Below are 72,089 nucleotides of genomic sequence, written 5' to 3' on the forward strand. Positions count from 1 at the left end.
ATGGATTGCTATGTCTCTGAAAGAGAATCAAGCGTGTGTACAGGGGCATAAACGCAGCAGTGATAGGATTGGAGAGGTTCGGTGAGCAAATGAAGACCCTTTGAAGTCATATTGCATGGTACCCATTACACGGGTCTCAACCCTCCAGGTTTAAGGTATTCTTCCTTCAGCTAAAACATGCATGTGGAACCCAGAGTATGATCAACCGTGTGATCGGGAGATGTGTTCAAATATGTCTCAGTTTTCCTCCCCTGGTACTCGGGTGCAACATTCCAGACGCTTTACTAACACTCTCCCCACTTGGAGAGTCAGCGCCTTTAACCTCCTGTTTGGCCCAGTTTGCAATTTCTGTGGAAGATGAACAGGAATAGGGAGAACCAATGAGATACTAGCTGGAGGTGTCTGGACGGGCAAATTTAACTCTCATTTCCCACCAGGAAGAGGAAATAACCAAAGGCTCAGCGTGCCGTGCCGGAACCAGATTAGGGCCTGAAGCCATCCTGCGGTGTTGCGACCAGCTCAAAAGAAAGCGAGTTGAAGAAAGGAGCTCAGGGGCACTGTAATTCACAAACCTGCAGAGTTATAAATGACAGCTATCATCCAAAAATATACTGAAGTAAGGCTGCCAAGAGGACTTGAAAGCGGGGCAGAATTGCAGGAAACCGATTTCAGGAGGTAGACTGGAATTGCATTGAAAGCATAGGAAAAGAGGCAGAACGTCCACAATGATGCACTTGGCCAAAAAGGGTGTATGCGTTTTTTCCTGAATATATTCAGGAAAAAACGCATACGCCCTTTTTGGCCAACCAAGCAAACTTGCAAAGGAAATCTGCACTACAATGAAGTCTCACTTCCCCCCGGTCAAAAGGGCCATCTGAAAAAAGTGTAAAATCCAGAAAGGCAGGACAGGCCATGGAGAACTGGGAGCCTTGTTATGCTGATGGGCGGGATGTAAATTGCCAACAGACACTCGGGAGAAGTGTATGGTGTTTCCTGAAACATCTAAAAAACAAAGCAACAGAGCCTAGGGCACTTCCACTTATGGTCCTATAGCTTAGGGAAATTAAAATAAAAAAGACACAGCCACCCCAAAGTTTGGGACGCCTCTCTTTACAAGAACCTCGTTTACAGTACAAGTTCAACATCGCAGAAAGTGAAAAATGGATAAAGAAGTTGTGGTATTTACTTACAAAGCAATATCACTCAGCAATGAAATCTATGTCATCAGACCCTTAGCAGCACAATGAGTGGATTCAGGTATGATGATTCTAACTGAAATAAGTCACACAGAAAAAGAAACATCATAAGATATCAGTAATACACGGAATGTAAACTTGGCTACACAGGAACTGAATTACAGAACAGAACAGGGTCTCAAATTTAGAAAACCAACTTATGCTTGCTTAAGGGGAAAGGTGAGTTGGGGTGCTGCATAAAACCAGAGATTGAAATGAGCACAGATAAAGTTCCTTAAGCCAAATATGGAATAGACAAGAGCTACTCCTTGCTCAACGAAATGGACTCAACACCCCATATTAAACGCCTAAGAATGTACCTGACTAGTAAGTATCTTAAAACCTATGGATTGCTATGTCTCCAAAAGAGAATCAAGCATGTGTACAGGGCCATAAACGCAGCAGTGATAGGATTGGAGAGGTTTGGTGAGCAAATGAAGACCCTTTGAAGTCATATTGCATGGTACCCATTCCACGGGTCTCAACTACCCAGGTTTAAGGTATTCTTCCTTCAGCTAAAACATGCATGTGGAACCCAGAGTATGATTAACCGTGTGAACGGGAGACGTGTTCAAATATGTCTCAGTTTTCCTTCCCAGTTACTCGGGTGCAACATTCCAGAGGCTTTACTAACACTCTCCCCACTTGGAGAGTCAGCACCTTTAACCTCCTGTTTGGCCCAGTTTGCAATTTCTGCGGAAGATGAACAGGAATAGGGAGAACCAATGAGAGACTAGCTGGAGGTGTCTGGACGGGCAAATTTAACTCTCATTTCCCACCAGGAAGAGGAAATAACCAAAGGCTCAGCGTGCCGTGCCGGAACCAGATTAGGGCCTGAAGCCATCCTGCGGTGTTGCGGCCAGCTCAAAAGAAAGCGAGTTGAAGAAAGGAGCTCAGGGGCACTGTAATTCACAAACCTGCAGAGTTATAAATGACAGCTATCGTCCAAAAATATACTGAAGTAAGGCTGCCAAGAGGACTTGAAAGCGGGGCAGAATTGCAGGAAACCGATTTCAGGAGGTAGACTGGAATTGCATTGAAAGCATAGGAAAAGAGGCAGAACGTCCACAATGATGCACTTGGCCAAAAAGGGCGTATGCGTTTTTTCCTGAATATATTCAGGAAAAAACGCATACGCCCTTTTTGGCCAACCAAGCAAGCTTGCAAAGGAAATCTGCACTACAATGAAGTCTCACTTCCCCCCGGTCAAAAGGGCCATCTGAAAAAAGTGTAAAATCCAGAAAGGCAGGACAGGCCATGGAGAACTGGGAGCCTTGTTATGCTGATGGGCGGGATGTAAATTGCCAACAGACACTCGGGAGAAGTGTATGGTGTTTCCTGAAACATCTAAAAAACAAAGCAACAGAGCCTAGGGCACTTCCACTTATGGTCCTATAGCTTAGGGAAATTAAAATCAAAAAGACACAGCCACCCCAAAGTTTGGGACGCCTCTCTTTACAAGAACCTCGTTTACAGTACAAGTTCAACATCGCAGAAAGTGAAAAATGGATAAAGAAGTTGTGGTATTTACTTACAAAGCAATATCACTCAGCAATGAAATCTATGTCATCAGGCCCTTAGCAGCACAATGAGTGGATTCAGGTATGATGATTCTAACTGAAATAAGTCACACAGAAAAAGAAACATCATAAGATATCAGTAATACACGGAATGTAAACTTGGCTACACAGGAACTGAATTACAGAACAGAACAGGGTCTCAAATTTAGAAAACCAACTTATGCTTGCTTAAGGGTAAAGGTGAGTTGGGGTGCTGCATAAAACCAGAGATTGAAATGAGCACAGATAAAGTTCCTTAAGCCAAATATGGAATAGACAAGAGCTACTCCTTGCTCAACGAAATGGACTCAACACCGCATATTAAACGCCTAAGAATGTACCTGACTAGTAAGTATCTTAAAACCTATGGATTGCTATGTCTCCGAAAGAGAATCAAGCATGTGTACAGGGGCATAAACGCAGCAGTGATAGGATTGGAGAGGTTCGGTGAGCAAATGAAGACCCTTTGAAGTCATATTGCATGGTACCCATTCCACGGGTTTCAACTACCCAGGTTTAAGGTATTCTTCCTTCAGCTAAAACATGCATGTGGAACCTAGAGTATGATCAACCATGTGATCGGGAGACGTGTTCAAATATGTCTCAGTTTTCGTACCCTGGTACTCGGGTGCAACATTCCAGACGCTTTACTAACACCCTCCCGACTTGGAGAGTCAGTCCCTTTAACCTCCTGTTTGGCCCAGTTTGCAATTTCTGTGGAAGATGAACAGGAATAGCGAGAACCAATGAGAGAATAGCTGAAGGTGTCTGGACGGGCAAATTTAACTCTCATTTCCCACGAGGAAGAGGAATTAACCAAAGGCTCAGCGTGCCGTGCTGGAACCAGATTAGGGCCTGAAGCCATCCTGCGGTGTTGCGGCCAGGTCACAAGAAAGCGAGTTGAAGAAAGGAGCTCAGGGGCACTGTAATTCACAAACCTGCAGAGTTATAAATGACAGCTATCGTCCAAAAATATACTGAAGTAAGGCTGCCAAGAGGACTTGAAAGTGGGGCAGAATTGCAGGAAACCGATTTCAGGAGGTAGACTGGAATTGCATTGAAAGCATAGGAAAAGAGGCAGAACGTCCACAATGATGCACTTGGCCAAAAAGGGCGTATGCGTTTTTTCCTGAATATATTCAGGAAAAAACGCATACGCCCTTTTTGGCCAACCAAGCAAACTTGCAAAGGAAATCTGCACTACAATGAAGTCTCACTTCCCCCCGGTCAAAAGGGCCATCTGAAAAAAGTGTAAAATCCAGAAAGGCAGGACAGGCCATGGAGAACTGGGAGCCTTGTTATGCTGATGGGCGGGATGTAAATTGCCAACAGACACTCGGGAGAAGTGTATGGTGTTTCCTGAAACATCTAAAAAACAAAGCAACAGAGCCTAGGGCACTTCCACTTATGGTCCCATAGCTTAGGGAAATTAAAATCAAAAAGACACAGCCACCCCAAAGTTTGGGACGCCTCTGTTTACAAGAACCTCGTTTACAGTACAAGTTCAACATCGCAGAAAGTGAAAAATGGATAAAGAATTTGTGGTATTTACTTACAAAGCAATATCACTCAGCAATGAAATCTATGTCATCAGGCCCTTAGCAGCACAATGAGTGGATTCAGGTATGATGATTCTAACTGAAATAAGTCACACAGAAAAAGAAACATCATAAGATATCAGTAATACACGGAATGTAAACTTGGCTACAGAGGAACTGAATTACAGAACAGAACAGGGTCTCAAATTTAGAAAACCAACTTATGCTTGCTTAAGGGTAAAGGTGAGTTGGGGTGCTTCATAAAACCAGAGATTGAAATGAGCACAGATAAAGTTCCTTAAGCCAAATATGGAATAGACAAGAGCTACTCCTTGCTCAACGAAATGGACTCAACACCCCATATTAAACGCCTAAGAATGTACCTGACTAGTAAGTATCTTAAAACCTATGGATTGCTATGTCTCCAAAAGAAAATCAAGCATGTGTACAGGGCCATAAACGCAGCAGTGATAGGATTGGAGAGGTTTGGTGAGCAAATGAAGACCCTTTGCAGTCATATTGCATGGTACCCATTCCACGGATTTCAACTACCGAGGTTTAAGGTATTCTTCCTTCAGCTAAAACATGCATGTGGAACCTAGAGTATGATCAACTGTGTGAAGGGGAGACGTGTTCAAATATGTCTCAGTTTTCCTCCCCTGGTACTCGGGTGCAATATTCCAGACGCTTTACTAACACTCTCCCCACTTGGAGAGTCAGCACCTTTAACCTCCTGTTTGGCCCAGTTTGCAATTTCTGCGGAAGATGAACAGGAATAGGGAGAACCAATGAGAGACTAGCTGGAGGTGTCTGGACGGGCAAATTTAACTCTCATTTCCCACCAGGAAGAGGAAAGAACCAAAGGCTCAGCGTGCCGTGCCAGAACCAGATTAGGGCCTGAAGCCATCCTGCGGTGTTGCGGCCAGCTCAAAAGAAAGCGAGTTGAAGAAAGGAGCTCAGGGGCACTGTAATTCACAAACCTGCAGAGTTATAAATGACAGCTATCGTCCAAAAATATACTGAAGTAAGGCTGCCAAGAGGACTTGAAAGCGGGGCAGAATTGCAGGAAACCGATTTCAGGAGGTAGACTGGAATTGCATTGAAAGCATAGGAAAAGAGGCAGAACGTCCACAATGATGCACTTGGCCAAAAAGGGCGTATGCGTTTTTTCCTGAATATATTCAGGAAAAAACGCATACGCCCTTTTTGGCCAACCAAGCAAGCTTGCAAAGGAAATCTGCACTACAATGAAGTCTCACTTCCCCCCGGTCAAAAGGGCCATCTGAAAAAAGTGTAAAATCCAGAAAGGCAGGACAGGCCATGGAGAACTGGGAGCCTTGTTATGCTGATGGGCGGGATGTAAATTGCCAACAGACACTGGGGAGAAGTGTATGGTGTTTCCTGAAACATCTAAAAAACAAAGCAACAGAGCCTAGGGCACTTCCACTTATGGTCCTATAGCTTAGGGAAATTAAAATCAAAAAGACACAGCCACCCCAAAGTTTGGGACGCCTCTGTTTACAAGAACCTCATTTACCGTACAAGTTCAATATCACAGAAAGTGAAAAATGGATAAAGAACTTGTGGTACTTACGTACAATGCAGTATCACTCAGCAATGAAATCTATGTCATCAGGCCCGTAACAGCATAATGAGTGGATTCAGGTACGATGATTCTAACTGAAATAAGTCACACAGAAAAAGAAACATCATAAGATATCACTAATACACGGAATGTAAACTTGGCTACACAGGAACTGAATTCCAAAACAGAACAGGGTCTCAAATTTAGAAAACCAACTTATGCTTGCTTAAGGGGAAAGGTGAGTTGGGGTGCTGCATAAAACCAGAGATTGAAATGAGCACAGATAAAGTTCCTTAAGCCAAATATGGAATAGACAAGAGCTACTCCTTGCTCAACGAAATGGACTCAGCACCGCATATTAAACGCCTAAGAATGTACCTGACTAGTAAGTATCTTAAAACCTATGGATTGCTATGTCTCTGAAAGAGAATCAAGCGTGTGTACAGGGGCATAAACGCAGCAGTGATAGGATTGGAGAGGTTCGGTGAGCAAATGAAGACCCTTTGAAGTCATATTGCATGGTACCCATTACACGGGTCTCAACTCTCCAGGTTTAAGGTATTCTTCCTTCAGCTAAAACATGCATGTGGAACCCAGAGTATGATCAACCGTGTGATCGGGAGACGTGTTCAAATATGTCTCAGTTTTCCTCCCCTGGTACTCGGGTGCAACATTCCAGACGCTTTACTAACACTCTCCCCACTTGGAGAGTCAGCGCCTTTAACCTCCTGTTTGGCCCAGTTTGCAATTTCTGTGGAAGATGAACAGGAATAGGGAGAACCAATGAGAGACTAGCTGGAGGTGTCTGGACGGGCAAATTTAACTCTCATTTCCCACCAGGAAGAGGAAATAACCAAAGGCTCAGCGTGCCGTGCCGGAACCAGATTAGGGCCTGAAGCCATCCTGCGGTGTTGCGACCAGCTCAAAAGAAAGCGAGTTGAAGAAAGGAGCTCAGGGGCACTGTAATTCACAAACCTGCAGAGTTATAAATGACAGCTATCGTCCAAAAATATACTGAAGTAAGGCTGCCAAGAGGACTTGAAAGCGGGGCAGAATTGCAGGAAACCGATTTCAGGAGGTAGACTGGAATTGCATTGAAAGCATAGGAAAAGAGGCAGAACGTCCACAATGATGCACTTGGCCAAAAAGGGTGTATGCGTTTTTTCCTGAATATATTCAGGAAAAAACGCATACGCCCTTTTTGGCCAACCAAGCAAGCTTGCAAAGGAAATCTGCACTACAATGAAGTCTCACTTCTCCCCGGTCAAAAGGGCCATCTGAAAAAAGTGTAAAATCCAGAAAGGCAGGACAGGCCATGGAGAACTGGGAGCCTTGTTATGCTGATGGGCGGGATGTAAATTGCCAACAGACACTCGGGAGAAGTGTATGGTGTTTCCTGAAACATCTAAAAAACAAAGCAACAGAGCCTAGGGCACTTCCACTTATGGTCCTATAGCTTAGGGAAATTAAAATAAAAAAGACACAGCCACCCCAAAGTTTGGGACGCCTCTCTTTACAAGAACCTCGTTTACAGTACAAGTTCAACATCGCAGAAAGTGAAAAATGGATAAAGAAGTTGTGGTATTTACTTACAAAGCAATATCACTCAGCAATGAAATCTATGTCATCAGACCCTTAGCAGCACAATGAGTGGATTCAGGTATGATGATTCTAACTGAAATAAGTCACACAGAAAAAGAAACATCATAAGATATCAGTAATACACGGAATGTAAACTTGGCTACACAGGAACTGAATTCCAAAACAGAACAGGGTCTCAAATTTAGAAAACCAACTTATGCTTGCTTAAGGGTAAAGGTGAGTTGGGGTGCTGCATAAAACCAGAGATTGAAATGAGCACAGATAAAGTTCCTTAAGCCAAATATGGAATAGACAAGAGCTACTCCTTGCTCAACGAAATGGACTCAACACCCCATATTAAACGCCTAGGAATGTACCTGACTAGTAAGTATCTTAAAACCTATGGATTGCTATGTCTCCAAAAGAGAATCAAGCGTGTGTACAGGGGCATAAACGCAGCAGTGATAGGATTGGAGAGGTTCGGTGAGCAAATGAAGACCCTTTGAAGTCATATTGCATGGTACCCATTCCACGGGTTTCAACTACCCAGGTTTAAGGTATTCTTCCTTCAGCTAAAACATGCATGTGGAACCTAGAGTATGATCAACCATGTGATCGGGAGACGTGTTCAAATATGTCTCAGTTTTCGTACCCTGGTACTCGGGTGCAACATTCCAGACGCTTTACTAACACCCTCCCGACTTGGAGAGTCAGTCCCTTTAACCTCCTGTTTGGCCCAGTTTGCAATTTCTGCGGAAGATGAACAGGAATAGCGAGAACCAATGAGAGACTAGCTGGAGGTGTCTGGACGGGCAAATTTAACTCTCATTTCCCACCAGGAAGAGGAATTAACCAAAGGCTCAGCGTGCCGTGCCGGACCCAGATTAGGGCCTGAAGCCATCCTGCGGTGTTGCGGCCAGGTCACAAGAAAGCGAGTTGAAGAAAGGAGCTCAGGGGCACTGTAATTCACAAACATGCAGAGTTATAAATGACAGCTATCGTCCAAAAATATACTGAAGTAAGGCTGCCAAGAGGACTTGAAAACGGGGCAGAATTGCAGGAAACCGATTTCAGGAGGTAGACTGGAATTGCATTGAAAGCATAGGAAAAGAGGCAGAACGTCCACAATGATGCACTTGGCCAAAAAGGGCGTATGCGTTTTTTCCTGAATATATTCAGGAAAAAACGCATACGCCCTTTTTGGCCAACCAAGCAAACTTGCAAAGGATATCTGCACTACAATGAAGTCTCACTTCTCCCCGGTCAAAAGGGCCATCTGAAAAAAGTGTAAAATCCAGAAAGGCAGGACAGGCCATGGAGAACTGGGAGCCTTGTTATGCTGATGGGCAGGATGTAAATTGCCAACAGACACTCGGGAGAAGTGTATGGTGTTTCCTGAAACATCTAAAAAACAAAGCAACAGAGCCTAGGGCACTTCCACTTATGGTCCTATAGCTTAGGGAAATTAAAATCAAAAAGACACAGCCACCCCAAAGTTTGGGACACCTCTGTTTACAAGAACCTCGTTTACAGTACAAGTTCAACATCGCAGAAAGTGAAAAATGGATAAAGAATTTGTGGTATTTACTTACAAAGCAATATCACTCAGCAATGAAATCTATGTCATCAGGCCCTTAGCAGCACAATGAGTGGATTCAGGTATGATGATTCTAACTGAAATAAGTCACACAGAAAAAGAAACATCATAAGATATCAGTAATACACGGAATGTAAACTTGGCTACACAGGAACTGAATTACAGAACAGAAAAGGGTCTCAAATTTAGAAAACCAACTTATGCTTGCTTAAGGGTAAAGGTGAGTTGGGGTGCTTCATAAAACCAGAGATTGAAATGAGCACAGATAAAGTTCCTTAAGCCAAATATGGAATAGACAAGAGCTACTCCTTGCTCAACGAAATGGACTCAACACCCCATATTAAACGCCTAAGAATGTACCTGACTAGTAAGTATCTTAAAACCTATGGATTGCTATGTCTCCAAAAGAGAATCAAGCATGTGTACAGGGCCATAAACGCAGCAGTGATAGGATTGGAGAGGTTTGGTGAGCAAATGAAGACCCTTTGAAGTCATATTGCATGGTACCCATTACACGGGTCTCAACTCTCCAGGTTTAAGGTATTCTTCCTTCAGCTAAAACATGCATGTGGAACCCAGAGTATGAACAACCGTGTGAACGGGAGACGTGTTCAAATATGTCTCAGTTTTCCTGTCCTGGTACTCGGGTGCAACACTGCAGACACTTTACTAACACTCTCCCCACTTGGAGAGTCAGCGCCTTTAACCTCCTGTTTGGCCCAGTTTGCAATTTCTGCGGAAGATGAACAGGAATAGGGAGAATCAATGAGAGACTAGCTGGAGGTGTCTGGACGGGCAAATTTAACTCTCATTTCCCACCAGGAAGAGGAATTAACCAAAGGCTCAGCGTGCCGTGCCGGAACCAGATTAGGGCCTGAAGCCATCCTGCGGTGTTGCGGCCAGATCACAAGAAAGCGAGTTGAAGAAAGGAGCTCAGGGGCACTGTAATTCACAAACCTGCAGAGTTATAAATGACAGCTATCGTCCAAAAATATACTGAAGTAAGGCTGCCAAGAGGACTTGAAAGCGGGGCAGAATTGCAGGAAACCGATTTCAGGAGGTAGACTGGAATTGCATTGAAAGCATAGGAAAAGAGGCAGAACGTCCACAATGATGCACTTGGCCAAAAAGGGCGTATGCATTTTTTCCTGAATATATTCAGGAAAAAACGCATACGCCCTTTTTGGCCAACCAAGCAAGCTTGCAAAGGAAATCTGCACTACAAAGAAGTCTCACTTCCCCCCGGTCAAAAGGGCCATCTGAAAAAAGTGTAAAATCCAGAAAGGCAGGACAGGCCATGGAGAACTGGGAGCCTTGTTATGCTGATGGGCGGGATGTAAATTGCCAACAGACACTCGGGAGAAGTGTATGGTGTTTCCTGAAACATCTAAAAAACAAAGCAACAGAGCCTAGGGCACTTCCACATATGGTCCTATGGCTTAGGGAAATTAAAATCAAAAAGACACAGCCACCCCAAAGTTTGGGACGCCTCTGTTTACAAGAACCTCGTTTACCGTACAAGTTCAATATCACAGAAAGTTAAAAATGGATAAAGAACTTGTGGTACTTACGTACAATGCAGTATCACTCAGCAATGAAATCTATGTCATCAGGCCAATAGGAGCATAATGAGTGGATTCAGGTATGATGATTTTAACTGAAACAAGTTACACAGAAAAAGAAACATCATAAGATATCAGTAATACACGCAATGTAAACTTGGCTACACAGGAACTGAATTACAGAACAGAACAGTGTCTCAAATTTAGGAAACCAACTTATGATTGCTTAAGGGTAAAGGTGAGTTGGGGTGCTGCATAAAACCAGAGATTGAAATGAGCACAGATAAAGTTCCTTAAGCCAAATATGGAATAGACAAGAGCTACTCCTTGCTCAACGAAACGGACTCAACACCCCATATTAAACACATAAAAATGTACCTTACTAGTAAGTATCTTAAAACCTACGGATTGCTATGTCTCCGAAAGAGAATCAAGCGTGTGTACAGGGGCATAAACGCAGCAGTGATAGGATTGGAGAGGTTCGGGGAGCAAATGAAGACCCTTTGAAGTCATATTGCATGGTACCTATTCCACGGGTCTCAACTACCCAGGTTTAAGGTATTCTTCCTTCAGCTAAAACATGCATGTGGAACCTAGAGTATGATCAACCGTGTGAACGGGAGACGTGTTCAAATATGTCTCAGTGTTCGTACCCTGGTACTCGGGTGCAACATTCCAGACGCTTTACTAACACCCTCCCGACTTGGAGAGTCAGTCCCTTTAACCTCCTGTTTGGCCCAGTTTGCAATTTCTGCGGAAGGTGAACAGGAATAGGGAGAACCAATGAGAGACTAGCTGGAGGTGTCTGGACGGGCAAATTTAACTCTCATTTCCCACGAGGAAGAGGAATTAACCAAAGGCTCAGCGTGCCGTGCTGGAACCTGATTAGGGCCTGAAGCCATCCTGCGGTGTTGCGGCCAGCTCAAATGAAAGCGAGTTGAAGAAAGGAGCTCAGGGGCACTGTAATTCACAAACCTGCAGACTTATAAATGACAGCTATCGTCCGAAAATATACTGAAGTAAGGCTGCCAAGAGGACTTGAAAGCGGGGCAGAATTGCAGGAAACCGATTTCAGGAGGTAGACTGGAATTGCATTGAAAGCATAGGAAAAGAGGCAGAACGTCCACAATGATGCACTTGGCCAAAAAGTGCGTATGCGTTCTTTCCTGAATATATTCAGGAAAAAATGCATACGCCCTTTTTGGCCAACCAAGCAAGCTTGCAAAGGAAATCTGCACTACAATGAAGTCTCACTTCCCCCCGGTCAAAAGGGCCATCTGAAAAAAGTGTAAAATCCAGAAAGGCAGGACAGGCCATGGAGAACTGGGAGCCTTGTTATGCTGATGGGCAGGATGTAAATTGCCAACAGACACTGGGGAGAAGTGTATGGTGTTTCCTGAAACATCTAAAAAACAAAGCAACAGAGCCTAGGGCACTTCCACTTATGGTCCTATAGCTTAGGGAAATTAAATCAAAAAGACACAGCCACCCCAAAGTTTGGGACACCTCTATTTACAAGAACCTCGTTTACAGTACAAGTTCAACATCGCAGAAAGTGAAAAATGGATAAAGAATTTGTGGTATTTACTTACAAAGCAATATCACTCAGCAATGAAATCTATGTCATCAGGCCCTTAGCAGCACAATGAGTGCATTCAGGTATGATGATTCTAACTGAAATAAGTCACACAGAAAAAGAAACATCATAAGATATCAGTAATACACGGAATGTAAACTTGGCTACACAGGAACTGAATTACAGAACAGAACAGGGTCTCAAATTTAGAAAACCAACTTATGCTTGCTTAAGGGGAAAGGTGAGTTGGGGTGCTGCATAAAACCAGAGATTGAAATGAGCACAGATAAAGTTCCTGAAGCCAAATATGGAATAGACAAGAGCTACTCCTTGCTCAACGAAATGCACTCAACACCCCATATTAAACGCCTAAGAATGTACCTGACTAGTAAGTATCTTAAAACCTATGGATTGCTATGTCTCCAAAAGAGAATCAAGCATGTGTACAGAGGCATAAACGCAGCAGTGATAGGATTGGAGAGGTTCGGTGAGCAAATGAAGACCCTTTGAAGTCATATTGCATGGTACCCATTCCACGGGTCTCAACTCTCCAGGTTTAAGGTATTCTTCCTTCAGCTAAAACATGCATGTGGAACCCAGAGTATGATCAACCATGTGAACGGGAGACGTGTTCAAATATGTCTCAGTTTTCCTCCCCAGGTACTCGGGTGCAACATTCCAGACACTTTACTAACACACTCCCCACTTGGAGAGTCAGCGCCTTTAACCTCCTGTTTGGCCCAGTTTGCAATTTCTGTGGAAGATGAACAGGAATAGCGAGAACCAATGAGAGACTAGCTGGAGGTGTCTGGACGGGCAAATTTAACTCTCATTTCCCACCAGGAAGAGGAAATAACCAAAGGCTCAGCGTGCCGTACCGGAACCACATTAGGGCCTAAAGGCATCCTGCGGTGTTGCGGCCAGGTCACAAGAAAGCGAGTTGAAGAAAGGAGCTCAGGGGCACTGTAATTCACAAACCTACAGAGTTATAAATGACAGCTATCGTCCAAAAATATACTGAAGTAAGGCTGCCAAGAGGACTTGAAAGCGGGGCAGAATTGCAGGAAACCGATTTCAGGAGGTAGACTGGAATTGCATTGAAAGCATAGGAAAAGAGGCAGAACGTCCACAATGATGCACTTGGCCAAAAAGGGCGTATGCGTTTTTTCCTGAATATATTCAGGAAAAAACGCATACGCCCTTTTTGGCCAACCAAGCAAGCTTGCAAAGGAAATCTGCACTACAATGAAGTCTCACTTCCCCCCGGTCAAAAGGGCCATCTGAAAAAAGTGTAAAATCCAGAAAGGCAGGACAGGCCATGGAGAACTGGGAGCCTTGTTATGCTGATGGGCGGGATGTAAATTGCCAACAGACATTCGGGAGAAGTGTATGGTGTTTCCTGAAACATCTAAAAAACAAAGCAACAGAGCCTAGGGCACTTCCACTTATGGTCCTATAGCTTAGGGAAATTAAAATCAAAAAGACACAGCCACCCCAAAGTTTGGGACGCCTCTGTTTACAAGAACCTCGTTTACAGTACAAGTTCAACATCGCAGAAAGTGAAAAATGGATAAAGAAGTTGTGGTATTTACTTACAAAGCAATATCACTCAGCAATGAAATCTATGTCATCAGGCCCTTAGCAGCACAATGAGTGGATTCAGGTATGATGATTCTAACTGAAATAAGTCACACAGAAAAAGAAACATCATAAGATATCACTAATACACGGAATGTAAACTTGGCTACACAGGAACTGAATTCCAAAACAGAACAGGGTCTCAAATTTAGAAAACCAACTTATGCTTGCTTAAGGGGAAAGGTGAGTTGGGGTGCTGCATAAAACCAGAGATTGAAATGAGCACAGATAAAGTTCCTTAAGCCAAATATGGAATAGACAAGAGCTACTCCTTGCTCAACGAAATGGACTCAGCACCGCATATTAAACGCCTAAGAATGTACCTGACTAGTAAGTATCTTAAAACCTATGGATTGCTATGTCTCCGAAAGAGAATCAAGCGTGTGTACAGGGGCATAAACGCAGCAGTGATAGGATTGGAGAGGTTCGGTGAGCAAATGAAGACCCTTTGAAGTCATATTGCATGGTACCCATTACACGGGTCTCAACTCTCCAGGTTTAAGGTATTCTTCCTTCAGCTAAAACATGCATGTGGAACCCAGAGTATGATCAACCGTGTGATCGGGAGACTTGTTCAAATATGTCTCAGTTTTCCTCCCCTGGTACTCGGGTGCAACATTCCAGACGCTTTACTAACACTCTCCCCACTTGGAGAGTCAGCGCCTTTAACCTCCTGTTTGGCCCAGTTTGCAATTTCTGTGGAAGATGAACAGGAATAGGGAGAACCAATGAGAGACTAGCTGGAGGTGTCTGGACGGGCAAATTTAACTCTCATTTCCCACCAGGAAGAGGAAATAACCAAAGGCTCAGCGTGCCGTGCCGGAACCAGATTAGGGCCTGAAGCCATCCTGCGGTGTTGCGGCCAGCTCAAAAGAAAGCGAGTTGAAGAAAGGAGCTCAGGGGCACTGTAATTCACAAACCTGCAGAGTTATAAATGACAGCTATCGTCCAAAAATATACTGAAGTAAGGCTGCCAAGAGGACTTGAAAGCGGGGCAGAATTGCAGGAAACCGATTTCAGGAGGTAGACTGGAATTGCACTGAAAGCATAGGAAAAGAGGCAGAACGTCCACAATGATGCACTTGGCCAAAAAGGGCGTATGCGTTTTTTCCTGAATATATTCAGGAAAAAACGCATACGCCCTTTTTGGCCAACCAAGCAAGCTTGCAAAGGAAATCTGCACTACAATGAAGTCTCACTTCCCCCCGGTCAAAAGGGCCATCTGAAAAAAGTGTAAAATCCAGAAAGGCAGGACAGGCCATGGAGAACTGGGAGCCTTGTTATGCTGATGGGCGGGATGTAAATTGCCAACAGACACTCGGGAGAAGTGTATGGTGTTTCCTGAAACATCTAAAAAACAAAGCAACAGAGCCTAGGGCACTTCCACTTATGGTCCTATAGCTTAGGGAAATTAAAATAAAAAAGACACAGCCACCCCAAAGTTTGGGACGCCTCTCTTTACAAGAACCTCGTTTACAGTACAAGTTCAACATCGCAGAAAGTGAAAAATGGATAAAGAAGTTGTGGTATTTACTTACAAAGCAATATCACTCAGCAATGAAATCTATGTCATCAGACACTTAGCAGCACAATGAGTGGATTCAGGTATGATGATTCTAACTGAAATAAGTCACACAGAAAAAGAAACATCATAAGATATCAGTAATACACGGAATGTAAACTTGGCTACACAGGAACTGAATTACAGAACAGAACAGGGTCTCAAATTTAGAAAACCAACTTATGCTTGCTTAAGGGGAAAGGTGAGTTGGGGTGCTGCATAAAACCAGAGATTGAAATGAGCACAGATAAAGTTCCTTAAGCCAAATATGGAATAGACAAGAGCTACTCCTTGCTCAACGAAATGGACTCAACACCCCATATTAAACGCCTAAGAATGTACCTGACTAGTAAGTATCTTAAAACCTATGGATTACTATGTCTCCAAAAGAGAATCAAGCATGTGTACAGGGCCATAAACGCAGCAGTGATAGGATTGGAGAGTTTTGGTGAGCAAATGAAGACCCTTTGAAGTCATATTGCATGGTACCCATTCCACGGGTTTCAACTACCCAGGTTTAAGGTATTCTTCCTTCAGCTAAAACATGCATGTGGAACCTAGAGTATGATCAACCGTGTGAACGGGAAACGTGTTCAAATATGTCTCAGTTTTCCTCCCCTGGTACTCGGGTGCAATATTCCAGACGCTTTACTAACACTCTCCCCACTTGGAGAGTCAGCACCTTTAACCTCCTGTTTGGCCCAGTTTGCAATTTCTGCGGAAGATGAACAGGAATAGCGAGAACCAATGAGAGACTAGCTGGAGGTGTCTGGACGGGCAAATTTAACTCTCATTTCGCACCAGGAAGAGGAAATAACCAAAGGCTCAGCGTGCCGTGCCGGAACCAGATTAGGGCCTGAAGCCATCCTGCGGTGTTGCGGCCAGCTCAAAAGAAAGCGAGTTGAAGAAAGGAGCTCAGGGGCACTGTAATTCACAAACCTGCAGAGTTATAAATGACAGCTATCGTCCAAAAATATACTGAAGTAAGGCTGCCAAGAGGACTTGAAAGCGGGGCAGAATTGCAGGAAACCGATTTCAGGAGGTAGACTGGAATTGCATTGAAAGCATAGGAAAAGAGGCAGAACGTACACAATGATGCACTTGGCCAAAAAGGGCGTATGCGTTTTTTCCTGAATATATTCAGGAAAAAACGCATACGCCCTTTTTGGCCCACCAAGCAAGCTTGCAAAGGAAATCTGCAATACAATGAAGTCTCACTTCCCCCCGGTCAAAAGGGCCATCTGAAAAAAGTGTAAAATCCAGAAAGGCAGGACAGGCCATGGAGAACTGGGAGCCTTGTTATGCTGATGGGCGGGATGTAAATTGCCAACAGACATTCGGGAGAAGTGTATGGTGTTTCCTGAAACATCTAAAAAACAAAGCAACAGAGCCTAGGGCACATCCACTTATGGTCCTATAGCTTAGGGAAATTAAAATCAAAAAGACACAGCCACCCCAAAGTTTGGGACACCTCTGTTTACAACAACCTCGTTTACAGTACAAGTTCAACATCGCAGAAAGTGAAAAATGGATAAAGAAATTGTGGTATTTACTTACAAAGCAATATCACTCAGCAATGAAATCTATGTCATCAGGCCCTTAGCAGCACAATGAGTGGATTCAGGTATGATGATTCTAACTGAAATAAGTCACACAGAAAAAGAAACATCATAAGATATCAGTAATAAACGGAATGTAAACTTGGCTACACAGGAACTGAATTACAGAACAGAACAGGGTCTCAAATTTAGAAAACCAACTTATGCTTGCTTAAGGGGAAAGGTGAGTTGGGGTGCTGCATAAAACCAGAGATTGAAATGAGCACAGATAAAGTTCCTTAAGCCAAATATGGAATAGACAAGAGCTACTCCTTGCTCAACGAAATGGACTCAACACCCCATATTAAACGCCTAAGAATGTACCTGACTAGTAAGTATCTTAAAACCTATGGATTGCTATGTCTCCGAAAGAGAATCAAGCATGTGTACAGGGGCTTAAACGCAGCAGTGATAGGATTGGAGAGGTTCGGTGAGCAAATGAAGACCCTTTGAAGTCATATTGCATGGTACCCATTACACGGGTCTCAACTCTCCAGGTTTAAGGTATTCTTCCTTCAGCTAAAACATGCATGTGGAACCTAGAGTATGATCAACCATGTGATCGGGAGACGTGTTCAAATATGTCTCAGTTTTTGTACCCTGGTACTCGGGTGCAACATTCCAGACGCTTTACTAACACTCTCCCCACTTGGAGAGTCAGCGCCTTTAACCTCCTGTTTGGCCCAGTTTGCAATTTCTGCGGAAGATGAACAGGAATAGCGAGAACCAATGAGAGACTAGCTGGAGGTGTCTGGACGGGCAAATTTAACTCTCATTTCCCACCAGGAAGAGGAAATAACCAAAGGCTCATCGTGCCGTGCCGGAACCAGATTAGGGCCTGAAGCCATCCTGCGATGTTGCGGCCATGTCACAAGAAAGCGAGTTGAAGAAAGGAGCTCAGGGGCACTGTAATTCACAAACCTGCAGAGTTATAAATGACAGCTATCATCCAAAAATATACTGAAGTAAGGCTGCCAAGAGGACTTGAAAGCGGGGCAGAATTGCAGGAAACCGATTTCAGGAGGTAGACTGGAATTGCATTGAAAGCATAGGAAAAGAGGCAGAACGTCCACAATGATGCACTTGGCCAAAAAGGGCGTATGCGTTTTTTCCTGAATATATTCAGGAAAAAACGCATACGCCCTTTTTGGCCAACCAAGCAAGCTTGCAAAGGAAATCTGCACTACAATGAAGTCTCACTTCCCCCCGGTCAAAAGGGCCATCTGAAAAAAGTGTAAAATCCAGAAAGGCAGGACAGGCCATGGAGAACTGGGAGCCTTGTTATGCTGATGGGCGGGATGTAAATTGCCAACAGACACTCGGGAGAAGTGTATGGTGTTTCCTGAAACATCTAAAAAACAAAGCAACAGAGCCTAGGGCACTTCCACTTATGGTCCTATAGCTTAGGGAAATTAAAATCAAAAAGACACAGCCACCCCAAAGTTTGGGTCGCCTCTGTTTACAAGAACCTCGTTTACCGTACAAGTTCAATATCACAGAAAGTGAAAAATGGATAAAGAACTTGTGGTACTTACGTACAATGCAGTATCACTCAGCAATGAAATCTATGTCATCAGGCCCATAGCAGCATAATGAGTGGATTCAGGTACGATGATTCTACCTGAAATAAGTCACACAGAAAAAGAAACATCATAAGATATCACTAATACACGGAATGTACACTTGGCTACACAGGAACTGAATTCCAAAACAGAACAGGGTCTCAAATTTAGAAAACCAACTTATGCTTGCTTAAGGGGAAAGGTGAGTTGGGGTGCTGCATAAAACCAGAGATTGAAATGAGCACAGATAAAGTTCCTTAAGCCAAATATGGAATAGACAAGAGCTACTCCTTGCTCAACGAAATGGACTCAACACCGCATATTAAACGCCTAAGAATGTACCTGACTAGTAAGTATCTTAAAACCTATGGATTGCTGTCTCCAAAAGGGAATCAAGCATGTGTACAGAGGCATAAACGCAGCAGTGATAGGATTGGAGACGTTCGATGAGCAAATGAATACCCTTTGAAGTCATATTGCATGGTACCCATTCCACGGGTCTCAAGTCTCCAGGTTTAAGGTATTCTTCCTTCAGCTAAAAACATGCATGTGGAACCCAGAGTATGATCAACCGTGTGAACGGGAGACGTGTTCAAATATGTCTCAGTTTTCCTCCCCTGGTACTCGGGTGCAACATTCCAGACGCTTTACTAACACTCTCCCCACTTGGAGAGTCAGCGCCTTTAACCTCCTGTTTGGCCCAGTTTGCAATTTCTGTGGAAGATGAACAGGAATAGGGAGAACCAATGAGAGACTAGCTGGAGGTGTCTGGACGGGCAAATTTAACTCTCATTTCCCACCAGGAAGAGGAAATAACCAAAGGCTCAGCATGCCGTGCCGAAACCGGATTAGGGCCTGAAGCCATCCTGCGGAGTTGCGGCCAGGTCACAAGAAAGCGAGTTGAAGAAAGGAGCTCAGGGGCACTGTAATTCACAAACCTGCAGAGTTATAAATGACAGCTATCGTCCAAAAATATACTGAAGTAAGGTTGCCAAGAGGACTTGAAAGCGGGGCAGAATTGCAGGAAACCGATTTCAGGAGGTAGACTGGAATTGCATTGAAAGCATAGGAAAAGAGGCAGAACGTCCACAATGATGCACTTGGCCAAAAAGGGCGTATGCGTTTTTTCCTGAATATATTCAGGAAAAAACGCATACGCCCTTTTTGGCCAACCAAGCAAGCTTGCAAAGGAAATCTGCACTACAATGAAGTCTCACTTCCCACCGGTCAAAAGGGCCATCTGAAAAAAGTGTAAAATCCAGAAAGGCAGGACAGGCCATGGAGAACTGGGAGCCTTGTTATGCTGATGGGCGGGATGTAAATTGCCAACAGACACTGGGGAGAAGTGTATGGTGTTTCCTGAAACATCTAAAAAACAAAGCAACAGAGCCTAGGGCACTTCCACTTATGGTCCTATAGCTTAGGGAAATTAAAATCAAAAAGACACAGCCACCCCAAAGTTTGGGACGCCTCTGTTTACAAGAACCTCGTTTACCGTACAAGTTCAATATCACAGAAAGTGAAAAATGGATAAAGAACTTGTGGTACTTACGTACAATGCAGTATCACTCAGCAATGAAATCTATGTCATCAGGCCCGTAGCAGCATAATGAGTGGATTCAGGTACGATGATTCTAACTGAAATAAGTCACACAGAAAAAGAAACATCATAAGATATCACTAATACACGGAATGTAAACTTGGCTACACAGGAACTGAATTCCAAAACAGAACAGGGTCTCAAATTTAGAAAACCAACTTATGCTTGCTTAAGGGGAAAGGTGAGTTGGGGTGCTGCATAAAACCAGAGATTGAAATGAGCACAGATAAAGTTCCTTAAGCCAAATATGGAATAGACAAGAGCTACTCCTTGCTCAACGAAATGGACTCAACACCCCATATTAAACGCCTAAGAATATACCTGACTAGTAAGTATCTTAAAACCTATGGATTGCTATGTCTCCAAAAGAGAATCAAGCGTGTGTACAGGGGCATAAACGCAGCAGTGATAGGATTGGAGAGGTTCGGTGAGCAAACGAAGACCCTTTGAAGTCATATTGCATGGTACCCATTCCACGCGTTTCAACTACACAGGTTTAAGGTATTCTTCCTTCAGCTAAAACATGCATGTGGAACCTAGAGTATGATCAACCATGTGATCGGGAGACGTGTTCAAATATGTCTCAGTTTTCCTCCCCTGGTACTCGGGTGCAACATTCCAGACGCTTTACTAACACCCTCCCCACTTGGAGAGTCAGTCCCTTTAACCTCCTGTTTGGCCCAGTTTGCAATTTCTGCGGAAGATGAACAGGAATAGCGAGAACCAATGAGAGACTAGCTGGAGGTGTCTGGACGGGCAAATTTAACTCTCCTTTCCCACGAGGAAGAGGAATTAACCAAAGGCTCAGCGTGCCGTGCCGGAACCAGATTAGGGCCTGAAGCCATCCTGCGGTGTTGCGGCCAGGTCACAAGAAAGCGAGTTGAAGAAAGGAGCTCAGGGGCACTGTAATTCACAAACCTGCAGAGTTATAAATGACAGCTATCGTCCAAAAATATACTGAAGTAAGGCTGCCAAGAGGACTTGAAAGCGGGGCAGAATTGCAGGAAACCGATTTCAGGAGGTAGACTGGAATTGCATTGAAAGCATAGGAAAAGAGGCAGAACGTCCACAATGATGCACTTGGCCAAAAAGGGCGTATGCGTTTTTTCCTGAATATATTCAGGAAAAAACGCATACGCCCTTTTTGGCCAACCAAGCAAGCTTGCAAAGGAAATCTGCACTACAATGAAGTCTCACTTCCCCCCGGTCAAAAGGGCCATCTGAAAAAAGTGTAAAATCCAGAAAGGCAGGACAGGCCATGGAGAACTGGGAGCCTTGTTATGCTGATGGGCGGGATGTAAATTGCCAACAGACACTCGGCAGAAGTGTATGGTGTTTCCTGAAACATCTATAAAACAAAGCAACAGAGCCCACGGCACTTCCACTTATGATCCTATAGCTTAGGGAAATTAAAATCAAAAAGACACAGCCACCCCAAAGTTTGGGACGCCTCTCTTTACAAGAACCTCGTTTACAGTACAAGTTCAACATCGCAGAAAGTGAAAAATGGATAAAGAAGTTGTGGTATTTACTTACAAAGCAATATCACTCAGCAATGAAATCTATGTCATCAGGCCCTTAGCAGCACAATGAGTGGATTCAGGTATGATGATTCTAACTGAAATAAGTCACACAGAAAAAGAAATATCATAAGATATCAGTAATACACGGAATGTAAACTTGGCTACACAGGAACTGAATTACAGAACAGAACAGGGTCTCAAATTTAGAAAACCAACTTATGCTTGCTTAAGGGGAAAGGTGAGTTGGGGTGCTGCATAAAACCAGAGATTGAAATGAGCACAGATAAAGTTCCTTAAGCCAAATATGGAATAGACAAGAGCTACTCCTTGCTCAACGAAATGGACTCAACACCGCATATTAAACGCCTAAGAATGTACCTGACTAGTAAGTATCTTAAAACCTATGGATTGCTATGTCTCCGAAAGAGAATCAAGCATGTGTACAGGGGCATAAACGCAGCAGTGATAGGATTGGAGAGGTTCGGTGAGCAAATGAAGACCCTTTGAAGTCATATTGCATGGTACCCATTCCACGGGTTTCAAATACCCAGGTTTAAGGTATTCTTCCTTCAGCTAAAACATGCATGTGGAACCTAGAGTATGATCAACCATGTGATCGGGAGACGTGTTCAAATATGTCTCAGTTTTCGTACCCTGGTACTCGGGTGCAACATTCCAGACGCTTTCCTAACACTCTCCCGACTTGGAGAGTCAGTCCCTTTAACCTCCTGTTTGGCCCAGTTTGCAATTTCTGCGGAAGATGAACAGGAATAGCGAGAACCAATGAGAGACTAGCTGGAGGTGTCTGGACGTGCAAATTTAACTCTCATTTCCCACCAGGAAGAGGAATTAACCAAAGGCTCAGCGTGCCGTGCCGGACCCAGATTAGGGCCTGAAGCCATCCTGCGGTGTTGCGGCCAGGTCACAAGAAAGCGAGTTGAAGAAAGGAGCTCAGGGGCACTGTAATTCACAAACCTGCAGAGTTATAAATGACAGCTATCGTCCAAAAATATACTGAAGTAAGGCTGCCAAGAGGACTTGAAAGCGGGGCAGAATTGCAGGAAACCGATTTCAGGAGGTAGACTGGAATTGCATTGAAAGCATAGGAAAAGAGGCAGAACGTCCACAATGATGCACTTGGCCAAAAAGGGTGTATGCGTTTTTTCCTGAATATATTCAGGAAAAAACGCATACGCCCTTTTTGGCCAACCAAGCAAGCTTGCAAAGGAAATCTGCACTACAATGAAGTCTCACTTCTCCCCGGTCAAAAGGGCCATCTGAAAAAAGTGTAAAATCCAGAAAGGCAGGACAGGCCATGGAGAACTGGGAGCCTTGTTATGCTGATGGGCGGGATGTAAATTGCCAACAGACACTCGGGAGAAGTGTATGGTGTTTCCTGAAACATCTAAAAAACAAAGCAACAGAGCCTAGGGCACTTCCACTTATGGTCCTATAGCTTAGGGAAATTAAAATCAAAAAGACACAGCCACCCCAAAGTTTGGGACACCTCTGTTTACAAGAACCTCGTTTCCAGTACAAGTTCAACATCGCAGAAAGTGAAAAATGGATAAAGAATTTGTGGTATTTACTTACAAAGCAATATCACTCAGCAATGAAATCTATGTCATCAGGCCCTTAGCAGCACAATGAGTGGATTCAGGTATGATGATTCTAACTGAAATAAGTCACACAGAAAAAGAAACATCATAAGATATCAGTAATACACGGAATGTAAACTTGGCTACACAGGAACTGAATTACAGAACAGAACAGGGTCTCAAATTTAGAAAACCAACTTATGCTTGCTTAAGGGGAAAGGTGAGTTGGGGTGCTGCATAAAACCAGAGATTGAAATGAGCACAGATAAAGTTCCTTAAGCCAAATATGGAATAGACAAGAGCTACTCCTTGCTCAACGAAATGCACTCAAAACCCCATATTAAACGCCTAAGAATGTACCTGACTAGTAAGTATCTTAAAACCTATGGATTGCTATGTCTCCAAAAGAGAATCAAGCATGTGTACAGAGGCATAAACGCAGCAGTGATAGGATTGGAGAGGTTCGGTGAGCAAATGAAGACCCTTTGAAGTCATATTGCATGGTACCCATTCCACGGGTTTCAACTACCCAGGTTTAAGGTATTCTTCCTTCAGCTAAAACATGCATGTGGAACCCAGAGTATGATCAACCATGTGAACGGGAGACGTGTTCAAATATGTCTCAGTTTTCCTCCCCAGGTACTCGGGTGCAACATTCCAGACGCTTTACTAACACTCTCCCCACTTGGAGAGTCAGCGCCTTTAACCTCCTGTTTGGCCCAGTTTGCAATTTCTGTGGAAGATGAACAGGAATAGCAAGAACCAATGAGAGACTAGCTGGAGGTGTCTGGACGGGCAAATTTAACTCTCATTTCCCACCAGGAAGAGGAATTAACCAAAGGCTCAGCGTCCGTGCCGGAACCAGATTAGGGCCTGAAGCCATCCTGCGGAGTTGCGGCCAGGTCACAAGAAAGCGAGTTGAAGAAAGGAGCTCAGGGGCACTGTAATTCACAAACCTGCAGAGTTATAAATGACAGCTATCGTCCAAAAATATACTGAAGTAAGGCTGCCAAGAGGACTTGAAAGCGGGGCAGAATTGCAGGAAACCGATTTCAGGAGGTAGACTGGAATTGCATTGAAAGCATAGGAAAAGAGGCAGAACGTCCACAATGATGCACTTGGCCAAAAAGGGCATATGCGTTTTTTCCTGAATATATTCAGGAAAAAACGCATACGCCCTTTTTGGCCAACCAAGCAAGCTTGCAAAGGAAATCTGCACTACAATGAAGTCTCACTTCCCCCCGGTCAAAAGGGCCATCTGAACAAAGTGTAAAATCCAGAAAGGCAGGACAGGCCATGGAGAACTGGGAGCCTTGTTATGCTGATGGGCGGGATGTAAATTGCCAACAGACACTGGGGAGAAGTGTATGGTGTTTCCTGAAACATCTAAAAAACAAAGCAACAGAGCCTAGGGCACTTCCACTTATGGTCCTATAGCTTAGGGAAATTAAAATCAAAAAGACACAGCCACCCCAAAGTTTGGGACGCCTCTGTTTACAAGAACCTCGTTTACAGTACAAGTTCAACATCGCAGAAAGTGAAAAATGGATAAAGAAGTTGTGGTATTTACTTACAAAGCAATATCACTCAGCAATGAAATCTATGTCATCAGGCCCTTAGCAGCACAATGAGTGGATTCAGGTATGATGATTCTAACTGAAATAAGTCACACAGAAAAGAAACATCATAAGATATCAGTAATACACGGAATGTAAACTTGGCTACACAGGAACTGAATTCCAAAACAGAACAGGGTCTCAAATTTAGAAAACCAACTTATGCTTGCTTAAGAGAAAAGGTGAGTTCGGGAGCTGCATAAAACCAGACATTGAAATGAGCACAGATAAAGTTCCTTAAGCCAAATATGGAATAGACAAGAGCTACTCCTTGCTCAACGAAATGGACTCAACACCCCATATTAAACGCCTAAGAATGTACCTGACTAGTAAGTATCTTAAAACCTATGGATTGCTATGTCTCCGAAAGAGAATCAAGCATGTGTACAGGGGCATAAACGCAGCAGTGATAGGATTGGAGAGGTTCGGTGAGAAAATGAAGACCCTTTGAAGTCATATTGCATGGTACCCATTACACGGGTCTCAACTCTCCAGGTTTAAGATATTCTTCATTCAGCTAAAACATGCATGTGGAACCCAGAGTATGATCAACCGTGTGATCGGGAGACGTGTTCAAATATGTCTCAGTTTTCGTACCCTGGTACTCGGGTGCAACATTCCAGATGCTTTCCTAACACTCTCCCGACTTGGAGAGTCAGTCCCTTTAACCTCCTGTTTGGCCCAGTTTGCAATTTCTGCGGAAGATGAACAGGAATAGCGAGAACCAATGAGAGACTAGCTGGAGGTGTCTGGACGGGCAAATTTAACTCTCATTTCCCACCAGGAAGAGGAATTAACCAAAGGCTCAGCATGCCGTGCCGGAACCAGATTAGGGCCTGAAGCCATCCTGCGGTGCTGTGGCCAGCTCAAAAGAAAGCGAGTTGAAGAAAGGAGCTCAGGGGCACTGTAATTCACAAACCTGCAGAGTTGTAAATGACAGCTATCGTCCAAAAATATACTGAAGTAAGGCTGCCAAGAGGACTTGAAAGCGGGGCAGAATTGCAGGAAACCGATTTCAGGAGGTAGACTGGAATTGCATTGAAAGCATAGGAAAAGAGGCAGAACGTCCACAATGATGCACTTGGCCAAAAAGGGCGTATGCGTTTTTTCCTGAATATATTCAGGAAAAAACGCATACGCCCTTTTTGGCCAACCAAGCAAGCTTGCAAAGGAAATCTGCACTACAATGAAGTCTCACTTCCCCCCGGTCAAAAGGGCCATCTGAAAAAAGTGTAAAATCCAGAAAGGCAGGACAGGCCATGGAGAACTGGGAGCCTTGTTATGCTGATGGGCAGGATGTAAATTGCCAACAGACACTGGGGAGAAGTGTATGGTGTTTCCTGAAACATCTAAAAAACAAAGCAACAGAGCCTAGGGCACTTCCACTTATGGTCCTATAGCTTAGGGAAATTAAAATCAAAAAGACACAGCCACCCCAAAGTTTGGGATGCCTCTGTTTACAAGAACCTCGTTTACAGTACAAGTTCAATATCACAGAAAGTGAAAAATGGATAAAGAACTTGTGGTACTTACGTACAATGCAGTATCACTCAGCAATGAAATCTATGTCATCAGGCCCGTAGCAGCATAATGAGTGGATTCAGGTACGATGATTCTAACTGAAATAAGTCACACAGAAAAAGAAACATCATAAGATATCACTAATACACGGAATGTAAACTTGGCTACACAGGAACTGAATTCCAAAACAGAACAGGGTCTCAAATTTAGAAAACCAACTTATGCTTGCTTAAGGGGAAAGGTGAGTTGGGGTGCTGCATAAAACCAGAGATTGAAATGAGCACAGATAAAGGTCCTTAAGCCAAATATGGAATAGACAAGAGCTACTCCTTGCTCAACGAAATGGACTCAGCACCGCATATTAAACGCCTAAGAATGTACCTGACTAGTAAGTATCTTAAAACCTATGGATTGCTATGTCTCCGAAAGAGAATCAAGCGTGTGTACAGGGGCATAAACGCAGCAGTGATAGGATTGGAGAGGTTCGGTGAGCAAATGAAGACCCTTTGAAGTCATATTGCATGGTACCCATTCCACGGGTCTCAACTCTCCAGGTTTAAGGTATTCTTCCTTCAGCTAAAACATGCGTGTGGAACCCAGAGTATGATCAACCATGTGAACGGGAGACGTGTTCAAATATGTCTCAGTTTTCCTCCCCAGGTACTCGGGTGCAACATTCCAGACGCTTTACTAACACTCTCCCCACTTGGAGAGTCAGCGCCTTTAACCTCCTGTTTGGCCCAGTTTGCAATTTCTGCGGAAGATGAACAGGAATAGGGAGAACCAATGAGAGACTAGCTGGAGGTGTCTGGACGGGCAAATTTAACTCTCATTTCCCACCAGGAAGAGGAAATAACCAAAGGCTCAGCGTGCCGTGCCGGAACCAGATTAGGGCCTGAAGCCATCCTGCGGTGTTGCGGCCAGCTCAAAAGAAAGCGAGTTGAAGAAAGGAGCTCAGGGGCACTGTAATTCACAAACCTGCAGAGTTATAAATGACAGCTATCGTCCAAAAATATACTGAAGTAAGGCTGCCAAGAGGACTTGAAAGCGGGGCAGAATTGCAGGAAACCGATTTCAGGAGGTAGACTGGAATTGCATTGAAAGCATAGGAAAAGAGGCAGAACGTCCACAATGATGCACTTGGCCAAAAAGGGCGTATGCGTTTTTTCCTGAATATATTCAGGAAAAAACGCATACGCCCTTTTTGGCCAACCAAGCAAGCTTGCAAAGGAAATCTGCACTACAATGAAGTCTCACTTCCCCCCGGTCAAAAGGGCCATCTGAAAAAAGTGTAAAATCCAGAAAGGCAGGACAGGCCATGGAGAACTGGGAGCCTTGTTATGCTGATCGGCGGGATGTAAATTGCCAACAGACATTCGGGAGAAGTGTATGGTGTTTCCTGAAACATCTAAAAAACAAAGCAACAGAGCCTAGGGCACTTCCACTTATGGTCCTATAGCTTAGGGAAATTAAAATCAAAAAGACACAGCCACCCCAAAGTTTGGGACACCTCTGTTTACAAGAACCTCGTTTACAGTACAAGTTCAACATCGCAGAAAGTGAAAAATGGATAAAGAAGTTGTGGTATTTACTTACAAAGCAATATCACTCAGCAATGAAATCTATGTCATCAGGCCCTTAGCAGCACAATGAGTGGATTCAGGTATGATGATTCTAACTGAAATAAGTCACACAGAAAAAGAAACCTCATAAGATATCAGTAATACACGGAATGTAAACTTGGCTACACAGGAACTGAATTACAGAACAGAACAGGGTCTCAAATTTAGAAAACCAACTTATGCTTGCTTAAGGGGAAAGGTGAGTTGGGGTGCTGCATAAAACCAGAGATTGAAATGAGCACAGATAAAGTTCCTTAAGCCAAATATGGAATAGACAAGAGCTACTCCTTGCTCAACGAAATGGACTCAACACCCCATATTAAACGCCTAAGAATGTACCTGACTAGTAAGTATCTTAAAACCTATGGATTGCTATGTCTCCGAAAGAGAATCAAGCACGTGTACAGGGGCATAAACGCAGCAGTGATAGGATTGGAGAGGTTCGGTGAGCAAATGAAGACCCTTTGAAGTCATATTGCATGGTACCCATTCCACGGGTTTCAACTACACAGGTTTAAGGTATTCTTCCTTCAGCTAAAACATGCATGTGGAACCTAGAGTATGATCAACCATGTGATCGGGAGACGTGTTCAAATATGTCTCAGTTTTTGTACCCTGGTACTCGGGTGCAACATTCCAGACGCTTTACTAACACCCTCCCGACTTGGAGAGTCAGTCCCTTTAACCTCCTGTTTGGCCCAGTTTGCAATTTCTGCGGAAGATGAACAGGAATAGCGAGAACCAATGAGAGACTAGCTGGAGGTGTCTGGACGGGCAAATTTAACTCTCTTTTCCCACCAGGAAGAGGAATTAACCAAAGGTTCAGCATGCCGTGCCGGAACCGGATTAGGGCCTGAAGCCATCCTGCGGTGTTGCGGCCAGGTCACAAGAAAGCGAGTTGAAGAAAGGAGCTCAGGTGCACTGTAATTCACAAACCTGCAGAGTTATAAATGACAGCTATCGTCCAAAAATATACTGAAGTAAGGCTGCCAAGAGGACTTGAAAGCGGGGCAGAATTGCAGGAAACCGATTTCAGGAGGTAGACTGGAATTGCATTGAAAGCATAGGAAAAGAGGCAGAACGTCCACAATGATGCACTTGGCCAAAAAGGGCGTATGCGTTTTTTCCTGAATATATTCAGGAAAAAACGCATACGCCCTTTTTGGCCAACCAAGCAAGCTTGCAAAGGAAATCTGCACTACAATGAAGTCTCACTTCCCCCCGGTCAAAAGGGCCATCTGAAAAAAGTGTAAAATCCAGAAAGGCAGGACAGGCCATGGAGAACTGGGAGCCTTGTTATGTTGATGGGCGGGATGTAAATTGCCAACAGACACTCGGGAGAAGTGTATGGTGTTTCCTGAAACATCTAAAAAACAAAGCAACAGAGCCTAGGGCACTTCCACTTATGGTCCTATAGCTTAGGGAAATTAAAATCAAAAAGACACAGCCACCCCAAAGTTTGGGACGCCTCTGTTTACAAGAACCTCGTTTACAGTACAAGTTCAACATCGCAGAAAGTGAAAAATGGATAAAGAAGTTGTGGTATTTACTTACAAAGCAATATCACTCAGCAATGAAATCTATGTCATCAGGCCCTTAGCAGCACAATGAGTGGATTCAGGTATGATGATTCTAACTGAAATAAGTCACACAGAAAAAGAAACATCATAAGATATCACTAATACACGGAATGTAAACTTGGCTACACAGGAACTGAATTCCAAAACAGAACAGGGTCTCAAATTTAGAAAACCAACTTATGCTTGCTTAAGGGGAAAGGTGAGTTGGGGTGCTGCATAAAACCAGACATTGAAATGAGCACAGATAAAGTTCCTTAAGCCAAATATGGAATAGACAAGAGCTACTCCTTGCTCAACGAAATGGACTCAACACCCCATATTAAACGCCTAAGAATGTACCTGACTAGTAAGTATCTTAAAACCTATGGATTGCTATGTCTCCAAAAGGGAATCAAGCATGTGTACAGAGGCATAAACGCAGCAGTGATAGGATTGGAGACGTTCGATGAGCTAATGAATACCCTTTGAAGTCATATTGCATGGTACCCATTCCACGGGTCTCAAGTCTCCAGGTTTAAGGTATTCTTCCTTCAGCTAAAACATGCATGTGGAACCCAGAGTATGATCAACCGTGTTAACGGGAGACGTGTTCAAATATGTCTCAGTTTTCCTCCCCTGGTACTCGGGTGCAACATTCCAGACGCTTTACTAACACTCTCCCCACTTGGAGAGTCAGCGCCTTTAACCTCCTGTTTGGCCCAGTTTGCAATTTCTGCGGAAGATGAACAGGAATAGCGAGAACCAATGAGAGACTAGCTGGAGGTGTCTGGACGGGCAAATTTAACTCTCATTTCCCACCAGGAAGAGGAAATAACCAAAGGCTCAGCGTGCCGTGCCGGAACCAGATTAGGGCCTGAAGCCATCCTGCGGTGTTGCGGCCATGTCACAAGAAAGCGAGTTGAAGAAAGGAGCTCAGGGGCAGTGTAATTCACAAACCTGCAGAGTTATAAATCACAGCTATCATCCAAAAATATACTGAAGTAAGGCTGCCAAGAGGACTTGAAAGCGGGGCAGAATTGCAGGAAACCGATTTCAGGAGGTAGACTGGAATTGCATTGAAAGCATAGGAAAAGAGGCAGAACGTCCACAATGATGCACTTGGCCAAAAAGGGCGTATGCGTTTTTTCCTGAATATATTCAGGAAAAAACGCATACGCCCTTTTTGGCCAACCAAGCAAGCTTGCAAAGGAAATCTGCACTACAATGAAGTCTCACTTCCCCCCGGTCAAAAGGGCCATCTGAAAAATGTGTAAAATCCAGAAAGGCAGGACAGGCCATGGAGAACTGGGAGCTTTGTTATGCTGATGGGCGGGATGTAAATTGCCAACAGACACTGGGGAGAAGTGTATGGTGTTTCCTGAAACATCTAAAAAACAAAGCAACAGAGCCTAGGGCACTTCCACTTATGGTCCTATAGCTTAGGGAAATTAAAATCAAAAAGACACAGCCACCCAAAGTTTGGGTCACCTCTGTTTACAAGAACCTCGTTTACCATACAAGTTCAATATCACAGAAAGTGAAAAATGGATAAAGAACTTGTGGTACTTACGTACAATGCAGTATCACTCAGCAATGAAATCTATGTCATCAGGCCCGTAGCAGCATAATGAGTGGATTCAGGTACGATGATTCTAACTGAAATAAGTCACACAGAAAAAGAAACATCATAAGATATCACTAATACACGGAATGTAAACTTGGCTACACAGGAACTGAATTCCAAAACAGAACAGGGTCTCAAATTTAGAAAACCAACTTATGCTTGCTTAAGGGGAAAGGTGAGTTGGGGTGCTGCATAAAACCAGAGATTGAAATGAGCACAGATAAAGTTCCTTAAGCCAAATATGGAATAGACAAGAGCTACTCCTTGCTCAACGAAATGGACTCAGCACCGCATATTAAACGCCTAAGAATGTACCTGACTAGTAAGTATCTTAAAACCTATGGATTGCTCTGTCTCCGAAAGAGAATCAAGCGTGTGTACAGGGGCATAAACGCAGCAGTGATAGGATTGGAGAGGTTCGGTGAGCAAATGAAGACCCTTTGAAGTCATATTGCATGGTACCCATTACACGGGTCTCAACTCTCCAGGTTTAAGGTATTCTTCCTTCAGCTAAAACATGCATGTGGAACCCAGAGTATGATCAACCGTGTGATCGGGAGACGTGTTCAAATATGTCTCAGTTTTCCTCCCCTGGTACTCGGGTGCAACATTCCAGACGCTTTACTAACACTCTCCCCACTTGGAGAGTCAGCGCCTTTAACCTCCTGTTTGGCCCAGTTTGCAATTTCTGTGGAAGATGAACAGGAATAGGGAGAACCAATGAGAGACTAGCTGGAGGTGTCTGGACGGGCAAATTTAACTCTCATTTCCCACCAGGAAGAGGAAATAACCAAAGGCTCAGCGTGCCGTGCCGGAACCAGATTAGGGCCTGAAGCCATCCTGCGGTGTTGCGGCCAGGTCACAAGAAAGCGAGTTGAAGAAAGGAGCTCAGGGGCACTGTAATTCACAAACCTACAGAGTTATAAATCACAGCTATCATCCAAAAATATACTGAAGTAAGGCTGCCAAGAGGACTTGAAAGCGGGGCAGAATTGCAGGAAACCGATTTCAGGAAGTAGACTGGAATTGCATTGAAAGCATAGGAAAAGAGGCAGAACGTCCACAATGATGCACTTGGCCAAAAAGGGCGTATGCGTTTTTTCCTGAATATATTCAGGAAAAAACGCATACGCCCTTTTTGGCCAACCAAGCAAGCTTGCAAAGGAAATCTGCACTACAATGAAGTCTCACTTCCCCCCGGTCAAAAGGGCCATCTGAAAAAAGTGTAAAATCCAGAAAGGCAGGACAGGCCATGGAGAACTGGGAGCCTTGTTATGCTGATGGGCAGGATGTAAATTGCCAACACACACTCGGGAGAAGTGTATGGTGTTTCCTGAAACATCTAAAAAACAAAGCAACAGAGCCTAGGGCACTTCCACTTATGGTCCTATAGCTTAGGGAAATTAAAATCAAAAAGACACAGCCACCCCAAAGTTTGGGACACCTCTGTTTACAAGAACCTCGTTTACAGTACAAGTTCAACATCGCAGAAAGTGAAAAATGGATAAAGAATTTGTCGTATTTACTTACAAAGCAATATCACTCAGCAATGAAATCTATGTCATCAGGCCCTTAGCAGCACAATGAGTGGATTCAGGTATGATGATTCTAACTGAAATAAGTCACACAGAAAAAGAAACATCATAAGATATCAGTAATACACGGAATGTAAACTTGGCTACACAGGAACTGAATTACAGAACAGAACAGGGTCTCAAATTTAGAAAACCAACTTATGCTTGCTTAAGGTTAAAGGTGAGTTGGGGTGCTGCATAAAACCAGAGATTGAAATGAGCACAGATAAAGTTCCTTAAGCCAAATATGGAATAGACAAGAGCTACTCCTTGCTCAACGAAATGGACTCAACACCCCATATTAAACGCCTAAGAATGTACCTGACTAGTAAGTATCTTAAAACCTATGGATTGCTATGTCTCCAAAAGAGAATCAAGCATGTGTACAGGGCCATAAACGCAGCAGTGATAGGATTGGAGAGGTTCGGTGAGCAAATGAAGACCCTTTGAAGTCATATTGCATGGTACCCCTTCCACGGGTCTCAACTCTCCAGGTTTAAGGTATTCTTCCTTCAGCTAAAACATGCATGTGGAACCCAGAGTATGATCAACCATGTGAACGGGAGACGTGTTCAAATATGTCTCAGTTTTCCTCCCCAGGTACTCGGGTGCAACATTCCAGACACTTTACTAACACTCTCCCCACGTGGAGAGTCAGCGCCTTTAACCTCCTGTTTGGCCCAGTTTGCAATTTCTGTGGAAGATGAACAGGAATAGCGAGAACCAATGAGAGACTAGCTGGAGGTGTCTGGACGGGCAAATTTAACTCTCATTTCCCACCAGGAAGAGGAAATAACCAAAGGCTCAGCGTGCCATACCGGAACCACATTAGGGCCTAAAGGCATCCTGCGGTGTTACGGCCAGGTCACAAGAAAGCGAGTTGAAGAAAGGAGCTCAGGGGGACTGTAATTCACAAACCTACAGAGTTATAAATGACAGCTATCGTCCAAAAATATACTGAAGTAAGGCTGCCAAGAGGACTTGAAAGCGGGGCAGAATTGCAGGAAACCGATTTCAGGAGGTAGACTGGAATTGCATTGAAAGCATAGGAAAAGAGGCAGAACGTCCACAATGATGCACTTGGCCAAAAAGGGCGTATGCGTTTTTTCCTGAATATATTCAGGAAAAAACGCATACGCCCTTTTTGGCCAACCAAGCAAGCTTGCAAAGGAAATCTGCACTACAATGAAGTCTCACTTCCCCCCGGTCAAAAGGGCCATCTGAAAAAAGTGTAAAATCCAGAAAGGCAGGACAGGCCATGGAGAACTGGGAGCCTTGTTATGCTGATGGGCGGGATGTAAATTGCCAACAGACACTCGGGAGAAGTGTATGGTGTTTCCTGAAACATCTAAAAAACAAAGCAACAGAGCCTAGGGCACTTCCACTTATGGTCCTATAGCTTAGGGAAATTAAAATCAAAAAGACACAGCCACCCCAAAGTTTGGGACGCCTCTGTTTACAAGAACCTCGTTTACAGTACAAGTTCAACATCGCAGAAAGTGAAAAATGGATAAAGAAGTTGTGGTATTTACTTACAAAGCAATATCACTCAGCAATGAAATCTATGTCATCAGGCCCTTAGCAGCACAATGAGTGGATTCAGGTATGATGATTCTAACTGAAATAAGTCACACAGAAAAGAAACATCATAAGATATCAGTAATACACGGAATGTAAACTTGGCTACACAGGAACTGAATTCCAAAACAGAACAGGGTCTCAAATTTAGAAAACCAACTTATGCTAGCTTAAGGGAAAAGGTGAGTTCGGGAGCTGCATAAAACCATAGATTGAAATGAGCACAGATAAAGTTCCTTAAGCCAAATATGGAATAGACAAGAGCTACTCCTTGCTCAACGAAATGGACTCAACACCCCATATTAAACGCCTAAGAATGTACCTGACTAGTAAGTATCTTAAAACCTATGGATTGCTATGTCTCCGAAAGAGAATCAAGCGTGTGTACAGGGGCATAAACGCAGCAGTGATAGGATTGGAGACGTTCGGTGAGAAAATGAAGACCCTTTGAAGTCATATTGCATGGTACCCATTACACGGGTCTCAACTCTCCAGGTTTAAGGTATTCTTCCTTCAGCTAAAACATGCATGTGGAACCCAGAGTATGATCAACCGTGTGATCGGGAGACGTGTTCAAATATGTCTCAGTTTTCGTACCCTGGTACTCGGGTGCAACATTCCAGATGCTTTCCTAACACTCTCCCGACTTGGAGAGTCAGTCCCTTTAACATCCTGTTTGGCCCAGTTTGCAATTTCTGCGGAAGATGAACAGGAATAGCGAGAACCAATGAGAGACTAGCTGGAGGTGTCTGGACGTGCAAATTTAACTCTCATTTCCCACCAGGAAGAGGAATTAACCAAAGGCTCAGCGTGCCGTGCCGGACCCAGATTAGGGCCTGAAGCCATCCTGCGGTGTTGCGGCCAGGTCACAAGAAAGCGAGTTGAAGAAAGGAGCTCAGGGGCACTGTAATTCACAAACCTGCAGAGTTATAAATGACAGCTATCGTCCAAAAATATACTGAAGTAAGGCTGCCAAGAGGACTTGAAAGCGGGGCAGAATTGCAGGAAACCGATTTCAGGAGGTAGACTGGAATTGCATTGAAAGCATAGGAAAAGAGGCAGAACATCCACAATGATGCACTTGGCCAAAAAGGGCGTATGCGTTTTTTCCTGAATATATTCAGGAAAAAACGCATACGCCCTTTTTGGCCAACCAAGCAAGCTTGCAAAGGAAATCTGCACTACAATGAAGTCTCACTTCTCCCCGGTGAAAAGGGCCATCTGAAAAAAGTGTAAAATCCAGAAAGGCAGGACAGGCCATGGAGAACTGGGAGCCTTGTTATGCTGATGGCCGGGATGTAAATTGCCAACAGACACTCGGGAGAAGTGTATGGTGTTTCCTGAAACATCTAAAAAACAAAGCAACAGAGCCTAGGGCACTTCCACTTATGGTCCTATAGCTTAGGGAAATTAAAATCAAAAAGACACAGCCACCCCAAAGTTTGGGACACCTCTATTTACAAGAACCTCGTTTAGAGTACAAGTTCAACATCGCAGAAAGTGAAAAATGGATAAAGAATTTGTGGTATTTACTTACAAAGCAATATCACTCAGCAATGAAATCTATGTCATCAGGCCCTTAGCAGCACAATGAGTGCATTCAGGTATGATGATTCTAACTGAAATAAGTCACACAGAAAAAGAAACATCATAAGATATCACTAATACACGGAATGTAAACTTGGCTACACAGGAACTGAATTACAGAACAGAACAGGGTCTCAAATTTAGAAAACCAACTTATGCTTGCTTAAGGGGAAAGGTGAGTTGGGGTGCTGCATAAAACCAGAGATTGAAATGAGCACAGATAAAGTTCCTTAAGCCAAATATGGAATAGACAAGAGCTACTCCTTGCTCAACGAAATGGACTCAGCACCGCATATTAAACGCCTAAGAATGTACCTGACTAGTAAGTATCTTAAAACCTATGGATTGCTATGTCTCCGAAAGAGAATCAAGCGTGTGTACAGGGGCATAAACGCAGCAGTGATAGGATTGGAGAGGTTCGGTGAGCAAATGAAGACCCTTTGAAGTCATATTGCATGGTACCCATTACACGGGTCTCAACTCTCCAGGTTTAAGGTATTCTTCCTTCAGCTAAAACATGCATGTGGAACCCAGAGTATGATCAACCGTGTGATCGGGAGACGTGTTCAAATATGTCTCGGTTTTCCTCCCCTGGTACTCGGGTGCAACATTCCAGAGGCTTTACTAACACTCTCCCCACTTGGAGAGTCAACGCCTTTAACCTCCTGTTTGGCCCAGTTTGCAATTTCTGTGGAAGATGAACAGGAATAGGGAGAACCAATGAGAGACTAGCTGGAGGTGTCTTGACGGGCAAATTTAACTCTCATTTCCCACCAGGAAGAGGAAATAACCAAAGGCTCAGCGTGCCGTGCCGGAACCAGATTAGGGCCTGAAGCCATCCTGCGGTGTTGCGGCCAGCTCAAAAGAAAGCGAGTTGAAGAAAGGAGCTCAGGGGCACTGTAATTCACAAACCTGCAGAGTTACAAATGACAGCTATCGTCCAAAAATATACTGAAGTAAGGCTGCCAAGAGGACTTGAAAGCGGGGCAGAATTGCAGGAAACCGATTTCAGGAGGTAGACTGGAATTGCATTGAAAGCATAGGAAAAGAGGCAGAACGTCCACAATGATGCACTTGGCCAAAAAGGGCGTATGCGTTTTTTCCTGAATATATTCAGGAAAAAACGCATACGCCCTTTTTGGCCAACCAAGCAAGCTTGCAAAGGAAATCTGCACTACAATGAAGTCTCACTTCCCCCCGGTCAAAAGGGCCATCTGAAAAAAGTGTAAAATCCAGAAAGGCAGGACAGGCCATGGAGAACTGGGAGCCTTGTTATGCTGATGGGCGGGATGTAAATTGCCAACAGACACTCGGGAGAAGTGTATGGTGTTTCCTGAAACATCTAAAAAACAAAGCAACAGAGCCTAGGGCACTTCCACTTATGGTCCTATAGCTTAGGGAAATTAAAATAAAAAAGACACAGCCACCCCAAAGTTTGGGACGCCTCTCTTTACAAGAACCTCGTTTACAGTACAAGTTCAACATCGCAGAAAGTGAAAAATGGATAAAGAAGTTGTGGTATTTACTTACAAAGCAATATCACTCAGCAATGAAATCTATGTCATCAGACCCTTAGCAGCACAATGAGTGGATTCAGGTATGATGATTCTAACTGAAATAAGTCACACAGAAAAAGAAACATCATAAGATATCAGTAATACACGGAATGTAAACTTGGCTACACAGGAACTGAATTACAGAACAGAACAGGGTCTCAAATTTAGAAAACCAACTTATGCTTGCTTAAGGGGAAAGGTGAGTTGGGGTGCTGCATAAAACCAGAGATTGAAATGAGCACAGATAAAGTTCCTTAAGCCAAATATGGAATAGACAAGAGCTACTCCTTGCTCAACGAAATGGACTCAACACCCCATATTAAACGCCTAAGAATGTACCTGACTAGTAAGTATCTTAAAACCTATGGATTACTATGTCTCCAAAAGAGAATCAAGCATGTGTACAGGGCCATAATCGCAGCAGTGATAGGATTGGAGAGTTTTGGTGAGCAAATGAAGACCCTTTGAAGTCATATTGCATGGTACCCATTCCACGGGTTTCAACTACCCAGGTTTAAGGTATTCTTCCTTCAGCTAAAACATGCATGTGGAACCTAGAGTATGATCAACCGTGTGAACGGGAAACGTGTTCAAATATGTCTCAGTTTTCCTCCCCTGGTACTCGGGTGCAATATTCCAGACGCTTTACTAACACTCTCCCCACTTGGAGAGTCAGCGCCTTTAACCTCCTGTTTGGCCCAGTTTGCAATTTCTGCGGAAGATGAACAGGAATAGCGAGAACCAATGAGAGACTAGCTGGAGGTGTCTGGACGGGCAAATTTAACTCTCTTTTCCCACCAGGAAGAGGAATTAACCAAAGGTTCAGCATGCCGTGCCGGAACCGGATTAGGGCCTGAAGCCATCCTGCGGTGTTGCGGCCAGGTCACAAGAAAGCGAGTTGAAGAAAGGAGCTCAGGGGCACTGTAATTCACAAACCTGCAGAGTTATAAATGACAGCTATCGTCCAAAAATATACTGAAGTAAGGCTGCCAAGAGGACTTGAAAGCGGGGCAGAATTGCAGGAAACCGATTTCAGGAGGTAGACTGGAATTGCATTGAAAGCATAGGAAAAGAGGCAGAACGTCCACAATGATGCACTTGGCCAAAAAGGGCGTATGCGTTTTTTCCTGAATATATTCAGGAAAAAACGCATACGCCCTTTTTGGCCAACCAAGCAAGCTTGCAAAGGAAATCTGCACTACAATGAAGTCTCACTTCCCCCCGGTCAAAAGGGCCATCAGAAAAAAGTGTAAACTCCAGAAAGGCAGGACAGGCCATGGAGAACTGGGAGCCTTGTTATGCTGATGGGCGGGATGTAAATTGCCAACAGACACTCGGGAGAAGTGTATGGTGTTTCCTGAAACATCTAAAAAACAAAGCAACAGAGCCTAGGGCACTTCCACTTATGGTCCTATAGCTTAGGGAAATTAAAATCAAAAAGACACAGCCACCCCAAAGTTTGGGACGCCTCTGTTTACAAGAACCTCGTTTACAGTACAAGTTGAACATCGCAGAAAGTGAAAAATGGATAAAGAAGTTGTCGTATTTACTTACAAAGCAATATCACTCAGCAATGAAATCTATGTCATCAGGCCCTTAGCAGCACAATGAGTGGATTCAGGTATGATGATTCTAACTGAAATAAGTCACACAGAAAAAGAAACATCATAAGATATCAGTAATACACGGAATGTAAACTTGGCTACACAGGAACTGAATTACAGAACAGAACAGGGTCTCAAATTTAGAAAACCAACTTATGCTTGCTTAAGGGTAAAGGTGAGTTGGGGTGCTGCATAAAACCAGAGATTGAAATGAGCACAGATAAAGTTCCTTAAGCCAAATATGGAATAGACAAGAGCTACTCCTTGCTCAACGAAATGGACTCAACACCGCATATTAAACGCCTAAGAATGTACCTGACTAGTAAGTATCTTAAAACCTATGGATTGCTGTCTCCAAAAGGGAATCAAGCATGTGTACAGAGGCATAAACGCAGCAGTGATAGGATTGGAGACGTTCGATGAGCAAATGAATACCCTTTGAAGTCATATTGCATGGTACCCATTCCACGGGTCTCAAGTCTCCAGGTTTAAGGTATTCTTCCTTCAGCTAAAACATGCATGTGGAACCCAGAGTATGATCAACCGTGTGAATGGGAGACGTGTTCAAATATGTCTCAGTTTTCCTCCCCTGGTACTCGGGTGCAACATTCCAGACGCTTTACTAACACTCTACCCACTTGGAGAGTCAGCACCTTTAACCTCCTGTTTGGCCCAGTTTGCAATTTCTGCGGAAGATGAACAGGAATAGCGAGAACCAATGAGAGACTAGCTGGAGGTGTCTGGACGGGCAAATTTAACTCTCATTTCCCACCAGGAAGAGGAAATAACCAAAGGCTCAGCGTGCCGTGCCGGAACCAGATTAGGGCCTGAAGCCATCCTGCGATGTTGCGGCCATGTCACAAGAAAGCGAGTTGAAGAAAGGAGCTCAGGGGCACTGTAATTCACAAACCTGCAGAGTTATAAATCACAGCTATCATCCAAAAATATACTGAAGTAAGGCTGCCAAGAGGACTTGAAAGCGGGGCAGAATTGCAGGAAACTGATTTCAGGAGGTAGACTGGAATTGCATTGAAAGCATAGGAAAAGAGGCAGAACGTCCACAATGATGCACTTGGCCAAAAAGAGCGTATGCGTTTTTTCCTGAATATATTCAGGAAAAAACGCATACGCGCTTTTTGGCCAACCAAGCAAGCTTGCAAAGGAAATCTGCACTACAATGAAGTCTCACTTCCCCCCGGTCAAAAGGGGCATCTTAAAAAAGTGTAAAATCCAGAAAGGCAGGACAGGCCATGGAGAACTGGGAGCCTTGTTATGCTGATGGGCGGGATGTAAATTGCCAACAGACACTGGGGAGAAGTGTATGGTGTTTCCTGAAACATCTAAAAAACAAAGCAACAGAGCCTAGGGCACTTCCACTTATGGTCCTATAGCTTAGGGAAATTAAAATCAAAAAGACACAGCCACCCCAAAGTTTGGGTCGCCTCTGTTTACAAGAACCTCGTTTACCGTACAAGTTCAATATCACAGAAAGTGAAAAATGGATAAAGAACTTGTGGTACTTACGTACAATGCAGTATCACTCAGCAATGAAATCTATGTCATCAGGCCCATAGCAGCATAATGAGTGGATTCAGGTACGATGATTCTACCTGAAATAAGTCACACAGAAAAAGAAACATCATAAGATATCACTAATACACGGAATGTAAACTTGGCTACACAGGAACTGAATTCCAAAACAGAACAGGGTCTCAAATTTAGAAAACCAACTTATGCTTGCTTAAGGGGAAAGGTGAGTTGGGGTGCTGCATAAAACCAGAGATTGAAATGAGCACAGATAAAGTTCCTTAAGCCAAATATGGAATAGACAAGAGCTACTCCTTGCTCAATGAAATGGACTGAAAACCGCATATTAAACGCCTAAGAATGTACCTGACTAGTAAGTATCTTAAAACCTATGGACTGCTGTCTCCAAAAGGGAATCAAGCATGTGTACAGAGGCATAAACGCAGCAGTGATAGGATTGGAGACGTTCGATGAGCAAATGAATACCCTTTGAAGTCATATTGCATGGTACCCATTCCACGGGTCTCAACTCTCCAGGTTTAAGGTATTCTTCCTTCAGCTAAAACATGCATGTGGAACCCAGAGTATGATCAACCGTGTGAACGGGAGACGTGTTCAAATATGTCTCAGTTTTCCTCCCCTGGTACTCGGGTGCAACATTCCAGACGCTTTACTAACACTCTCCCCACTTGGAGAGTCAGCGCCTTTAACCTCCTGTTTGGCCCAGTTTGCAATTTCTGCGGAAGATGAACAGGAATAGCGAGAACCAATGAGAGACTAGCTGGAGGTGTCTGGACGGGCAAATTTAACTCTCATTTCCCACCAGGAAGAGGAAATAACCAAAGGCTCAGCGTGCCGTGCCGGAACCAGATTAGGGCCTGAAGCCATCCTGCGGTGTTGCGGCCAGCTCAAAAGAAAGCGAGTTGAAGAAAGGAGCTCAGGGGCACTGTAATTCACAAACCTGCAGAGTTATAAATGACAGCTATCGTCCAAAAATATACTGAAGTAAGGCTGCCAAGAGGACTTGAAAGTGGGGCAGAATTGCAGGAAACCGATTTCAGGAGGTAGACTGGAATTGCATTGAAAGCATAGGAAAAGAGGCAGAACGTCCACAATGATGCACTTGGCCAAAAAGGGCGTATGCGTTTTTTCCTGAATATATTCAGGAAAAAACGCATACGCCCTTTTTGGCCAACCAAGCAAGCTTGCAAAGGAAATCTGCACTACAATGAAGTCTCACTTCCCCCCGGTCAAAAGGGCCATCTGAAAAAAGTGTAAAATCCAGAAAGGCAGGACAGGCCATGGAGAACTGGGAGCCTTGTTATGCTGATGGGCGGGATGTAAATTGCCAACAGACACTCGGGAGAAGTGTATGGTGTTTCCTGAAACATCTAAAAAACAAAGCAACAGAGCCTAGGGCACTTCCACTTATGGTCCTATAGCTTAGGGAAATTAAAATCAAAAAGACACAGCCACCCCAAAGTTTGGGTCGCCTCTGTTTACAAGAACCTCGTTTACCGTACAAGTTCAATATCACAGAAAGTGAAAAATGGATAAAGAACTTGTGGTACTTACGTACAATGCAGTATCACTCAGCAATGAAATCTATGTCATCAGGCCCATAGCAGCATAATGAGTGGATTCAGGTACGATGATTCTACCTGAAATAAGTCACACAGAAAAAGAAACATCATAAGATATCACTAATACACGGAATGTAAACTTGGCTACACAGGAACTGAATTCCAAAACAGAACAGGGTCTCAAATTAAGAAAACCAACTTATGCTTGCTTAAGGGGAAAGGTGAGTTGGGGTGCTGCATAAAACCAGAGATTGAAATGAGCACAGATAAAGTTCCTTAAGCCAAATATGGAATAGACAAGAGCTACTCCTTGCTCAACGAAATGGACTGAAAACCGCATATTAAACGCCTAAGAATGTACCTGACTAGTAAGTATCTTAAAACCTATGGACTGCTGTCTCCAAAAGGGAATCAAGCATGTGTACAGAGGCATAAACGCAGCAGTGATAGGATTGGAGACGTTCGATGAGCAAATGAATACCCTTTGAAGTCATATTGCATGGTACCCATTCCACGGGTCTCAACTCTCCAGGTTTAAGGTATTCTTCCTTCAGCTAAAACATGCATGTGGAACCCAGAGTATGATCAACCGTGTGAACGGGAGACGTGTTCAAATATGTCTCAGTTTTCCTCCCCTGGTACTCGGGTGCAACATTCCAGACGCTTTACTAACACTCTCCCCACTTGGAGAGTCAGCGCCTTTAACCTCCTGTTTGGCCCAGTTTGCAATTTCTGCGGAAGATGAACAGGAATAGCGAGAACCAATGAGAGACTAGCTGGAGGTGTCTGGACGGGCAAATTTAACTCTCATTTCCCACCAGGAAGAGGAAATAACCAAAGGCTCAGCGTGCCGTGCCGGAACCAGATTAGGGCCTGAAGCCATCCTGCGGTGTTGCGGCCAGCTCAAAAGAAAGCGAGTTGAAGAAAGGAGCTCAGGGGCACTGTAATTCACAAACCTGCAGAGTTATAAATGACAGCTATCGTCCAAAAATATACTGAAGTAAGGCTGCCAAGAGGACTTGAAAGTGGGGCAGAATTGCAGGAAACCGATTTCAGGAGGTAGACTGGAATTGCATTGAAAGCATAGGAAAAGAGGCAGAACGTCCACAATGATGCACTTGGCCAAAAAGGGCGTATGCGTTTTTTCCTGAATATATTCAGGAAAAAACGCATACGCCCTTTTTGGCCAACCAAGCAAGCTTGCAAAGGAAATCTGCACTACAATGAAGTCTCACTTCCCCCCGGTCAAAAGGGCCATCTGAAAAAAGTGTAAAATCCAGAAAGGCAGGACAGGCCATGGAGAACTGGGAGCCTTGTTATGCTGATGGGCGGGATGTAAATTGCCAACAGACACTCGGGAGAAGTGTATGGTGTTTCCTGAAACATCTAAAAAACAAAGCAACAGAGCCTAGGGCACTTCCACTTATGGTCCTATAGTTTAGGGAAATTAAAATCAAAAAGACACAGCCACCCCAATGTTTGGGACGCCTCTGTTTACAAGAACCTCGTTTACAGTACAAGTTCAACATCGCAGAAAGTGAAAAATGGATAAAGAAGTTGTGGTATTTACTTACAAAGCAATATCACTCAGCAATGAAATCTATGTCATCAGACCCTTAGCAGCACAATGAGTGGATTCAGGTATGATGATTCTAACTGAAATAAGTCACACAGAAAAAGAAACATCATAAGATATCAGTAATACAAGGAATGTAAACTTGGCTACACAGGAACTGAATTACAGAACAGAACAGGGTCTCAAATTTAGAAAACCAACTTATGCTTGCTTAAGGGTAAAGGTGAGTTGGGGTGCTGCATAAAACAAGAGATTGAAATGAGCACAGATAAAGTTCCTTAAGCCAAATATGGAATAGACAAGAGCTACTCCTTGCTCAACGAAATGGACTCAACACCGCATATTAAACGCCTAAGAATGTACCTGACTAGTAAGTATCTTAAAACATATTGATTGCTATGTCTCCGAAAGAGAATCAAGCATGTGTACAGGGGCATAAACGCAGCAGTGATAGGATTGGAGAGGTTCGGTGAGCAAATGAAGACCCTTTGAAGTCATATTGCATGGTACCCATTCCACGGGTTTCAACTACCAAGGTTTAAGGTATTCTTCCTTCAGCTAAAACATGCATGTGGAACCTAGAGTATGATCAACCATGTGATCGGGAGACGTGTTCAAATATGTCTCAGTTTTCGTACCCTGGTACTCGGGTGCAACATTCCAGACGCTTTACTAACACCCTCCCGACTTGGAGAGTCAGTCCCTTTAACCTCCTCTTTGGCCCAGTTTGCAATTTCTGCGGAAGATGAACAGGAATAGCGAGAACCAATGAGAGACTAGCTGGAGGTGTCTGGACGGGCAAATTTAACTCTCATTTCCCACCAGGAAGAGTAATTAACCAAAGGTTCAGCGTGCCGTGCCGGAACCAGATTAGGGCCTGAAGCCATCCTGTGGTGTTGCGGCCAGCTCAAAAGAAAACGAGTTGAAGAAAGGAGCTCAGGGGCACTGTAATTCACAAACCTGCAGAGTTATAAATGACAGCTATCGTCCAAAAATATACTGAAGTAAGGCTGCCAAGAGGACTTGAAAGCGGGGCAGAATTGCAGGAAACCGATTTCAGGAGGTAGACTGGAATTGCATTGAAAGCATAGGAAAAGAGGCAGAACGTCCACAATGATGCACTTGGACAAAAAGGGCGTATGCGTTTTTTCCTGAATATATTCAGGAAAAAACGCATACGCCCTTTTTGGCCAACCAAGCAAGCTTGCAAAGGAAATCTGCACTACAATGAAGTCTCACTTCCCCCCGGTCAAAAGGGCCATCTGAAAAAAGTGTAAAATCCAGAAAGGCAGGACAGGCCATGGAGAACTGGGAGCCTTGTTATGCTGATGGGCGGGATGTAAATTGCCAACAGACACTCGGGAGAAGTGTATGGTGTTTCCTGAAACATCTAAAAAACAAAGCAACAGAGCCTAGGGCACTTCCACTTATGGTCCTATAGCTTAGGGAAATTAAAATCAATAAGACACAGCCACCCCAAAGTTTGGGACGCCTCTGTTTACAAGAACCTCGTTTACAGTACAAGTTCAACATCGCAGAAAGTGAAAAATGGATAAAGAAGTTGTGGTATTTACTTACAAAACAATATCACTCAGCAATGAAATCTATGTCATCAGGCACTTAGCAGCACAATGAGTGGATTCAGGTATGATGATTGTAACTGAAATAAGTCACACAGAAAAAGAAACATCATAAGATATCAGTAATACACGGAATGTAAACTTGGCTACACAAGAACTGAATTCCAGAACAGAACAGGGTCTCAAATTTAGAAAACCAACTTATGCTTGCTTAAGGGTAAAGGTGAGTTGGGGTGCTGCATAAAACCAGAGATTGAAATGAGCACAGATAAAGTTCCTTAAGCCAAATATGGAATAGACAAGAGCTACTCCTTGCTCAACGAAATGGACTCAACACCGCATATTAAACGCCTAAGAATGTACCTGACTAGTAAGTATCTTAAAACCTATGGATTGCTATGTCTCCGAAAGAGAATCAAGCATGTGTACAGGGGCATAAACGCAGCAGTGATAGGATTGGAGAGGTTCGGTGAGCAAATGAAGACCCTTTGAAGTCATATTGCATGGTACCCATTCCACGGGTTTCAACTACCAAGGTTTAAGGTATTCTTCCTTCAGCTAAAACATGCATGTGGAACCTAGAGTATGATCAACCATGTGATCGGGAGACGTGTTCAAATATGTCTCAGTTTTCGTACCCTGGTACTTGGGTGCAACATTCCAGACGCTTTACTAACACTCTCCCCACTTGGAGAGTCAGCACCTTTAACCTCCTGTTTGGCCCAGTTTGCAATTTCTGCGGAAGATGAACAGGAATAGGGAGAACCAATGAGATACTAGCTGGAGGTGTCTGGACGGGCAAATTTAACTCTCATTTCCCACCAGGAAGAGGAAATAACCAAAGGCTCAGCGTGCCGTGCCAGAACCAGATTAGGGCCTGAAGCCATCCTGCGGTGTTGCGGCCAGCTCAAAAGAAAGCGAGTTGAAGAAAGGAGCTCAGGGGCACTGTAATTCACAAACCTGCAGAGTTATAAATGACAGCTATCGTCCAAAAATATACTGAAGTAAGGCTGCCAAGAGGACTTGAAAGCGGGGCAGAATTGCAGGAAACCGATTTCAGGAGGTAGACTGGAATTGCATTGAAAGCATAGGAAAAGAGGCAGAACGTCCACAATGATGCACTTGGCCAAAAAGGGCGTATGCGTTTTTTCCTGAATATATTCAGGAAAAAACGCATACGCCCTTTTTGGCCAACCAAGCAAGCTTGCAAAGGAAATCTGCACTACAATGAAGTCTCACTTCCCCCCGGTCAAAAGGGCCATCTGAAAAAAGTGTAAAATCCAGAAAGGCAGGACAGGCCATGGAGAACTGGGAGCCTTGTTATGCTGATGGGCGGGATGTAAATTGCCAACAGACACTCGGGAGAAGTGTATGGTGTTTCCTGAAACATCTAAAAAACAAAGCAACAGAGCCTAGGGCACTTCCACTTATGGTCCTATAGCTTAGGGAAATTAAAATCAAAAAGACACAGCCACCCCAAAGTTTGGGACACCTCTGTTTACAAGAACCTCGTTTACAGTACAAGTTCAACATCGCAGAAAGTGAAAAATGGATAAAGAAGTTGTGGTATTTACTTACAAAGCAATATCACTCAGCAATGAAATCTATGTCATAAGGCCCTTAGCAGCACAATGAGTGGATTCAGGTATGATGATTCTAACTGAAATAAGTCACACAGAAAAAGAAACATCATAAGATATCAGTAATACACGGAATGTAAACTTGGCTACACAGGAACTGAATTACAGAACAGAACAGGGTCTCAAATTTAGAAAACCAACTTATGCTTGCTTAAGGGGAAAGGTGAGTTGGGGTGCTGCATAAAACCAGAGATTGAAATGAGCACAGATAAAGTTCCTTAAGCCAAATATGGAATAGACAAGAGCTACTCCTTGCTCAACGAAATGGACTCAACACCGCATATTAAACGCCTAAGAATGTACCTGACTAGTAAGTATCTTAAAACCTATGGATTTCTATGTCTCCAAAAGAGAATCAAGCGTGTGTACAGGGGCATAAACAAAGCAGTGATAGGATTGGAGAGGATCGGCGAGCAAATAAAGACCCTTTGAAGTCATATTGCATGGTACCCATTCCACGGGTCTCAACTCTCCAGGTTTAAGGTATTCTTCCTTCAGCTAAAACATGCATGTGGAACCCAGAGTATGATCAACCGTGTGAACGGGAGACGTGTTCAAATATGTCTCAGTTTTCCTGTCCTGGTACTCGGGTGCAACACTGCAGACACTTTACTAACACTCTCCCCACTTGGAGAGTCAGCGCCTTTAACCTCCTGTTTGGCCCAGTTTGCAATTTCTGCGGAAGATGAACAGGAATAGGGAGAACCAATGAGAGACTAGCTGGAGGTGTCTGGACGGGCAAATTTAACTCTCATTTCCCACCAGGAAGAGGAATTAACCAAAGGCTCAGCGTGCCGTGCGGGAACCTGATTAGGGCCTGAAGCCATCCTGCGGTGTTGCGGCCAGCTCAAAAGAAAGCGAGTTGAAGAAAGGAGCTCAGGGGCACTGTAATTCACAAACCTGCAGAGTTATAAATGACAGCTATCGTCCAAAAATATACTGAAGTAAGGCTGCCAAGAGGACTTGAAAGCGGGGCAGAATTGCAGGAAACCGATTTCAGGAGGTAGACTGGAATTGCATTGAAAGCATAGGAAAAGAGGCAGAACGTCCACAATGATGCACTTGGCCAAAAAGGGCGTATGCGTTCTTTCCTGAATATATTCAGGAAAAAATGCATACGCCCTTTTTGGCCAACCAAGCAAGCTTGCAAAGGAAATCTGCACTACAATGAAGTCTCACTTCCCCCCGGTCAAAAGGGCCATCTGAAAAAAGTGTAAAATCCAGAAAGGCAGGACAGGCCATGAAGAACTGGGAGCCTTGTTATGCTGATGGGCGGGATGTAAATTGCCAACAGACACTGGGGAGAAGTGTATGGTGTTTCCTGAAACATCTGAAAAACAAAGCAACAGAGCCTAGGGCACTTCCACTTATGGTCCTATAGCTTAGGGAAATTAAAATCAAAAAGACACAGCCACCCCAAAGTTTGGGACGCCTCTGTTTACAAGAACCTCGTTTACAGTACAAGTTCAACATCGCAGAAAGTGAAAAATGGATAAAGAAGTTGTGGTATTTACTTACAAAGCAATATCACTCAGCAATGAAATCTATGTCATCAGGCCCTTAGCAGCACAATGAGTGGATTCAGGTATGATGATTCTAACTGAAATAAGTCACACAGAAAAGAAACATCATAAGATATCAGTAATACACGGAATGTAAACTTGGCTACACAGGAACTGAATTCCAAAACAGAACAGGGTCTCAAATTTAGAAAACCAACTTATGCTTGCTTAAGGGAAAAGGTGAGTTCGGGAGCTGCATAAAACCATAGATTGAAATGAGCACAGATAAAGTTCCTTAAGCCAAATATGGAATAGACAAGAGCTACTCCTTGCTCAACGAAATGGACTCAACACCCCATATTAAACGCCTAAGAATGTACCTGACTAGTAAGTATCTTAAAACCTATGGATTGCTATGTCTCCGAAAGAGAATCAAGCGTGTGTACAGGGGCATAAACGCAGCAGTGATAGGATTGGAGAGGTTCGGTGAGAAAATGAAGACCCTTTGAAGTCATATTGCATGGTACCCATTCCACGGGTCTCAACTCTCCAGGTTTAAGGTATTCTTCATTCAGCTAAAACATGCATGTGGAACCCAGAGTATGATCAACCGTGTGATCGGGAGACGTGTTCAAATATGTCTCAGTTTTCGTACCCTGGTACTCGGGTGCAACATTCCAGATGCTTTCCTAACACTCTCCCGACTTGGAGAGTCAGTCCCTTTAACATCCTGTTTGGCCCAGTTTGCAATTTCTGCGGAAGATGAACAGGAATAGCGAGAACCAACGAGAGACTTGCTGGAGGTGTCTGGACGTGCAAATTTAACTCTCATTTCCCACCAGGAAGAGGAATTAACCAAAGGCTCAGCGTGCCGTGCCGGACCCAGATTAGGGCCTGAAGCCATCCTGCGGTGTTGCGGCCAGGTCACAAGAAAGCGAGTTGAAGAAAGGAGCTCAGGGGCACTGTAATTCACAAACCTGCAGAGTTATAAATGACAGCTATCGTCCAAAAATATACTGAAGTAAGGCTGCCAAGAGGACTTGAAAGCGGGGCAGAATTGCAGGAAACCGATTTCAGGAGGTAGACTGGAATTGCATTGAAAGCATAGGAAAAGAGGCAGAACGTCCACAATGATGCACTTGGCCAAAAAGGGCGTATGCGTTTTTTCCTGAATATATTCAGGAAAAAACGCATACGCCCTTTTTGGCCAACCAAGCAAGCTTGCAAAGGAAATCTGCACTACAATGAAGTCTCACTTCTCCCCGGTGAAAAGGGCCATCTGAAAAAAGTGTAAAATCCAGAAAGGCAGGACAGGCCATGGAGAACTGGGAGCCTTGTTATGCTGATGGCCGGGATGTAAATTGCCAACAGACACTCGGGAGAAGTGTATGGTGTTTCCTGAAACATCTAAAAAACAAAGCAACAGAGCCTAGGGCACTTCCACTTATGGTCCTATAGCTTAGGGAAATTAAAATCAATAAGACACAGCCACCCCAATGTTTGGGACACCTCTATTTACAAGAACCTCGTTTAGAGTACAAGTTCAACATCGCAGAAAGTGAAAAATGGATAAAGAATTTGTGGTATTTACTTACAAAGCAATATCACTCAGCAATGAAATCTATGTCATCAGGCCCTTAGCAGCACAATGAGTGCATTCAGGTATGATGATTCTAACTGAAATAAGTCACACAGAAAAAGAAACATCATAAGATATCACTAATACACGGAATGTAAACTTGGCTACACAGGAACTGAATTACAGAACAGAACAGGGTCTCAAATTTAGAAAACCAACTTATGCTTGCTTAAGGGGAAAGGTGAGTTGGGGTGCTGCATAAAACCAGAGATTGAAATGAGCACAGATAAAGTTCCTTAAGCCAAATATGGAATAGACAAGAGCTACTCCTTGCTCAACGAAATGCACTCAACACCCCATATTAAACGCCTAAGAATGTACCTGACTAGTAAGTATCTAAAAACCTATGGATTGCTATGTCTCCAAAAGAGAATCAAGCATGTGTACAGAGGCATAAACGCAGCAGTGATAGGATTGGAGAGGTTCGGTGAGCAAATGAAGACCCTTTGAAGTCATATTGCATGGTACCCCTTCCACGGGTCTCAACTCTCCAGGTTTAAGGTATTCTTCCTTCAGCTAAAACATGCATGTGGAACCCAGAGTATGATCAACCATGTGAACGGGAGACGTGTTCAAATATGTCTCAGTTTTCCTCCCCAGGTACTCGGGTGCAACATTCCAGACACTTTACTAACACTCTCCCCACGTGGAGAGTCAGCGCCTTTAACCTCCTGTTTGGCCCAGTTTGCAATTTCTGTGGAAGATGAACAGGAATAGCGAGAACCAATGAGAGACTAGCTGGAGGTGTCTGGACGGGCAAATTTAACTCTCATTTCCCACCAGGAAGAGGAAATAACCAAAGGCTCAGCGTGCCATACCGGAACCACATTAGGGCCTAAAGGCATCCTGCGGTGTTACGGCCAGGTCACAAGAAAGCGAGTTGAAGAAAGGAGCTCAGGGGGACTGTAATTCACAAACCTACAGAGTTATAAATGACAGCTATCGTCCAAAAATATACTGAAGTAAGGCTGCCAAGAGGACTTGAAAGCGGGGCAGAATTGCAGGAAACCGATTTCAGGAGGTAGACTGGAATTGCATTGAAAGCATAGGAAAAGAGGCAGAACGTCCACAATGATGCACTTGGCCAAAAAGGGCGTATGCGTTTTTTCCTGAATATATTCAGGAAAAAACGCATACGCCCTTTTTGGCCAACCAAGCAAGCTTGCAAAGGAAATCTGCACTACAATGAAGTCTCACTTCCCCCCGGTCAAAAGGGCCATCTGAAAAAAGTGTAAAATCCAGAAAGGCAGGACAGGCCATGGAGAACTGGGAGCCTTGTTATGCTGATGGGCGGGATGTAAATTGCCAACAGACACTCGGGAGAAGTGTATGGTGTTTCCTGAAACATCTAAAAAACAAAGCAACAGAGCCTAGGGCACTTCCACTTATGGTCCTATAGCTTAGGGAAATTAAAATCAAAAAGACACAGCCACCCCAAAGTTTGGGACGCCTCTGTTTACAAGAACCTCGTTTACAGTACAAGTTCAACATCGCAGAAAGTGAAAAATGGATAAAGAAGTTGTGGTATTTACTTACAAAGCAATATCACTCAGCAATGAAATCTATGTCATCAGGCCCTTAGCAGCACAATGAGTGCATTCAGGTATGATGATTCTAACTGAAATAAGTCACACAGAAAAAGAAACATCATAAGATATCACTAATACACGGAATGTAAACTTGGCTACACAGGAACTGAATTACAGAACAGAACAGGGTCTCAAATTTAGAAAACCAACTTATGCTTGCTTAAGGGGAAAGGTGAGTTGGGGTGCTGCATAAAACCAGAGATTGAAATGAGCACAGATAAAGTTCCTTAAGCCAAATATGGAATAGACAAGAGCTACTCCTTGCTCAACGAAATGCACTCAACACCCCATATTAAACGCCTAAGAATGTACCTGACTAGTAAGTATCTAAAAACCTATGGATTGCTATGTCTCCAAAAGAGAATCAAGCATGTGTACAGAGGCATAAACGCAGCAGTGATAGGATTGGAGAGGTTCGGTGAGCAAATGAAGACCCTTTGAAGTCATATTGCATGGTACCCCTTCCACGGGTCTCAACTCTCCAGGTTTAAGGTATTCTTCCTTCAGCTAAAACATGCATGTGGAACCCAGAGTATGATCAACCATGTGAACGGGAGACGTGTTCAAATATGTCTCAGTTTTCCTCCCCAGGTACTCGGGTGCAACATTCCAGACACTTTACTAACACTCTCCCCACGTGGAGAGTCAGCGCCTTTAACCTCCTGTTTGGCCCAGTTTGCAATTTCTGTGGAAGATGAACAGGAATAGCGAGAACCAATGAGAGACTAGCTGGAGGTGTCTGGACGGGCAAATTTAACTCTCATTTCCCACCAGGAAGAGGAAATAACCAAAGGCTCAGCGTGCCATACCGGAACCACATTAGGGCCTAAAGGCATCCTGCGGTGTTACGGCCAGGTCACAAGAAAGCGAGTTGAAGAAAGGAGCTCAGGGGGACTGTAATTCACAAACCTACAGAGTTATAAATGACAGCTATCGTCCAAAAATATACTGAAGTAAGGCTGCCAAGAGGACTTGAAAGCGGGGCAGAATTGCAGGAAACCGATTTCAGGAGGTAGACTGGAATTGCATTGAAAGCATAGGAAAAGAGGCAGAACGTCCACAATGATGCACTTGGCCAAAAAGGGCGTATGCGTTTTTTCCTGAATATATTCAGGAAAAAACGCATACGCCCTTTTTGGCCAACCAAGCAAGCTTGCAAAGGAAATCTGCACTACAATGAAGTCTCACTTCCCCCCGGTCAAAAGGGCCATCTGAAAAAAGTGTAAAATCCAGAAAGGCAGGACAGGCCATGGAGAACTGGGAGCCTTGTTATGCTGATGGGCGGGATGTAAATTGCCAACAGACACTCGGGAGAAGTGTATGGTGTTTCCTGAAACATCTAAAAAACAAAGCAACAGAGCCTAGGGCACTTCCACTTATGGTCCTATAGCTTAGGGAAATTAAAATCAAAAAGACACAGCCACCCCAAAGTTTGGGACGCCTCTGTTTACAAGAACCTCGTTTACAGTACAAGTTCAACATCGCAGAAAGTGAAAAATGGATAAAGAAGTTGTGGTATTTACTTACAAAGCAATATCACTCAGCAATGAAATCTATGTCATCAGGCCCTTAGCAGCACAATGAGTGGATTCAGGTATGATGATTCTAACTGAAATAAGTCACACAGAAAAGAAACATCATAAGATATCAGTAATACACGGAATGTAAACTTGGCTACACAGGAACTGAATTCCAAAACAGAACAGGGTCTCAAATTTAGAAAACCAACTTATGCTTGCTTAAGGGAAAAGGTGAGTTCGGGAGCTGCATAAAACCATAGATTGAAATGAGCACAGATAAAGTTCCTTAAGCCAAATATGGAATAGACAAGAGCTACTCCTTGCTCAACGAAATGGACTCAACACCCCATATTAAACGCCTAAGAATGTACCTGACTAGTAAGTATCTTAAAACCTATGGATTGCTATGTCTCCGAAAGAGAATCAAGCGTGTGTACAGGGGCATAAACGCAGCAGTGATAGGATTGGAGAGGTTCGGTGAGAAAATGAAGACCCTTTGAAGTCATATTGCATGGTACCCATTCCACGGGTCTCAACTCTCCAGGTTTAAGGTATTCTTCCTTCAGCTAAAACATGCATGTGGAACCCAGAGTATGATCAACCGTGTGATCGGGAGACGTGTTCAAATATGTCTCAGTTTTCGTACCCTGGTACTCGGGTGCAACATTCCAGATGCTTTCCTAACACTCTCCCGACTTGGAGAGTCAGTCCCTTTAACATCCTGTTTGGCCCAGTTTGCAATTTCTGCGGAAGATGAACAGGAATAGCGAGAACCAATGAGAGACTAGCTGGAGGTGTCTGGACGTGCAAATTTAACTCTCATTTCCCACCAGGAAGAGGAATTAACCAAAGGCTCAGCGTGCCGTGCCGGACCCAGATTAGGGCCTGAAGCCATCCTGCGGTGTTGCGGCCAGGTCACAAGAAAGCGAGTTGAAGAAAGGAGCTCAGGGGCACTGTAATTCACAAACCTGCAGAGTTATAAATGACAGCTATCGTCCAAAAATATACTGAAGTAAGGCTGCCAAGAGGACTTGAAAGCGGGGCAGAATTGCAGGAAACCGATTTCAGGAGGTAGACTGGAATTGCATTGAAAGCATAGGAAAAGAGGCAGAACGTCCACAATGATGCACTTGGCCAAAAAGGGCGTATGCGTTTTTTCCTGAATATATTCAGGAAAAAACGCATACGCCCTTTTTGGCCAACCAAGCAAGCTTGCAAAGGAAATCTGCACTACAATGAAGTCTCACTTCTCCCCGGTGAAAAGGGCCATCTGAAAAAAGTGTAAAATCCAGAAAGGCAGGACAGGCCATGGAGAACTGGGAGCCTTGTTATGCTGATGGGCGGGATGTAAATTGCCAACAGACACTCGGGAGAAGTGTATGGTGTTTCCTGAAACATCTAAAAAACAAAGCAACAGAGCCTAGGGCACTTCCACTTATGGTCCTATAGCTTAGGGAAATTAAAATCAAAAAGACACAGCCACCCCAAAGTTTGGGACACCTCTATTTACAAGAACCTCGTTTAGAGTACAAGTTCAACATCGCAGAAAGTGAAAAATGGATAAAGAATTTGTGGTATTTACTTACAAAGCAATATCACTCAGCAATGAAATCTATGTCATCAGGCCCTTAGCAGCACAATGAGTGGATTCAGGTATGATGATTCTAACTGAAATAAGTCACACAGAAAAAGAAACATCATAAGATATCACTAATACACGGAATGTAAACTTGGCTACACAGGAACTGAATTACAGAACAGAACAGGGTCTCAAATTTAGAAAACCAACTTATGCTTGCTTAAGGGGAAAGGTGAGTTGGGGTGCTGCATAAAACCAGAGATTGAAATGAGCACAGATAAAGTTCCTTAAGCCAAATATGGAATAGACAAGAGCTACTCCTTGCTCAACGAAATGGACTCAGCACCGCATATTAAACGCCTAAGAATGTACCTGACTAGTAAGTATCTTAAAACCTATGGATTGCTATGTCTCCGAAAGAGAATCAAGCGTGTGTACAGGGGCATAAACGCAGCAGTGATAGGATTGGAGAGGTTCGGTGAGCAAATGAAGACCCTTTGAAGTCATATTGCATGGTACCCATTACACGGGTCTCAACTCTCCAGGTTTAAGGTATTCTTCCTTCAGCTAAAACATGCATGTGGAACCCAGAGTATGATCAACCGTGTGATCGGGAGACGTGTTCAAATATGTCTCAGTTTTCCTCCCCTGGTACTCGGGTGCAACATTCCAGAGGCTTTACTAACACTCTCCCCACTTGGAGAGTCAACGCCTTTAACCTCCTGTTTGGCCCAGTTTGCAATTTCTGTGGAAGATGAACAGGAATACGGAGAACCAATGAGAGACTAGCTGGAGGTGTCTTGACGGGCAAATTTAACTCTCATTTCCCACCAGGAAGAGGAAATAACCAAAGGCTCAGCGTGCCGTGCCGGAACCAGATTAGGGCCTGAAGCCATCCTGCGGTGTTGCGGCCAGGTCACAAGAAAGCGAGTTGAAGAAAGGAGCTCAGGGGCACTGTAATTCACAAACCTGCAGAGTTATAAATGACAGCTATCGTCCAAAAATATACTGAAGTAAGGCTGCCAAGAGGACTTGAAAGCGGGGCAGAATTGCAGGAAACCGATTTCAGGAGGTAGACTGGAATTGCATTGAAAGCATAGGAAAAGAGGCAGAACGTCCACAATGATGCACTTGGCCAAAAAGGGCGTATGCGTTTTTTCCTGAATATATTCAGGAAAAAACGCATACGCCCTTTTTGGCCAACCAAGCAAGCTTGCAAAGGAAATCTGCACTACAATGAAGTCTCACTTCCCCCCGGTCAAAAGGGCCATCTGAAAAAAGTGTAAAATCCAGAAAGGCAGGACAGGCCATGGAGAACTGGGAGCCTTGTTATGCTGATGGGCGGGATGTAAATTGCCAACAGACATTCGGGAGAAGTGTATGGTGTTTCCTGAAACATCTAAAAAACAAAGCAACAGAGCCTAGGGCACTTCCACTTATGGTCCTATAGCTTAGGGAAATTAAAATCAAAAAGACACAGCCACCCCAAAGTTTGGGACGCCTCTGTTTACAAGAACCTCGTTTACAGTACAAGTTCAACATCGCAGAAAGTGAAAAATGGATAAAGAAGTTGTCGTATTTACTTACAAAGCAATATCACTCAGCAATGAAATCTATGTCATCAGGCCCTTAGCAGCACAATGAGTGGATTCAGGTATGATGATTCTAACTGAAATAAGTCACACAGAAAAAGAAACATCATAAGATATCAGTAATACACGGAATGTAAACTTGGCTACACAGGAACTGAATTACAGAACAGAACAGGGTCTCAAATTTAGAAAACCAACTTATGCTTGCTTAAGGGTAAAGGTGAGTTGGGGTGCTGCATAAAACCAGAGATTGAAATGAGCACAGATAAAGTTCCTTAAGCCAAATATGGAATAGACAAGAGCTACTCCTTGCTCAACGAAATGGACTCAACACCGCATATTAAACGCCTAAGAATGTACCTGACTAGTAAGTATCTTAAAACCTATGGATTGCTGTCTCCAAAAGGGAATCAAGCATGTGTACAGAGGCATAAACGCAGCAGTGATAGGATTGGAGACGTTCGATGAGCAAATGAATACCCTTTGAAGTCATATTGCATGGTACCCATTCCACGGGTCTCAAGTCTCCAGGTTTAAGGTATTCTTCCTTCAGCTAAAACATGCATGTGGAACCCAGAGTATGATCAACCGTGTGAATGGGAGACGTGTTCAAATTTGTCTCAGTTTTCCTCCCCTGGTACTCGGGTGCAACATTCCAGACGCTTTACTAACACTCTACCCACTTAGAGAGTCAGCACCTTTAACCTCCTGTTTGGCCCAGTTTGCAATTTCTGCGGAAGATGAACAGGAATAGCGAGAACCAATGAGAGACTAGCTGGAGGTGTCTGGACGGGCAAATTTAACTCTCATTTCCCACCAGGAAGAGGAAATAACCAAAGGCTCAGCGTGCCGTGCCGGAACCAGATTAGGGCCTGAAGCCATCCTGCGATGTTGCGGCCATGTCACAAGAAAGCGAGTTGAAGAAAGGAGCTCAGGGGCACTGTAATTCACAAACCTGCAGAGTTATAAATCACAGCTATCATCCAAAAATATACTGAAGTAAGGCTGCCAAGAGGACTTGAAAGCGGGGCAGAATTGCAGGAAACTGATTTCAGGAGGTAGACTGGAATTGCATTGAAAGCATAGGAAAAGAGGCAGAACGTCCACAATGATGCACTTGGCCAAAAAGAGCGTATGCGTTTTTTCCTGAATATATTCAGGAAAAAACGCATACGCGCTTTTTGGCCAACCAAGCAAGCTTGCAAAGGAAATCTGCACTACAATGAAGTCTCACTTCCCCCCGGTCAAAAGGGCCATCTGAAAAAAGTGTAAAATCCAGAAAGGCAGGACAGGCCATGGAGAACTGGGAGCCTTGTTATGCTGATGGGCGGGATGTAAATTGCCAACAGACACTGGGGAGAAGTGTATGGTGTTTCCTGAAACATCTAAAAAACAAAGCAACAGAGCCTAGGGCACTTCCACTTATGGTCCTATAGCTTAGGGAAATTAAAATCAAAAAGACACAGCCACCCCAAAGTTTGGGTCGCCTCTGTTTACAAGAACCTCGTTTACCGTACAAGTTCAATATCACAGAAAGTGAAAAATGGATAAAGAACTTGTGGTACTTACGTACAATGCAGTATCACTCAGCAATGAAATCTATGTCATCAGGCCCATAGCAGCATAATGAGTGGATTCAGGTACGATGATTCTACCTGAAATAAGTCACACAGAAAAAGAAACATCATAAGATATCACTAATACACGGAATGTAAACTTGGCTACACAGGAACTGAATTCCAAAACAGAACAGGGTCTCAAATTTAGAAAACCAACTTATGCTTGCTTAAGGGGAAAGGTGAGTTGGGGTGCTGCATAAAACCAGAGATTGAAATGAGCACAGATAAAGTTCCTTAAGCCAAATATGGAATAGACAAGAGCTACTCCTTGCTCAACGAAATGGACTGAAAACCGCATATTAAACGCCTAAGAATGTACCTGAATAGTAAGTATCTTAAAACCTATGGACTGCTGTCTCCAAAAGGGAATCAAGCATGTGTACAGAGGCATAAACGCAGCAGTGATAGGATTGGAGACGTTCGATGAGCAAATGAATACCCTTTGAAGTCATATTGCATGGTACCCATTCCACGGGTATCAACTCTCCAGGTTTAAGGTATTCTTCCTTCAGCTAAAACATGCATGTGGAACCCAGAGTATGATCAACCGTGTGAACGGGAGACGTGTTCAAATATGTCTCAGTTTTCCTCCCCTGGTACTCGGGTGCAACATTCCAGACGCTTTACTAACACCCTCCCGACTTGGAGAGTCAGTCCCTTTAACCTCCTCTTTGGCCCAGTTTGCAATTTCTGCGGAAGATGAACAGGAATAGCGAGAACCAATGAGAGACTAGCTGGAGGTGTCTGGACGGGCAAATTTAACTCTCATTTCCCACCAGGAAGAGTAATTAACCAAAGGTTCAGCGTGCCGTGCCGGAACCAGATTAGGGCCTGAAGCCATCCTGCGGTGTTGCGGCCAGCTCAAAAGAAAGCGAGTTGAAGAAAGGAGCTCAGGGGCACTGTAATTCACAAACCTGCAGAGTTATAAATGACAGCTATCGTCCAAAAATATACTGAAGTAAGGCTGCCAAGAGGACTTGAAAGCGGGGCAGAATTGCAGGAAACCGATTTCAGGAGGTAGACTGGAATTGCATTGAAAGCATAGGAAAAGAGGCAGAACGTCCACAATGATGCACTTGGACAAAAAGGGCGTATGCGTTTTTTCCTGAATATATTCAGGAAAAAACGCATACGCCCTTTTTGGCCAACCAAGCAAGCTTGCAAAGGAAATCTGCACTACAATGAAGTCTCACTTCCCCCCGGTCAAAAGGGCCATCTGAAAAAAGTGTAAAATCCAGAAAGGCAGGACAGGCCATGGAGAACTGGGAGCCTTGTTATGCTGATGGGCGGGATGTAAATTGCCAACAGACACTCGGGAGAAGTGTATGGTGTTTCCTGAAACATCTAAAAAACAAAGCAACAGAGCCTAGGGCACTTCCACTTATGGTCCTATAGCTTAGGGAAATTAAAATCAATAAGACACAGCCACCCCAAAGTTTGGGACGCCTCTGTTTACAAGAACCTCGTTTACAGTACAAGTTCAACATCGCAGAAAGTGAAAAATGGATAAAGAAGTTGTGGTATTTACTTACAAAACAATATCACTCAGCAATGAAATCTATGTCATCAGGCACTTAGCAGCACAATGAGTGGATTCAGGTATGATGATTGTAACTGAAATAAGTCACACAGAAAAAGAAATATCATAAGATATCAGTAATACACGGAATGTAAACTTGGCTACACAAGAACTGAATTACAGAACAGAACAGGGTCTCAAATTTAGAAAACCAACTTATGCTTGCTTAAGGGTAAAGGTGAGTTGGGGTGCTGCATAAAACCAGAGATTGAAATGAGCACAGATAAAGTTCCTTAAGCCAAATATGGAATAGACAAGAGCTACTCCTTGCTCAACGAAATGGACTCAACACCGCATATTAAACGCCTAAGAATGTACCTGACTAGTAAGTATCTTAAAACCTATGGATTGCTATGTCTCCGAAAGAGAATCAAGCATGTGTACAGGGGCATAAACGCAGCAGTGATAGGATTGGAGAGGTTCAGTGAGCAAATGAAGACCCTTTGAAGTCATATTGCATGGTACCCATTCCACGGGTTTCAACTACCAAGGTTTAAGGTATTCTTCCTTCAGCTAAAACATGCATGTGGAACCTAGAGTATGATCAACCATGTGATCGGGAGACGTGTTCAAATATGTCTCAGTTTTCGTACCCTGGTACTCGGGTGCAACATTCCAGACGCTTTACTAACACCCTCCCGACTTGGAGAGTCAGTCCCTTTAACCTCCTGTTTGGCCCAGTTTGCAATTTCTGCGGAAGATGAACAGGAATAGCGAGAACCAATGAGAGACTAGCTGGAGGTGTCTGGACGGGCAAATTTAACTCTCATTTCCCACCAGGAAGAGGAATTAACCAAAGGCTCAGCGTGCCGTGTCGGAACCAGATTAGGGCCTGAAGCCATCCTGCGGTGTTGCGGCCAGCTCAAAAGAAAGCGAGTTGAAGAAAGGAGCTCAGGGGCACTGTAATTCACAAACCTGCAGAGTTATAAATGACAGCTATCGTCCAAAAATATACTGAAGTAAGGCTGCCAAGAGGACTTGAAAGCGGGGCAGAATTGCAGGAAACCGATTTCAGGAGGTAGACTGGAATTGCATTGAAAGCATAGGAAAAGAGGCAGAACGTCCACAATGATGCACCTGGCCAAAAAGGGCGTATGCGTTTTTTCCTGAATATATTCAGGAGAAAACGCATACGCCCTTTTTGGACAACCAAGCAAGCTTGCAAAGGAAATCTGCACTACAATGAAGTCTCACTTCCCCCCGGTCAAAAGGGCCATCTGAAAAAAGTGTAAAATCCAGAAAGGCAGGACAGGCCATGGAGAACTGGGAGCCTTGTTATGCTGATGGGCGGGATGTAAATTGCCAACAGACACTCGGGAGAAGTGTATGGTGTTTCCTGAAACATCTAAAAAACAAAGCAACAGAGCCTAGGGCACTTCCACTTATGGTCCTATAGCTTAGGGAAATTAAAATCTAAAAGACACAGCCACCCCAAAGTTTGGGACGCCTCTGTTTACAAGAACCTCGTTTACAGTACAAGTTCAACATCGCAGAAAGTGAAAAATGGGTAAAGAAGTTGTGGTATTTACTTACAAAACAATATAACTCAGCAATGAAATCTATGTCATCAGGCCCTTAGCAGCACAATGAGTGGATTCAGGTATGATGATTCTAACTGAAATAAGTCACACAGAAAAAGAAACATCATAAGATATCAGTAATACACGGAATGTAAACTTGGCTACACAGGAACTGAATTCCAAAACAGAACAGGGTCTCAAATTTAGAAAACCAACTTATGCTTGCTTAAGGGTAAAGGTGAGTTGGGGTGCTGCATAAAACCAGAGGTTGAAATGAGCACAGATAAAGTTCCTTAAGCCAAATATGGAATACACAAGAGCTACTCCTTGCTCAACGAAATGGACTCAACACCCCATATTAAACGCCTAAGAATGTACCTGACTAGTAAGTATCTTAAAACCTATGGATTGCTATGTCTCCGAAAGAGAATCAAGCATGTGTACAGGGGCATAAACGCAGCAGTGATAGGATTGGAGAGGTTCGGTGAGCAAATGAAGACCCTTTGAAGATATATTGTATGGTACCCATTCCACGGGTTTCAACTACCCAGTTTTAAGGTATTCTTCCTTCAGCTAAAACATGCATGTGGAACCTAGAGTATGATCAACCATGTGATCGGGAGACGTGTTCAAATATGTCTCAGTTTTCGTACCCTGGTACTGGGGTGCAACATTCCAGACGCTTTACTAACACTCTCCCGACTTGGAGAGTCAGTCCCTTTAACCTCCTGTTTGGCCCAGTTTGCAATTTCTGCGGAAGATGAACAGGAATAGCGAGAACCAATGAGAGACTAGCTGGAGGTGTCTGGATGGGCAAATTTAACTCTCATTTCCCACCAGGAAGAGGAATTAACCAAAGGCTCAGCGTGCCGTGCCGGAACCAGATTAGGGCCTGAAGCCATCCTGCGGTGTTGCGGCCAGGTCACAAGAAAGCGAGTTGAAGAAAGGAGCTCAGGGGCACTGTAATTCACAAACCTGCAGAGTTATAAATGACAGCTATCGTCCAAAAATATACTGAAGTAAGGCTGCCAAGAGGACTTGAAAGCGGGGCAGAATTGCAGGAAACCGATTTCAGGAGGTAGACTGGAATTGCATTGAAAACATAGGAAAAGAGGCAGAACGTCCACAATGATGCACCTGGCCAAAAAGGGCGTATGCGTTTTTTCCTGAATATATTCAGGAGAAAACGCATACGCCCTTTTTGGCCAACCAAGCAAGCTTGCAAAGGAAATCTGCACTACAATGAAGTCTCACTTCCCCCCAGTCAAAAGGGCCATCTGAAAAAAGTGTAAAATCCAGAAAGGCAGGACAGGCCATGGAGAACTGGGAGCCTTGTTATGCTGATGGGCGGGAGGTAAATTGCCAACAGACACTCGGGAGAAGTGTATGGTGTTTCCTGAAACATCTAAAAAACAAAGCAACAGAGCCTAGGGCACTTCCACTTATGGTCCTATAGCTTAGGGAAATTAAAATCAAAAAGACACAGCCACCCCAAAGTTTGGGACGCCTCTGTTTACAAGAACCTCGTTTACCGTACAAGTTCAATATCACAGAAAGTGAAAAATGGATAAAGAACTTGTGGTACTTATGTACAATGCAGTATCACTCAGCAATGAAATCTATGTCATCAGGCCCATAGCAGCATAATGAGTGGATTCAGGTACGATGATTCTAACTGAAATAAGTCACACAGAAAGAGAAACATCATAAGATATCACTAATACACAGAATGTAAACTTGGCTACACAGGAACTGAATTCCAAAACAGAACAGGGTCTCAAATTTAGAGAACCAACTTATGCTTGCTTAAGGGGAAAGGTGAGTTGGTGTGCTGCATAAAACCAGAGATTGAAATGAGCACAGATAAAGTTCCTTAAGCCAAATATGGAATAGACAAGAGTTACTCCTTGCTCAACGAAATGGACTCAACACCGCATATTAAACGCCTAAGAATGTACCTGACTAGTAAGTATCTTAAAACCTATGGATTGCTATGTCTCCGAAAGAGAATCAAGCGTGTGTACAGGGGCATAAACGCAGCAGTGATAGGATTGGAGAGGTTCGGTGAGCAAATGAAGACCCTTTGAAGTCATATTGCATGGTACCCATTCCACGGGTTTCAACTACCAAGGTTTAAGGTATTCTTCCTTCAGCTAAAACATGCATGTGGAACCTAGAGTATGATCAACCATGTGATCGGGAGACGTGTTCAAATATGTCTCAGTTTTCGTACCCTGGTACTCGGGTGCAACATTCCAGACGCTTTACTAACACCCTCCCGACTTGGAGAGTCAGTCCCTTTAACCTCCTGTTTGGCCCAGTTTGCAATTTCTGCGGAAGATGAACAGGAATAGCGAGAACCAATGAGAGACTAGCTGGAGGTGTCTGGACGGGCAAATTTAACTCTCATTTCCCACTAGGAAGAGGAATGAACCAAAGGCTCAGTGTGCCAGGCCGGAACCAGATTAGGGCCTGAAGCCATCATGCGGTGTTGCGGCCAGCTCAAAAGAAAGCGAGTTGAAGAAAGGAGCTCAGGGGTACTGTAATTCACAAACCTGCAGAGTTATAAATGACAGCTCTCATCCAAAAATATACTAAAGTAAGGCTGCCAAGAGGACTTGAAAGCGGGGCAGAATTGCAGGAAACCGATTTCAGGAGGTAGACTGGAATTGCATTGAAAGCATAGGAAAAGAGGCAGAACGTCCACAATGATGCACTTGGCCAAAAAGGGCATATGCGTTTTTTCCTGAATATATTCAGGAAAAAACGCATACGCCCTTTTTGGCCAACCAAGCAAGCTTGCAAAGGAAATCTGCACTACAATGAAGTCTCACTTCCCCCCGGTCAAAAGGGCCATCTGAAAAAAGTGTAAAATCCAGAAAGGCAGGACAGGCCATGGAGAACTGGGAGCCTTGTTATGCTGATGTGCGGGATGTAAATTGTCAACAGACACTCGGGAGAAGTGTATGGTGTTTCCTGAAACATCTAAAAAACAAAGCAACAGAGCCTAGGGCACTTCCACTTATGGTCCTATAGCTTAGGGAAATTAAAATCAAAAAGACACAGCCACCCCAAAGTTTGGGACGCCTCTGTTTACAAGAACCTCGTTTACCGTACAAGTTCAATATCACAGAAAGTGAAAAATGGATAAAGAACTTGTGGTACTTACGTACAATGCAGTATCACTCAGCAATGAAATCTATGTCATCAGGCCCGTAGCAGTATAATGAGTGGATTCAGGTACGATGATTCTAACTGAAATAAGTCACACAGAAAAAGAAACATCATAAGATATCACTAATACACGGAATGTAAACTTGGCTACACAGGAACTGAATTCCAAAACAGAACAGGGTCTCAAATTTAGAAAACCAACTTATGCTTGCTTAAGGGTAAAGGTGAGTTGGGGTGCTGCATAAAACCAGAGATTGAAATGAGCAAAGATAAAGTTCCTTAAGCCAAATATGGAATAGACAAGAGCTACTCCTTGCTCAACGAAATGGACTCAACACCCCATAGTAAACGCCTAAGAATGTACCTGACTAGTAAGTATCTTAAAACCTATGGATTGCTATGTCTCCGAAAGAGAATCAAGCGTGTGTACAGGGGCATAAACGCAGCAGTGATAGGATTGGAGAGGTTCGGTGAGCAAATGAAGACCCTTTGAAGTCATATTGCATGGTACCCATTCCACGGGTCTCAACTCTCCAGGTTTAAGGTATTCTTACTTCAGCTAAAACATGCATGTGGAACCCAGAGTATGATCAACCGTGTGAACGGGAGACGTGTTCAAATATGTCTCAGTTTTCCTCCCCTGGTACTCAGGTGCAACATTCCAGACGCTTTACTAACACTCTACCCACTTGGAGATTCAGCGCCTTTAACCTCCTGTTTGGCCCAGTTTGCAATTTCTGCGGAAGATGAACAGGAATAGGGAGAACCAATGAGAGACTAGCTGGAGGTGTCTGGACGGGCAAATTTAACTCTCATTTCCCACCAGGAAGAGGAAATAACCAAAGGCTCAGCGTGCCGTGCCGGAACCAGATTAGGAACTGAAGCCATCCTGCGGTGTTGCGGCCAGCTCAAAAGAAAGCGAGTTGAAGAAAGGAGCTCAGGGGCACTGTAATTCACAAACCTGCAGAGTTATAAATGACAGCTATCGTCCAAAAATATACTGAAGTAAGGCTGCCAAGAGGACTTGAAAGCGGGGCAGAATTGCAGGAAACCGATTTCAGGAGGTAGACTGGAATTGCATTGAAAGCATAGGAAAAGAGGCAGAACGTCCACAATGATGCACTTGGCCAAAAAGGGCGTATGCGTTTTTTCCTGAATATATTCAGTAAAAAACGCATACGCGCTTTTTGGCCAACCAAGCAAGCTTGCAAAGGAAATCTGCACTACAATGAAGTCTCACTTCCCCCAGGTCAAAAGGGCCATCTGTAAAAAGTGTAAAATCCAGAAAGGCAGGACAGGCCATGGAGAACTGGGAGCCTTGTTATGCTGTTGTGTGGGATGTAAATTGTCAACAGACACTCGGGAGAAGTGTATGGTGTTTCCTGAAACATCTAAAAAACAAAGCAACAGAGCCTAGGGCACTTCCACTTATGGTCCTATAGCTTAGGGAAATTAAAATCAAAAAGACACAGCCACCCCAAAGTTTGGGACGCCTCTGTTTACAAGAACCTCATTTACAGTACAAGGTCAACATCGCAGAAAGTGAAAAATGGATAAAGAAGTTGTGGTATTTACTTACAAAGCAATATCACTCAGCAAAGAAATCTATGTCATCAGGCCCTTAGCAGCACAATGAGTGGATTCAGGTATGACGATTCTAACTGAAATAAGTCACACAGGAAAAGAAACATCATAAGATATCAGTAATACATGGAATGTAAACTTGGCTACACAGGAACTGAATTACAGAACACAACAGGGTCTCAAATTTAGAAAACCAACTTATGCTTGCTTAAGGGTAAAGGTGACTTGGGGTGCTGCATAAAACCAGAGATTGAAATGAGCACAGATAAAGTTCCTTAAGCCAAATATGGAATAGACAAGAGCTACTCCTTGCTCAACGAAATGGACTCAACACCGCATATTAAACGCCTAAGAATGTACCTGACTAGTAAGTATCTTAAAACCTACGGATTGCTATGTCTCCGAAAGAGAATCAAGCATGTGTACAGGGTCATAAACGCAGCAGTGATAGGATTGGAGAGGTTCGGTGAGCAAATGAAGACCCTTTGAAGTCATATTCCATGGTACCCATTCCACGGGTTTCAACTACCCAGGTTTAAGGTATTCATCCTTCAGCTAAAACATGCATGTGAAACCTAGAGTATGATCAACCATGTGATCGGGAGACATGTTCAAATATGTCTCTGTTTTCGTACCCTGGTACTCGGGTGCAACATTCAAGACGCTTTACTAACACTCTCCCGACTTGGAGAGTCAGTCCCTTTAAACTCCTGTTTGGCCCAGTTTGCAATTTCTGCGGAAGATGAACAGGAATAGCGAGAACAAATGAGAGACTAGCTGGAGGTGTCTGGACGGGCAAATTTAACTCTCATTTCCCACCAGGAAGAGGAAATAACCAAAGGCTCAGCGTGCCGTGCCGGAACCAGATTAGGGCCTGAAGCCATCCTGCGGTGTTGCGGCCAGGTCACAAGAAAGCGAGTTGAAGAAAGGAGCTCAGGGGCACTGTAATTCACAAACCTGCAGAGTTATAAATGACAGCTATCGTCCAAAAATATACTGAAGTAAGGCTGCCAAGAGGACTTGAAAGCGGGGCAGAATTGCAGGAAACCGATTTCAGGAGGTAGACTGGAAAAGCATTGAAAACATAGGAAAAGAGGCAGAACGTCCACAATGATGCACTTGGCCAAAAAGGGCGTATGCGTTTTTTCCTGAATATATTCAGGAAAAAACGCATACGCCCTTTTTGGCCAACCAAGCAAGCTTGCAAAGGAAATCTGCACTACAATGAAGTCTCACTTCCCCCCGGTCAAAAGGGCCATCTGAAAAAAGTGTAAAATCCAGAAAGGCAGGACAGGCCATGGAGAACTGGGAGCCTTGTTATGCTGATGGGCGGGATGTAAATTGCCAACAGACACTCGGGAGAAGTGTATGGTGTTTCCTGAAACATCTAAAAAACAAAGCAACAGAGCCTAGGGCACTTCCACTTATGGTCCTATAGCTTAGGGAAATTAAAATCAAAAAGACACAGCCACCCCAAAGTTTGGGACGCCTCTGTTTACAAGAACCTCGTTTACCGTACAAGTTCAATATCACAGAAAGTGAAAAATGGATAAAGAACTTGTGGTACTTACGTACAATGCAGTATCACTCAGCAATGAAATCTATGTCATCAGGCCCATAGCAGCATAATGAGTGGATTCAGGTACGATGATTCTAACTGAAATAAGTCACACAGAAAGAGAAACATCATAAGATATCACTAATACACAGAATGTAAACTTGGCTACACAGGAACTGAATTCCAAAACAGAACAGGGTCTCAAATTTAGAGAACCAACTTATGCTTGCTTAAGGGGAAAGGTGAGTTGGTGTGCTGCATAAAACCAGAGATTGAAATGAGCACAGATAAAGTTCCTTAAGCCAAATATGGAATAGACAAGAGTTACTCCTTGCTCAACGAAATGGACTCAACACCGCATATTAAACGCCTAAGAATGTACCTGACTAGTAAGTATCTTAAAACCTATGGATTGCTATGTCTCCGAAAGAGAATCAAGCGTGTGTACAGGGGCATAAACGCAGCAGTGATAGGATTGGAGAGGTTCAGTGAGCAAATGAAGACCCTTTGAAGTCATATTGCATGGTACCCATTCCACGGGTTTCAACTACCAAGGTTTAAGGTATTCTTCCTTCAGCTAAAACATGCATGTGGAACCTAGAGTATGATCAACCATGTGATCGGGAGACGTGTTCAAATATGTCTCAGTTTTCGTACCCTGGTACTCGGGTGCAACATTCCAGACGCTTTACTAACACCCTCCCGACTTGGAGAGTCAGTCCCTTTAACCTCCTGTTTGGCCCAGTTTGCAATTTCTGCGGAAGATGAACAGGAATAGCGAGAACCAATGAGAGACTAGCTGGAGGTGTCTGGACGGGCAAATTTAACTCTCATTTCCCACTAGGAAGAGGAATGAACCAAAGGCTCAGTGTGCCAGGCCGGAACCAGATTAGGGCCTGAAGCCATCATGCGGTGTTGCGGCCAGCTCAAAAGAAAGCGAGTTGAAGAAAGGAGCTCAGGGGTACTGTAATTCACAAACCTGCAGAGTTATAAATGACAGCTCTCATCCAAAAATATACTAAAGTAAGGCTGCCAAGAGGACTTGAAAGCGGGGCAGAATTGCAGGAAACCGATTTCAGGAGGTAGACTGGAATTGCATTGAAAGCATAGGAAAAGAGGCAGAACGTCCACAATGATGCACTTGGCCAAAAAGGGCATATGCGTTTTTTCCTGAATATATTCAGGAAAAAACGCATACGCCCTTTTTGGCCAACCAAGCAAGCTTGCAAAGGAAATCTGCACTACAATGAAGTCTCACTTCCCCCCGGTCAAAAGGGCCATCTGAAAAAAGTGTAAAATCCAGAAAGGCAGGACAGGCCATGGAGAACTGGGAGCCTTGTTATGCTGATGTGCGGGATGTAAATTGTCAACAGACACTCGGGAGAAGTGTATGGTGTTTCCTGAAACATCTAAAAAACAAAGCAACAGAGCCTAGGGCACTTCCACTTATGGTCCTATAGCTTAGGGAAATTAAAATCAAAAAGACACAGCCACCCCAAAGTTTGGGACGCCTCTGTTTACAAGAACCTCGTTTACCGTACAAGTTCAATATCACAGAAAGTGAAAAATGGATAAAGAACTTGTGGTACTTACGTACAATGCAGTATCACTCAGCAATGAAATCTATGTCATCAGGCCCGTAGCAGTATAATGAGTGGATTCAGGTACGATGATTCTAACTGAAATAAGTCACACAAAAAAAGAAACATCATAAGATATCACTAATACACGGAATGTAAACTTGGCTACACAGGAACTGAATTCCAAAACAGAACAGGGTCTCAAATTTAGAAAACCAACTTATGCTTGCTTAAGGGTAAAGGTGAGTTGGGGTGCTGCATAAAACCAGAGATTGAAATGAGCAAAGATAAAGTTCCTTAAGCCAAATATGGAATAGACAAGAGCTACTCCTTGCTCAACGAAATGGACTCAACACCCCATAGTAAACGCCTAAGAATGTACCTGACTAGTAAGTATCTTAAAACCTATGGATTGCTATGTCTCCGAAAGAGAATCAAGCGTGTGTACAGGGGCATAAACGCAGCAGTGATAGGATTGGAGAGGTTCGGTGAGCAAATGAAGACCCTTTGAAGTCATATTGCATGGTACCCATTCCACGGGTCTCAACTCTCCAGGTTTAAGGTATTCTTACTTCAGCTAAAACATGCATGTGGAACCCAGAGTATGATCAACCGTGTGAACGGGAGACGTGTTCAAATATGTCTCAGTTTTCCTCCCCTGGTACTCAGGTGCAACATTCCAGACGCTTTACTAACACTCTACCCACTTGGAGATTCAGCGCCTTTAACCTCCTGTTTGGCCCAGTTTGCAATTTCTGCGGAAGATGAACAGGAATAGGGAGAACCAATGAGAGACTAGCTGGAGGTGTCTGGACGGGCAAATTTAACTCTCATTTCCCACCAGGAAGAGGAAATAACCAAAGGCTCAGCGTGCCGTGCCGGAACCAGATTAGGAACTGAAGCCATCCTGCGGTGTTGCGGCCAGCTCAAAAGAAAGCGAGTTGAAGAAAGGAGCTCAGGGGCACTGTAATTCACAAACCTGCAGAGTTATAAATGACAGCTATCGTCCAAAAATATACTGAAGTAAGGCTGCCAAGAGGACTTGAAAGCGGGGCAGAATTGCAGGAAACCGATTTCAGGAGGTAGACTGGAATTGCATTGAAAGCATAGGAAAAGAGGCAGAACGTCCACAATGATGCACTTGGCCAAAAAGGGCGTATGCGTTTTTTCCTGAATATATTCAGTAAAAAACGCATACGCGCTTTTTGGCCAACCAAGCAAGCTTGCAAAGGAAATCTGCACTACAATGAAGTCTCACTTCCCCCAGGTCAAAAGGGCCATCTGTAAAAAGTGTAAAATCCAGAAAGGCAGGACAGGCCATGGAGAACTGGGAGCCTTGTTATGCTGTTGTGTGGGATGTAAATTGTCAACAGACACTCGGGAGAAGTGTATGGTGTTTCCTGAAACATCTAAAAAACAAAGCAACAGAGCCTAGGGCACTTCCACTTATGGTCCTATAGCTTAGGGAAATTAAAATCAAAAAGACACAGCCACCCCAAAGTTTGGGACGCCTCTGTTTACAAGAACCTCATTTACAGTACAAGGTCAACATCGCAGAAAGTGAAAAATGGATAAAGAAGTTGTGGTATTTACTTACAAAGCAATATCACTCAGCAAAGAAATCTATGTCATCAGGCCCTTAGCAGCACAATGAGTGGATTCAGGTATGACGATTCTAACTGAAATAAGTCACACAGGAAAAGAAACATCATAAGATATCAGTAATACATGGAATGTAAACTTGGCTACACAGGAACTGAATTACAGAACACAACAGGGTCTCAAATTTAGAAAACCAACTTATGCTTGCTTAAGGGTAAAGGTGACTTGGGGTGCTGCATAAAACCAGAGATTGAAATGAGCACAGATAAAGTTCCTTAAGCCAAATATGGAATAGACAAGAGCTACTCCTTGCTCAACGAAATGGACTCAACACCGCATATTAAACGCCTAAGAATGTACCTGACTAGTAAGTATCTTAAAACCTACGGATTGCTATGTCTCCGAAAGAGAATCAAGCATGTGTACAGGGTCATAAACGCAGCAGTGATAGGATTGGAGAGGTTCGGTGAGCAAATGAAGACCCTTTGAAGTCATATTCCATGGTACCCATTCCACGGGTTTCAACTACCCAGGTTTAAGGTATTCATCCTTCAGCTAAAACATGCATGTGAAACCTAGAGTATGATCAACCATGTGATCGGGAGACATGTTCAAATATGTCTCTGTTTTTGTACCCTGGTACTCGGGTGCAACATTCAAGACGCTTTACTAACACTCTCCCGACTTGGAGAGTCAGTCCCTTTAAACTCCTGTTTGGCCCAGTTTGCAATTTCTGCGGAAGATGAACAGGAATAGCGAGAACAAATGAGAGACTAGCTGGAGGTGTCTGGACGGGCAAATTTAACTCTCATTTCCCACCAGGAAGAGGAAATAACCAAAGGCTCAGCGTGCCGTGCCGGAACCAGATTAGGGCCTGAAGCCATCCTGCGGTGTTGCGGCCAGGTCACAAGAAAGCGAGTTGAAGAAAGGAGCTCAGGGGCACTGTAATTCACAAACCTGCAGAGTTATAAATGACAGCTATCGTCCAAAAATATACTGAAGTAAGGCTGCCAAGAGGACTTGAAAGCGGGGCAGAATTGCAGGAAACCGATTTCAGGAGGTAGACTGGAAAAGCATTGAAAACATAGGAAAAGAGGCAGAACGTCCACAATGATGCACTTGGCCAAAAAGGGCGTATGCGTTTTTTCCTGAATATATTCAGGAAAAAACGCATACGCACTTTTTGGCCAACCAAGCAAGCTTGCAAAGGAAATCTGCACTACAATGAAGTCTCACTTCCCCCCGGTCAAAAGGGCCATCTGAAAAAAGTGTAAAATCCAGAAAGGCAGGACAGGCCATGGAGAACTGGGAGCCTTGTTATGCTGATGGGCGGGATGTAAATTGCCAACAGACACTCGGGAGAAGTGTATGGTGTTTCCTGAAACATCTAAA

This window comes from Pseudorca crassidens, chromosome 5 (assembly GCF_039906515.1).
Source record: "Pseudorca crassidens isolate mPseCra1 chromosome 5, mPseCra1.hap1, whole genome shotgun sequence".
Classification (NCBI taxonomy): domain Eukaryota; kingdom Metazoa; phylum Chordata; class Mammalia; order Artiodactyla; family Delphinidae; genus Pseudorca; species Pseudorca crassidens.